Source organism: Kryptolebias marmoratus, linkage group LG15 (genome assembly GCF_001649575.2).
Source record: "Kryptolebias marmoratus isolate JLee-2015 linkage group LG15, ASM164957v2, whole genome shotgun sequence".
Lineage (NCBI taxonomy): Eukaryota > Metazoa > Chordata > Actinopteri > Cyprinodontiformes > Rivulidae > Kryptolebias > Kryptolebias marmoratus.
The window spans coordinates 19,116,696-19,188,784 of NC_051444.1; the positions used below are offsets into that span (position 1 = coordinate 19,116,696).

General features: G+C 39.5%; 1 protein-coding gene across 2 annotated transcripts; it reads left to right on the top strand.

Annotated features, from left to right (window-relative positions):
• The first annotated feature begins 479 nt into the window (after positions 1-479).
• On the top strand, positions 480-49,762 carry adamts18 (ADAM metallopeptidase with thrombospondin type 1 motif, 18). 2 transcript variants are annotated; one of them, XM_017425900.2, is made up of 24 exons: positions 480-875; positions 1,176-1,257; positions 1,828-2,141; positions 13,948-14,209; positions 15,321-15,535; positions 16,827-16,910; positions 17,021-17,180; positions 17,874-17,979; positions 18,637-18,774; positions 18,867-19,020; positions 20,243-20,338; positions 20,833-20,981; positions 26,526-26,698; positions 27,459-27,589; positions 27,809-27,932; positions 28,201-28,445; positions 32,758-32,878; positions 34,032-34,158; positions 38,661-38,865; positions 40,670-40,864; positions 43,879-43,949; positions 44,129-44,294; positions 46,022-46,220; positions 47,171-49,762. In XM_017425900.2, the coding sequence occupies exons 1-24, from the start codon at positions 774-776 to the stop codon at positions 47,284-47,286; spliced, it is 3,735 nt and encodes a 1,244-aa protein (XP_017281389.1). In that variant the 5' UTR covers positions 480-773; the 3' UTR covers positions 47,287-49,762. The 2 variants fall into 2 exon arrangements, with proteins under 2 accessions (XP_017281389.1, XP_017281390.1); XM_017425901.2 differs by lacking the exons at positions 480-875; positions 1,176-1,257; positions 1,828-2,141 and having other exon boundaries at positions 14,020-14,213.
• Positions 49,763-72,089: the final 22,327 nt, after the last annotated feature.

Consider the following 72,089-nt stretch of genomic DNA (forward strand, 5'->3'; position numbering starts at 1 on the left):
AATTATAGTAATTCTTTTTGTGTTTACAAAGATCAGTTGGCTGTGGCGGACATTTTGAACCGGGCTGACTCAGGAAGAGAATCAGCTGTAGATGTACAGCCGATGTTTATTTTCTGAGAGTTTCATTTAAATCCGTCCAGTGGTTCATCAGCTTTCCGAACACAACGCCAAACCAACACAGGCAATTATATGATCGCCCGCCTTTCATCGCGGCTGGCGATAATAATTACCTCAATACTCCTGTATTTCTCTTTGCTTTGTGGAGCAAAAACAAAAAAACCCCAAAAAACTCAGATATGAGCAGCTCCAATTGTTAAACGCGGAAAGCTAAAATTTCCGAGCCGCCTCTGCATGCACCACCGGCACTCTTTTTTTTTTTTTTTTCCCCCAGGAGGAGAATCTCTTTTTCTTCTCTTTAATCTGCGCGTGCTAAATGATGCTGCGAGCTGATTGGCTGCCTGCGGCTGACTTATGCTCCATCCCGCACGCTGCCTCTCGCAGAGCCGGGCTGCAGGCAGCGCTCTGACACTCGCTCCTCCTCAAACATACACGCGCGCGCACGCGCACGCACAGAGACACTCATGAGTGCGCCTCTCGCCTGCACACACAGCCGGCCGCTGCAGCCAGTTGACTTCACCTGAACGAGGAAAAGCTGCGGAACAAACCCCACCAAACAATGCGAATTAATTGCATTATGCGCCACCGCAGGTTATTATTACTTCTGCGTTCTTTCAGGAGGTAACCGAGGAGGTGTCAGCGCGCATGCCATCACTATGGATTGCGTTCTTCTTCTGATATGGACTTTATCCATCCCGCTGGTCGGCTGCACCTATGTCAAGCTTCTCTCCACCCTCTTGACCTGGAATATCTTCAAGGCACGAGAAATATCCGCACTTTCTTTTATTATCCAGCACGCTTATCTGGGAGCAAAGATAAACAAGCATTTGTCTCTTCAACATTATTTATGTCAGCAGCAAAGTGGTGTCTTCCCTGTCATTGGCATTCATTGTGGTGAAAAGTGGTGCCAAATTAAGCTCAAGTGCATCTCATGTTTCGACAGAGGAACTCCATTTATCACCACGTTTTGGCATCCAGTTTTCTTACTGTTGCAACCTGTTGCTACCTGTCCAGTTATGTTTCTCTCTTCTTCTCTTTTCTTCTTTTCTTTTTTGCAGACTCTGCACATCTATTGCACACACACCTCCCACTCTGTTTTGGCCAGCTCTTCTTCCAGCCACAGCCATGGATTAAATCTTGGTGAGTGCTTGTCTTTTGACATCTCTGGGTGTTTCTTCCAGCTGGCAACGCTCCACGTTTGTAAAGTGAATGGGAACAAAACGAGTTGCGCGGCAGCTTCACTTCACTGGAGTGGTGGCTCCCAAAGAGGAAGTCTTAAGTGAAAACAGGTTCAGTAGGGTCACATGCCAGCTCATTGTGTAGTGAAAATGTTCAGAACCCTTGGTGGGATCTTTATATTGTGCTAGCATTGCTGCAGTCAGCAGAAACACCACTTAGTGCAATCCTCATTCAAGGATTCCCTCTTTGGCTGCTTTATCTTGCAGAAACTGTGGACATGATTTACATACTGTAACTCACTCCCTGTAATCTCCCAGGCCTACACTGCTGAAGGATTTATTGCCAAAAAAGAGAGGGAACAATGAGCAATGCATGTCTCTCTGATGACACATATAACCACAACTTAATGCAAATGATCACTTCTCTCTGGCAAACAAACAAACAAACAATCAAGCAAACATTCTGGAAAGTGTTGGTAACACTTTTTCAGTTAAAGTTCTGTGATGTGACTTATCCATTCTTTTCCCTCAGACTATGTGTTTGTAACACCTGTGGAAGTGGACTCTGATGGTGCATACCTGACACACGACGTGAGCGGCAGAAGCCATCGGAGCAGGAGGTCCCTGTTCACTTCCTTGCACTACAGGCTCTCTGCCTTCGGGCAGGACATGCACCTGGACCTGCATCCGTCTTCTGTAGTCGGCCCAGGCTTCACCGTGCAGACTGTCGGCTCACACGGCATCTCCACAGTGCTGGATGATGAGAGGTTTCACCACTGCCTGTATCAGGGATTTGTTCGCAACCTGTCAGCTTCCTCCGCAGCGATATCAATGTGTTCTGGACTGGTAAGAGTTTGCATACCTGAACTAATTATTCCCCATAAACTGATTCTAGTTTTTTGCATATTTTGTAAAGTTTTACCAGACTTTAAGCTGACAAAACATTTAAAGACTTCAACATTCAACACAAGACATTCTCCACTCTTGCCTCAAGCACAGCACTTTCATTTTCTAAAGTCTTGTGACAATGTATGTAAAAATGGGATATTGGTAAAATCACTGGTGAACTGCAAAATGGCATCAATGTGCTGATCCTTTAGACTTTTTCCATTTCGTACCCCCACCCTGTATTCAGTGGGTGTTGTTTCATACTAACAGTTGTATACTCATTAAATTATGTGTCCCTGTCTAGAGTTTAGTTAACCCTCCTATGGTTAACTAAACTCTAGACCTATAGAGTTTCTCTACTTCTCTTCGTCTCTCTCTCTCTTTTCAGGGTTTCAGGGGGATTAAAGGTGGAACCACTGTTGAGAGGTTTGGGTTTGATGTCAGGGTTAGGTGTCACAAATTAAGATTACAGGATTAGGTGTACATCCACATAAGATATTAATAATACTGCTACTGCATTGTATTAAATAATCAATGATGGGGTTGTTACCAAGGTGGATACAAAGAGACCCATGACAGGCAGTTTCTATTTGTACCCACAAATGATGGGTGCATAGTGACCAAAACTACGTGCAAACTAAGTATAAATTGACCTGAAGCTGTCAGAATAACTTGCTTCATGGCTTTTTTTTCAGTGCAAGGCTTGCAAAGCTGCATTCTTGGCCATGCACATTATTTTCTTGCCCACATCTGACCACAGTGTACCTGCCTCAGCCCACTTTATACCCATCTTGGCCGTACAATTTTGAAGTGAAGCTAGGCAGATTTGGATCTGTTTTTAAAAAATAATTAATCTTTATCAATTAATCATAGGCATAGTTTTTAGACCTGGACTTGTTTTCTGTCAAAGAAGTGCAGGTGTCCAGCTTTTGTGCTCGTGAGGCGGGTTTGATGCACCCGCAACAACTCTGTGAGTATTTGGAGAGAACAGTTGTTGAAAATTTTTTTTAAAAACACGTTCATGTCATCCTCTGCGACTCGATCGAGGGCCCCTGCGAGTGTCTTGAGACATTCTGGGAACTCCCTTGTGAATGATGTTCACCAAGTAGTTGCCAGAAGTCACAGCCCAGTGAAATACTACATTAAATTAGCTTTTTCCTCACCTATCACTTATAGTCTGTTTAGCAGTAAACACCCACTTTTTCAATCTTAGTAGTTTGGCCTTTAGAAAGAATGCTTATTCAAGGCATTTTTTAAGTACCTCCTGGACCACACCTTTGTATTTGGTGAATGTAAAGTGTGTAGTATATAAATTCTGAGAAAACAGCTACCTTTCCAATAACAACAAAGCTTATAAACATTAAAATATAAATATGAATGTTGTTTCTATTTATTTGTAACTGTATAAAAAGATATGTAAAACTCACAGTAAATGGTTTCACGATGGGTTTTATGGTGTAGCTTATAATGCTAACAACAACTTCATGGCAGAACTTACAGGAACTCCTTTAGTTTTAGCACTGACATTAAAAACTTAAGTCAAGATTAAAACCTCTGACTTTTCATTCCATTGAGAAGTTAACCAAGTTTTATGTTACATGTGCTCAATAAGACTATTTTTCAATCTAAATTGTGTAAATAAGTGTTCTTCCCTCTGCTTCCAGCTTTGGTGTTCTCCCCCTAATTTCACATTCTGTCTGCAGATAAAAAGTAAACATAGAAACATTACTGATACTGGCTTAAAATGAAAAGAATTCAGAACATTTCCAAAGTTAAGCAATCCAGAAGTTTGGATGTTCCAATTCACTGCTCAGACATGACAAAGCTTCTTCAACACTGCTGATTTATACCATCTCTTCCCAGTTGAGACACATCTATTTTCCCTTTTAACCACGAACACTCTGCATTTACTAGATCCTCCACTTTCATTTGAGGTTTATGAGCAGCCTGGACCCAGTGCAGCTCACACATTCCTTGACACATCCCACACCAGCCTGGACTAGATGGACGTGTTACAGCACCATAAAAGTTATATGTCCATTTATCATCCAGCCACCACGGGTCCTCTAACCTCCTGCTCCAGCGCTCGCTCTGCTCTTTTTGTCCTCTGTTTGCCCTGCCTCTACATCTCCGCTTGTTCACAGCAATTAAAGGCAGGGTGAAGTTTGAGCCGCCTGGCTGGCACTGCTAATCTCCGTATTGTCCCTTTCATTAGGCTTGCTTCCACTCACAATAAAACACCACTGACCCGTTCACTTAAAGGGCTGCGAGGACACAATGTGATTGGGTTATGATTGCACTTGAATGGGCCAGTATAAATGTTTTGATCTATTTTTTACTCCTCCTAAGCATTTACAAGTTTTTTTCCCCCCTCTTCCTCACCCAAAGTGTGACCCTCAGACTAACAATTGTTGGATCACTTCATTCGGCCTTTGTTTTTGTTTAAAGCAGTGGAGCATTTTTTTTTCAAATAAATAAATTAAAAAATTAAAATCACCACACTATTGATGAGACAGTGTAGGTTGCTCCATATGCTGATATAATCACGTAAGAGATTAAGATGCAACTGAAGAATAATGCTGGGGAAAAGAGAGGCAGAAGAAAAAAAAATGTAACAAGGAAAAAAAAACCAGCAGGAAATAAAAGTAAAAATAAGGAATAAGAATGAATGAGAAGTGATCTGAGCTAGTCTGTGCTCCGAGCACTGTGCCACAGAGTGAAAGTGTTGTGCAAGAGTAATGTGAATTTATTGTGTGGGGTTGACGCTCCCAGGGAGGCTGGATGGTCTCTTTACAGAGAGTGATGAGTCCATCACTTTCTTCACAGAGAACGATGGGCTCAGTTTATGTCAAAAGGCTTTGGAGAAGAAATTGAGTGTGTGGGGGGGGAAAAGAAGGGAGGGGGTGAAAAAAAAGACCTTCTCTGATCTTTTATTGTTTTCTTTCAACAGAGAGGGGGAAAGAAGAGAAAAGGGACTAGTGAAAGGGACTGCATATATAACAGCCGAGGTGTCAGCACCAGCTACTGGGCCAAACCACGGAGAAGCCTTTCTTTTACACAGAAGGAAACTGTTAAAATGAAGAGTAGGACAGGGTGGTATTAGGAACAGAGCTGGATGGATTGATGAAAAAGTGGGATTTTCTACTGTAAATCCCACAGCATTATCTGTTGAGTTTTAATCACTCTCTGTGTCTTTAGGGTGCATCAGGCTTACTTTACTGACTCGATAGAATCATCTTTCTTAGTTTTGCATTAGAGATGAAAGATTGCCATTTCACATGTAACGATTTCTGATTTGTAAAAGGAGTGTGTGGGAGTGGTGTTGGCGGGGGTCTTTTTGCTTTGGGTCTCACATCTGAGGTCGCTGTGCTGCTTGACCCCAATCCTCCCTGCTTGGGGGTATGGGGGTTGGTGGTGCTGGTGTCAGCCTCACAGGTTCTTACTTTGTCGAACAAGTTCAGAGCTGCTCAGCACTCCAGTAAACGCAGAAAACTGAAGTGATTTACAGCTCTCCCCTGTCCAGCCCCCCCTCCCAGGATAAGATTCTTCTTGTTGGGGAGACCAGGGCAGATCCAAATCTCGCACTGCCAGACTTCTTCCAAACTGTGAAAAACAGCCACATTATGTAGATACTTAGAGTGCAATAAGATATTTAGTACAATTACAATATGCTAACATTAAAGCATAAAGTTTAAAGAAAATAAATCTCCATATGAGAAAATCTTGAACTAGTTTATTTACGGCTAATGTACATATCTGATAAATAACTTGGTTGTTTGAAAGTCAGAGTGTGTTTGAGGAATGGGGAATCCTAAAAATATATTCATTTGGAAGTTTCCTATATGGCAATAGCATGATTCGGCAGTCTCTATAATTAAAATACTCTAGCATCAGAAACACCTGGCGTCAAGATGACTGTCTCAAGTTATGGAAGAGACGACTGTGGTTTTTACTGTGACCTTTCCCTAAGCCCCAACAGGTCAAGTTAAAGACAGGAATTGGGCTCTCTGGAAAGTGAGCAGTTAGGTCCAGAGGGATTAAAGCAAAAATTAAAGGATTGTTTTCTCTCCTCTCCAGCACCTCCTGAGCCTTTTTGGTTGATACACAATACAAACCATCATCTGGTTGAAAGCTTTTTTGAAGGAATGCATATCGCCTGCCACCTTTCATGCCAGAGTTTTAAACTAAAATCATGTTGAGAAATGAAGGAGTTACTGGGTAGCCATTTTGGTCAAACCTTGAAAATAACATTATGTGCAATCTCACATGATCTGTTAGTTTTCGAGCTCGACCTAAGACACCTTCTTTCTGTTTTGGTGTGATTTGTATAAAAGCTGAGGCAGCATGGTGACCAGCATGGTCAACCACTGTTACAGCTCTATGCTGGCAAAGGAAGTAGTCACAGAATCAAGTTGGAGAGTAGGGACTAAGTGAGGACCAGCAAAGGTAATATCTCACTGTTGGAGACTAGCTGGCAAATGGCATTTGTGAGGGAGTCTTGAAACATTTGCAAGGTTTCTTTATTTCCTCCTATGAATTGCAGAAGTTCTTAGCCTTGTTACTTGAGCTTTAAACATGTTTTAAAAATTGTGAACCAATTGTTTTCTTTAAATAGTCATAGAGTTGTCAGAGGTACTTCAGGTATGCAAAAGTTCCACTCTGAGACTTGATTCAAAAAGTTTCAGTGTCAGATAATCCGATCTCTGTTGTTGCGTAAACGAATGGCTGAACTGCAATATACTGTACATGTTACAGTTTCACTGAAAAACAGCTTCATGCAAATGGCTCCTTAAGTGGACTGTTACAGCGGTCAGATTGTCTGAAACTGAAACTTTTTGAACCCAGGTGTTATAGTGGAACTTTTCAAACCCTTCCATTTGCATTTCAAAGGAAGCCGCAACGTGTGAAATCACACATGTGCACCACAGACACTGCAGTCATTAGCTGTTCTGCCCATGCAGGACATCAACGACAGTAATAATGGCAGATAACAGAGTACTGTGTAAGTTCCCCTATTCAACATGTTGAAGCAACCCAACCTTGTTGTAAATGTGTAACTTTTTTCCAACTAACATCTGAAAATCTTTAACATTTCCAGGAGATTGACCTTGCGTAAACAGGGCCTAAGTGTGAGACAAAAAACAAACAAACAAGAAAAACACTGGAGAAAGTGTCCTTACAGACATCTTCCAGCCCATCTCATCCTGTCATCCTTTTAGGCAGCTCAGATCAGACCTGCTGTCAGATGGCCGTCGTTGACATGGTGCCGCAAGTTGTGGTAACCAGCAGTGACTGCAGTAAGGGGAGAGTTCTGGGGGGCTCCCTGTGGTGTGAAGTGAGTGCCTGCTCTTTTCCCAGGCTTTCTTGTTGATGCATGATGCACTTTGAGGCTGAAGATCATAGTAAATAAATTGTTGGAAATTTGCAACATGATCTTGTTTCAAACTGCTTCTATTATCAACGGCTTTTAAATCTTTAAATTTCAGGATTTTCTTCAACAAAGACACAATGGTTTAACTAAAAAGCATCTCTACTGGCTCCGTTTAAATATTTCACATGTGTAGATGTTCTATTTTCATCTGACCTTTCAAGGATTTGAGACATTGTATATAAACATGAAAATATGTGAATACTAATCCATAGAGCTGGGAATGGAAACATAAATGATGCGTCTTGTGTTTGGCTTTAAATCTCCCAGGCTTTCACAGATTTAAAAGACACGAGTGACTGATTTCCATACGGCTCTCGGGCTATTTGTACCTGTCCATTTTCTAAAAAGACAAGCAAATTGGAACCTCTCCCCCGCCCAATATGCTCCTCCAGCTTGGCCATAATTCAGCGACTGGGAGTTTGGTGCTACAAGACGGAGAGTGGCCCAGAGCTTTTCCCTGGTGGTCTAGATGCTGACAGTGATGTAGTGCCCGCTGTTAGATGCCAGCAGGAGAGGGGGGTCAAGCTCCCAGCGTGGATGTGGAATGGTGTGTGTGTGAATGGAAGAGAAAAAACAGACAGTGTTTGTGTGTGTGAGCTCCTATGTCCTTCCTATGTCTGTGCAAGGTCTTTCTCACACAAGATTAATGGCCACTGTTGAAGTGTTCAAGTGTAAGCTGTAGCGTCCACAAACAGAGCTCATGCATCAAATCTGACCCACTATTGTCACTTTGACACTCCCATTAAGTAGTGCCATTGTAAAACAATTAAAAAGAAGTTTATAAGTTCATCTAGTTTGAAGTTTTGATTTTAAAGTTTGCCCTCACTTGGCAGTGTAGCAGTTTTAAGTATGAATGGATTTGAGTTTCGTTATCTTGAATATAACCTACATTTTAAATATATTTTGTATACCATGAAAAAACCCAAGAACATTAGTTTTGTGAAGATGCTGTTTAGAAGATTAAGTTATAGATATTTGTATAATTTATCTCTCAGTGACTGCAAGAACTGCAACAGTAGACTAATGAGTTAAATATTGGGTGTGTCAGCAAGGTGCCAGTAGTTTTGTGCACTTGTTCATTGAGAAAATCTGGAAGCCTTAAAATTTTAAAAGTATTTTGACGCTATCAAGATGCATGGCTTCTAACGACACATAGTTCACATATGGTACCTGATGATATGAATGTAGACAAAAGTAGTCAACTGAATTCTGAAATGTATAAAGATTTTCTGTCAGCACATATTCAGCCAAACACAGAACAAAACAAACAATAAACCCACATTTGGATGGTGCTTCATGGTGGATGATGGCCAAAAACAACATAAAGGCAACTCAGATTTTTTTATGTCAAACTTTTATCTGGTCTGATTCAATTTTATTAACCCTAAAAAATTGGTTAATTGTAAGAAAAATAAAAGCCTGCGTGAGGTTCCAATTATTTTCATACCTACACTGCATATATTAATCTACAAAAGAAAATGTTTTTTTTTCTCCAAAAGAGTGTGACCCCCTATTTTTTTTCCATCCCGAACAGCTGCAACTCAAGGTTAAACCACTTAGGCTGGGTAGTGTTTCTTACGTCCCCACACGTTTTTATTTCCTAGATTTGTCTCCTTTTTTAATTTATTTGAATCACAGACGATTAATCTTATTTGCATTTCAATAGTGTCATTGTGTTTATAACAGTGAAAATGCCAGACACTGTAATCTGGTCAAAGATCAATTAACAGCACTTTGACAGAGGTCATTTTTATTTGTATGGACTGGTGTGGGAGTCGTTCTCCTGTTCCCTGCTGGGTCTGCACTGGATTAAAAGTGGGACCCTGCCCAAGGCTTCCAGCTGACAAAAGACTCATCAAAAATCATTACTTTCCCTCTTTGTATGGCCCTCCTCTGTTGTGTTCCCTTGACATGCTAAGCAGGCGTCGGTATGTTGTTCAAATATAATTAGCGGAGACTAACAAGGGCTGCAAGACCCTTTATTTCACTGTGCTCCTAATGGGTTGTACATGTGAAGGGTTATCTGTAAATGTTATCTTTATTTGAGTTCATATAGATTATCCAGCTGTAGTCCATCAGTCCTGCTATTCCTATATATGCTACATTGTGTGCCATATAAGAAATAGTTGTTTGAATTCAAAAGGGAAGAAGTCAGTGTCCTGCCCTGTCATTGCAACCTAGCTCTTGTCTTATTCTGATCCAAGATCCAAAATTAACTTGTCTTCTTTACCCAATTTTTTACCTCATTTTAAAGACACATAATTGACATAAGCAAAGTGTAATTACTCAGAGTATGACTCCATTGAGTATGTTGGATGCCTGAGGGGCCTCCTTTGCTTCTGTATGATTTTTCCTCCTTCACCACACATGTGGTCTCTGCTGAGCTGGAGTGCAGATGTGCTTTAGAGCTTGGTAATCACCAGCTTGGGGCTTCTCACTGCTCTGCCCTAGTCTTTAACAGCATGTAAGCACTTACTCATTTGCCTCGTAATATTATGGTAGGAAACCTTAAAAGAGACTAGCTTATACAGAGGCAAGCTAAAGCTGCCATCTCCCCTGACACAAACAGTTGCTTTGCCAAGCAAACGCTTAAGCAGCTTGTATTGACTTTACCAGAAGAAACAGGAAAGTCATTTTTCAATGTTTTTCCCATATACAGCCATTGCTGATAGATTTCCTGGTAAAGCTTGTTATCTGACTATAAGATTGTGAGTGTGTGAGAGTCAAAGAAACGTGTGAGTCTGTATGAAAATATGGGAGGAAGTTAAGTGATGTTTAGCAAAAAGTGTACATCCCTTTAATCTCCCAAGCTTTACAAGTGTTAATGTTTGGAGATAACTAAAGGTCTTCTTATTGACATTTGAGCCTGCATTTTTTAGGTCTTTAATAAGGGCGTCAGTGAGACTTTCTGTACCACTCATTATTCTTTAACTATCAAATGTGTAGAGCATGCATATAGGTAAGAGTGTTTGTAGTTTTCTGTCTCTGTATTTTTAAATACAGATAGGTTTAACGCTTAGGATTAATGGATATTCTACATAAAACACTGTAATTAAGAATAATTATATACAATAGATTATTCAAAGCCTTTTGCTTTATTGATATTTTAAAAATATTTTAGCAATTTTTCCCTACAAGTTTATAATATAAGGTAGTTTCAGACAACATGGGATCAGGTCACAATTGTTATAACCATTTGAGGTAGTCTCACATTTCTGTTGCTGTTGTTGTTTTCGTACAGGGGGTATTGTAGCCATTCACGGACCTTACAACTATTTCGATAGAATCTTTTTAGCTTTTGCTTCACAGTAACGTGTTCAATCAATGGGGACTCTTGAGGTGATATAAGAAAATGCACTTGCTTCCTAAATAAATGAATGTTGAGTAACCATTCAAACTAAATGCTTTTCCAGCACCCACACAGTTAAAAACTGCATTTGTGTTGCTAAAGTCCAAACTTCCTAAATGTTGCTGATGTGTGCTATGACATGCTTTTCTTTGAACGTGTTCAGCACAAAGTAAACTGATTTGCAGCGTGAGTCCTGGCTCCTATAACTCCTCCTATTTAATGTGTGCAGCGCTCTTTCAAAACCACTTTAAAAATCAAATGAAAGACCCACAACACACAGCTCTGACTTGGGGTCCAATTTTGTTTTTGCTTTTTTGTTTATTGGTGATAGAAGTTAATGTCATGTACACAAGTGAAGTGGTTGCACTGATTGTTGGCTGAGTGTTTTGATATCGAAGCAATCCCTTGTGGTACAAAAGCAAACACATAAGTTCTTATAACTAGTTGGATTAACTTATAACCTTTAGAAAGTCCCTCTAAAGATTTGGTCTAAAACCTAATAATCAAATATTTTTTTCCCCAAGAGTCTTGGAGCTTGTGGCAGTAGGAACTGGTTAAAGTAGTACAGTTTCATGTACAGGTACAGCTTATATAGTACACTTGATGGGATTAATGGGAGAGGAAAGAAGGAAAAAAGAACAATTCTGCTACACAAATCTGTTTTTAGTTTTTGAATTTTTATTTTAATCAATCACATCAGTATTTGTTGCAATGAACCCTGTGGCAATGTCGGAAGAAAAACCTCAATATTTGGGCTATTTTATCTGTTATCAAGTCTCAGAATATTTTGCTGAGGTCCAAACAAAGAGAAATCCAAAGATGCAGGGCAAAAACGCAGCAGGAAACAGCTGGTAACAAACAGATTGCGAAGGCTAGGATATGGCAAAGAATGAATAAGACTTGTCATTTCCAGGTGATGACTAACCAAGCACGTGAAGAGCAATCAAACAAACAAGTTACAGGTGTGGAACGAAACAAGCACAGGAAGCAAAGAGCAACTAAAATACTGAAAAGAAAACCTTTTCACAATAAAACAGGAAGTAAAGCTAACAGTTATGCAGTGCAGAAGCCAAGGGACTAAATATAAACTAGAGGAAATGTTAAATGTCTTCAACTAAATGCTGTTGTTTGTAGTATCAAGCTGAAAAGTCACTATGCTTTAATAGTTTTGTGTGTAAATCTTGGTCTTGTCCTAAATCTTGTGCTAAAGTGCACATCCAGTCCAAAGCGTTCCCCCTGCTGATGTTGCCTCTAAGTTTTTGTTTAGTCTGTAAACTTTATAGACAATCTGTGCATTAGACTTGCTTGTTAATCACTGCAACATCTGTGCTGATGTCTTTCAACATATTCATGCAAACAAACAACGTAATATGATGCTTCGCGTTGGCATCCACTGAAACGTATAGCACATGCTGACAAAAGGATTTTTCCTCCAAACACACAAACACTCATACGCACACAGAGCGCCATTAATTCATCGCTGCAGATGGAATTAATTTGCTGTCATTATCATCACAGACACTTCCATCTGCTCACTGCTGGGAAAGAAAGTGTAGAGCTGGCAGATGTGGGGATGATGGAGAGGAGGCAAAAAATACATTAAGGAAGTGAAGGAACTTCAGATAGCTCATAACTTTTTTTTCTAGGATTTTAATGCTAAATCTTTGTGGTTTCTAGACGAGCCGATAATTACATCTCTGTGAAATGAGAAATTAAATGGACTGCTGAAAGATTATATTATTTCATTATACTCTGCCACTAAGATAAAATATATCATTCATGTTAATCTCTTAATAAAAGGGTATTTGAGGATGACAATTATTGCTCATTCTTGCGGGTCTAATAAGCAGATATTGTTTGACTGCAGAAACCGTCAAAGAAAATGACCGTTTCTTCTGAAAGGAGGGATATCTGCTGAGATGTGTTTTACCGGACAAGTCTGCAGTAAATGCTAGACAGATGAAAAGACAAGCAAACAAGAAGGGACAGCAGTGAGAGCTGATGGGCAACACGTCCTTTGACCTCTTTTTGATTGCAATCTATTGGAAAACCCTTTTGTTACTTTGTGCCAAAGACAGTTTCTTTCTTCTAATTCAGATCTTCACTTTGGAAACTTTTTTTTTAAATATGCTGTTTTTCAAGCCATAGACAGAAATGGCCTATCTATGGACCTATGAGATGACCCCTGACTTCCTTTTTAATCCTACATTGAATCATTAAGAAATAATGAAAGGAGCAGTGAATGGACACTCAAAAGATGTGCTGGCAGCTGGATGGATGGATGGATGAGATGGTGGCAGTCTGCCATATATCCAGGCACTGTTTTGACAACAAGAGCCTCACCATGGCTTCCCTTTTGTCCTGCGTCTGTTTATTTTGTCACCTGCTAGTCTGAGGGGATTGGGGTCAGTTCGGCCGGAGCAGGGTGCTCTCTCAAATACACACTCGCATACAAACTTAATACACTGCCAATGAAGGAGATGACACATGCACACACTCACTCACAAATGGGTCGCAGGCCACTGGGTCAGTGGGTACGTGGGCATGAATGTGTTTTGATTCAATTCAGTGAATGTGTGTCTTTTGATTGCACAGCTATTTTGTGTACATTTGGTGATTTGCAAAGTGAATTAGGTAGAACTCCATGGTCAGGAGGAATGTTTAAGATTCAGTAGCTGTGTTTTTCAGGTCACAGAGCTGATCAGAGCACTTGACTAAACCACTAAGTCAAAACAGTCTGACATGTTCATTTTATTGCAGCAGACCATGCAAGTTGATTAGTCTCACTCGAGTCCAAAAATTCTAAAGAAATGCTAGCTGTGTTCCAACACGTTTATCAAAATTGAAGTTAAATTCAATGTTAATGATTCTTCTAAAATCTGTCTCTGACATAAAGTTTAAAAACATATATTTTTTTATCATTTATCTGGAAGAAATTGTATGAGATTGTACTCATTGTTTGTGGTTTGTGTGTTTTTTTTCAGTCAGGATTGATCCGCGTCTTTAATGAAGAGTATTTAATAGCTCCACTACCTCAACATCTAGCCGAGCAGCACAACTACAGCACGCCTGATGGTCATCACCCACATGTAGTCTACAAGCGCTCTGCAGAGCACATTGTTCACAGAAGACCCCACAGCTCTGGTTCCTTCAGATCTGACCATCCTTATCAGCAGCAGCAAAAGCAACATGGATACCAGCATGGAGATCTGCAGAGGCAACATTTCTGCGGGCGCCGCAAGCAATGTATGTAAGGGAACTTTATATTCTTTATATCATATTGCTTTGGTTAGATACTTGTTGATGCTGATGCATTATTGATGTCGTATATCTAGCCATAAAAGAACAACAATTTTGTGCTGAGTTCCAATCCATTAGGAAAAAACTGCAAAACTCAAACATTGGCTTTTACAAGTAAACCAAACCACAGTAATTGTTTGCTTATGACTCTGGTAGCACTTCAAGCTTCAGAAGGAACATAGCATTAAAATTAATTGTCAGAGTTTATTTTGTCGACATTAAAACCACTTATAGACTTGAACTTTTTATGGGGCAGTTCCTATTACTCTCAGCGATAAATATGATCATTTCAATTTTTAGTTGTGTTCTGGCACCCCTAAAGTTTTTACATGCTTCCCTCCCCGGTTTGCATATTCATAGAGAATAATTCACACTGCAATAAACCAACACATCATTAACTTTTAACAGCAACTAACTACTTAAAGATGAAAAAATACCAAAGAGTGCAGATGGTCATGGACCATCTCCCATTCATCTAATTTCACCAAACATTTATGGATGCATTCAAGGAGTGATGAAGCATTTCAAAGCTTGTGAAATCTATTTGAATTAACAGGTTTGAACAAACCTTTGCAGCACAGTTGTTCTGGCATCTGCAGAGAACTAATGCCAAATAGTACTAAAGTTTATTTTATGTATTTTTTTAAATCATTTTGACCACTATTTTGTACAAATAGACTACTACTGCTGCAGTCCATATGTCTACCCATTCAAATCACATGTTGCAGTACAACAAAATACTTATGGAAAGTGTTCTAGGTTCCAGCTCCCTTTTGACCCTGCACAGGATAAAGCAAGTTCAGAAAAATGATAACTGAATCTATTCATGTGTTTAGGCATGCAATGTATTTGAAAGCATTTTGGCAAAACCAAACTGATGCTACTTAATCCCCCTCTGGGTCATGGGGGTAAGCGGAGACGGGGAGGATGCTGCCTCCTCCAACCACCAGCCAAAAAAAAAAACAAAAAAACAGAAGCGTGTTCTCTGTCAGACATCATCTCTTATATTCCCCTCCTGTCCCACATTCTCTCCTTCCTTCCTTTTTTGCTTTCCTAGATGCTCCAAAACCACCCGCAGAGGATCGGTTCATCATGCCTGATGAGTTCGCTATGCCTGAGGTGGAAGAACCAGGGCGGACGAAAAGATCTCCCATCAACTCTAACCGAGTGGGAGGTCTGAATGTGGAGACCTTGGTGGTGGCAGACAGGAAGATGTTGGAGAAGCACGGCAGGGAGAATGTCACCACCTACGTCCTCACCGTCATGAATATGGTGAGGATGGGAAAGACCAGGGAGGGAAAGGAAAGGAGGAGCTAGCGATGGAAAAACACACACACACACAGGGAGTTTGTTGAATTGCTCTTTTTCTCTCAACTTTTGACTTTTAATGCACTACTACAATCTCAAAAGGAAGCGCTACTGTACATTGCCAGGGTGCTAGAAAAACTGCAGCTAACCCCATTTAGACAAATCCTTTTGTTTACTACATTTATGGCCGAAAATGTATTTCTTATAACATCTTCTACAGGTGTTCCAAAAACAAAATTGTGCTGAAGTTGTACATAATGTGATACTGTAGTTTCTGAAACAAGTAGTATGTTTGTTCTTGTGAAAATGGGACATGGAGAGTTCTGTTTTAAAATCTTAAATTAGACGCGTCACCCCCCCCCNACACACACACACACCTACCGACAAGCTGTCTTAACCCTTCATTTTTTGTTTTTTTGCACTAAAAAAAACAAAAAACTACTCTCACGGATGACAGATGTATTACAATTGGGAAACAAAACTGTTATAAAAAGAAGAAACAAACAAACAAACAAAAAAAGACTAGTAACTGAGTGGTCATCACAAAAATGGTATTTAATGAAAGAGTAGCTCCTGCTGGCTACTCAGTATAAATTTGGTCACTTTTTAAAGCTCCGTAAACAATACATTTAAATTAAAATAACATTTGGTGACAGATGCCAAAGATCTGGTGCAATCTGTTAGTATGTGTTGGGGAAGACTCCCAGCTACTCCCACACAAAAACCTTATTTCAATATCTATAAAACTGACTGAGTTATAGTCATTTTTGTATTTGCTGAGGTTGATTAGCTGTGACAATAATCTAGAATCAGATTGACTCCAAATGTTAATCAGTTGTAGATGTTCGTTATGATGTACATTCAGTCATTACTTTCTGGGAGTTTCATTAAAATCCATCCAGTGATTCAGGATATATTTTGCTAACAGACAGACACAAATGTGCACACAGAACTACGTGATCATTTGCTACCATAACAAATAAAAAATGCTTAGTTTAAGGAATGTGATTGATTGGACCAGGAAAGAACTAATTCTCAAACTTTTTTTTTTTTAATAAGTCTTTTAATTCGGTCAAATAAAGACAAACACTTTATAGATGTGAATATCATACAGTTGTTAAGTATTTTTTTAAATCAAAATTGTTACAAGTTAGAATAATTACGTTACAGTAGCATTGTCAGAGTCAGATAAAAAACAAATAAATAAAAGTGAAGTTTAGTGTCCCCACCACCACTGATTTTAATCCCTTTGCAGGTTTCCAGTCTTTTTAAAGATGGCACCATTGGCACCGACATCAACATAGTGGTTGTTAGCTTGCTGCTGTTGGAACAGGACCCCGTGAGTGGACTCAAATGACCCTTTTTATAACTTAACCAAGTTTCTTCATGTTTCATTGCACACTGATTATATGTCATTTTTCAAATCTGCTTCCCACTCTTTTGTTCCAGCTTGGCTTGAATATAAATCACCATGCGGACCAGTCACTGAACAGTTTCTGCCAGTGGCAATCAGGTTTGGTGGGGAAAGGAGGCAAACGACATGACCACGCTGTTCTCCTCACCGGACTTGACATTTGTTCCTGGAAGAACGAGCCCTGTGATACCCTGGGTAGGACTCTACTCAGCTCAGCATATCAAGTTAAAACCATAGAGTTTAATGATGAGGTTGGGAGGGCTCTGGAACTGTGACAACTTCAGCTTATATATTGGGTGAAAGGGTGATTCTGAGTGATATGTACACATTTAGTTTTCTATTTTACACTTTTTTTAGGGGGGGGAAACTAACATTAGAAAAAGAACAAGATAAAAAAAATGGAACATGGACCACTGCTAAATATTCCTACTTGCTTTTCAATGACAGTTAATCCCACATCCAGGTTTAATTATCTTTTTCCTAAAGCTGTTGGGCCCACACCTGTGCAGGATGTTCTCCGCCTCTCATCCAGTAGCAGCTTGGATAAACTCCAGCATCCCCGCGACCCTGAACAGGATGCAGTGATTATAGAAATGGGTGGATGTCAGGACCACAAAGAGCTGCTGTTGTTACAAATTTAACTTTAGATGTCTGATAACAACCTTAAAATGACTTGTAGGCATTTTTTTCCTATATATTTATAAATCTAATGGATGTTTGACAGACCTTTACTGTCTGCCACTCAAAAGTATGTCATAAAAGAATGCGCTGAGAACAACATAGACAAGAAAGAGAGAAAATACTCTCATGATGCACAGTATAGTTTACATTTAAGTACCTGAAACCACAGATGACTCACCTCTCATCCTTCTTCCTTTATCCCGGCAGGTTTTGCTCCCATCAGTGGCATGTGCAGTAAGTACAGGAGCTGTACCATCAATGAGGACACAGGACTGGGCTTGGCTTTCACCATCGCGCACGAGTCTGGACACAAGTATGTTTTTTTTTAAAGCAATGTAATGAGCTTAGTACATTCTGTTTCCAAACACATCATGGCGTCTATTCCACATTTGAAAACTTGTTTTTTTTATAAATGCAGATGGTCTTTTTATTAGAAAGGTTAAGCTAAATTAACTATCATAACCGACTGCACTTCAGAAACCTTGGCTCAAATTAGAATTACTATAATTGCCATTCAGAACTTTACTACATATAAAAGAAACCCAGTGTTTACCTTCTGTAGTAACAGTATCAGCTTCTAAATACACATTAACTAATAAAGTTCATCAGACAAACAATATCTTAACTTTATACTGTATACTATTTAGTGTAATAAAAACACAGTAAGTGTGTTAAAAGTCTCATTTCCTTTTTTAAATTTCTTTTTTTCCTCCCTGCCTTAACCTTTTCTGAATTAGTTTTGCTGTAAGAAGGTAAACATTCCCATTGGATTGTTAAAAAATAAATAAATAAAAAATAAAAACTCTGATTCATTGAAGAAATACAGAAGTTTAACATCTTTTCCCATTAAAAAGCCACACTTTTTAATAATTTGTATCATTTTACCTCCAGGCCTTTGTCAGTAATAACTATAACAGCAATCAGTGTTGTCTAGTGAAAACTCAATCTCTCATTATTTCCTTTTTTTCAGCTTTGGGATGATCCATGATGGGGAAGGGAACCCCTGTCGAAAGACAGAGGGTAACATCATGTCTCCCACTTTGGCTGGTAACAATGGGGTCTTCTCGTGGTCCATGTGCAGTCGACAGTACCTCAGCCGCTTCCTTGGGTAGGCCCAACAAACACAGATGTTACATTAGCCTCACAGTGGTTGTTGCTCTCCTCTTCACGCTGACCCTGTTGGTGTGCTGTATTCACCAGAACAGCCCAGGCCTCCTGTCTCGGGGACGAGCCCAAGCAGATTGGTCAGTACAAGTATCCTGAGCAGCTTCCTGGACAGCTGTATGACGCTGACACGCAGTGCAAGTGGCAGTTTGGGTCAAAAGTCAAACTGTGCAGCCTGGACTTTGTCAAGGTTGTATATGCACCAAATGCATTTTCTTGTCATAATCCTTGCTTTTTTATGCATTTTTATTTGACTATTAATTATGGCTACCTATGACTCAAAGTGTGACTCACAGGGCTATAATATACAGATATGATCATCAATTAATCTTATATGGATATAAGATATTTTATCTGCCAACGTCAGACCTCTACATTGTCATATGATCACCATGTTCTGAAAAACACTACAGTCCCCAGTAATGAGATGTATCTGATAACACAGAAGCTGAAATGACCTGTTTTAGAGCCATAATCCACTGTCATTCAGTGCTAATCTGGCACTTTATTAATTAACAAGATCTTAGCACAGCAGTTTGAACCACCTCATATTTGATCCTCAAATAAAATGCATTCCATCCTTTTAGTGGTTACCCTCTACACACCCCTGCTCAGAATCATTGTAGTCATAATACAAGATTTTATGCAATAATGCATTCAGATATGTTAATTCACATGCAAATGGTGTTTAAAATACAACAAGCCTTTGTTATGCTGGCTTGCTGGGAAGCTTGCCAAATCGTAAATTGCCAGATTAGCTCACATGACAGCACCTTGGCTATTCTCGTCTTCTCCAAATCCCTCCTGTGTTCCTCTACATCTGCATGTCTTGGACCTGTGTAGAAGGTGGTGGGTGGTAAATCACCCTTCATCCTTATTAACAGTGGATATCAGGCAGCTGTTCACACATTGTCACCCTTTATTTTCGTGTCCCTGAGGGCTCATGTGCTGTGTGTTTTTTTAGCACGATTGCTTTGCTTTCTCCCACCTGCTTGATGCCAAAGCAGTTGACCTGCCTGAGAACAGAGAATCAAACACGCAGAGCAAGTCTGGTTCTTATACCTCCTGCCTTCCGTGGCTCCTCTCTCTCACTGCTTGTTGCAGTCGGGCGGGCTGCCAGCTTTCACCGCCTGTCTTTCGACCCCAGCTCTTCCTCTGGGCTCACTTGCTCACTCTGGCTATGTTTTGTTGGGTCAGATGACAAATACAATTAAAACTCATTTCAATAAAGAACTACCCTAATTAGGTTTGACAGAGAAGCTTTGAGGAGAAGCCTGTTGGGGGTGGTGGGGGTCTATGAACCAGCTTGACTATGGTGCTCTTTGGTCTGGGAAGAGGATAGATTGATGGGATCAACCACGCTTACTTTTTCACAAATGTCTTGTTGTGTTTGTGTGTTTCTTGTTGGACAGGACATCTGTAAGTCACTGTGGTGTCACCGTGCAGGGCATCGGTGTGAGACCAAGTTCATGCCTGCTGCAGAAGGAACCACCTGTGGTCCAGACATGGTGAGCAAAGGTCCTCTTATTCGTTTGATGGACAAAAGCCTTCAGTCCCTCAATCTTCTGCCAAGTCAATTTAGGCACTGATGAGACATTTTGTGTAAATTTCTATTTAGTGAAAAGTATAGAAATATTAGCCAGTAATCACACAGAGATTTACTTATACTATCCATACAAACACAAGTAGACCTGCAAAGGTTTTTGGGGCATTGTAAAATCACAAAACAAGGCGGCACCTACTTTTGCACGTAGAAAAATGATATTTTGACAAAGAGAAAGGTGGTGATGTGTGAAAACAGGTTTTGGCTAGTATCATCTGGGATGTAATGCACAATGGATTTGTGCGTGTTTTGGCTGCAGCTAAAGCGTCTGAGTGTCCAGGTGTGGTGCTGGGCTTTTCTCCAAACCATAAAAACTCAGACAAGACGCCCGAGCACTGATAAGAAAACTATTTTTTTTTTCCTCATCTCCTCCTTCAATTCCATTTTCTTTCATTTTAGTGGTGTCGGAAGGGACAGTGTGTTAAATTTGGGGAGCATGGTCCCAGGGCCATCCATGGCCAGTGGTCAGCCTGGTCCCAGTGGTCCACCTGCTCTCGAACATGTGGAGGAGGGGTCATGTACAGGGAGCGCTCCTGCAGCAGCCCAAGGTATACGCACACTCTGAGGCATAATCATAATCTAATTCATCACATCCATTTTAATTTTCTGAATCAGGCTGAGCTGCCAGCTAGATGACAAAATGATTCATGTTGTCATGTGGCTGACAGTAAAAAAAATCTGAGTTGCAGTTTGGACCAGAAAGTAGTTTTTGAAAGCCTCATGTAACAAAAAAACTGTTCCTTTCTGAACACCTGAAAGAGCTTTCTGCCAGGTAGCTGTCAGCATGGATATGTGCTCGCATTCTGTCCACACACACACTCACCCCCACGCACACCACACACACGCAGATAACCACTCTCATCTGTCAGGATGACAGTCCAGGCAAACAGACTACTTCTCGCCATGTCTCAAACCAGGAAAACCTCCGAATAGCATCCTCTTTTGTCTGGAAGCTGCCAAGACAGTCACTAAATGTCCACTACAGCTGTTCACTGACACAAGCAGAATTCCACCCAAATGTAAAGACCCACATCCCACAGTCCATATCTTCATGTAAGCAAAGAGCTCTGCGCACGTTGTTACAAGCACATGGGAAAATCTCAGTTTTAATGTTGTGTTGCGCAACGAGACATGCAGCACCTCATTGTTCCAGAGAACACTTGGAGATTTATGAGATGTTTTAAGACCTTTATTTCTCTTCATGTAATCTATGGCTGTGTGAAGTTGTTCTGTTAATTCAGTGGGATCATCTAGTGGTGGAGTTTATTAACTGTCTGAAGGTAATTAGCCAGCTCTGATGGTTTTAGGTGCTTTAATTTAATACAAGATCATTGGGCTGCCTGCAGAGGGATATTTAAAGAAAATGAATGACTTCCTAAGCGTTCATGCCATATCATTCCTTCTTCTACTCCTTCCATGTAATCTATAGACCAAAGCCAGCCTTACAGGGGTCATTATGCTTCAGGATTCTGGTATGTTTAAACAGGCTTTAAAGTCTTCTCTTTGAAGGCAATATGTTTAACAGCCATCAGTAAACTGAAATAAATATTTAATGACTAAGTCGAAGATCTATTCACCTAAACAGTTAAAGGAAACATCACTGCCCAACAGAGCTGCTAGCTTACACCACACACATTAGATATGACCTATAAATATTCTAACTGCTGTGAGTTTCCAGATGGATTATGACTAATGACTTACAAACAGCTCTGAAATGGATTATTAAACAGAGCACAGAGTTAATGACAAAGACACATATTAATATTAGCAGCATGCCACATTTGATTTAGTATGTTTGCAGATAGAAACTTGTTACTGTGTCAAAATCGGCCAAAATGTGGATGGTCTTTAGGGTCTTGGCAAGGTCTTGGTATGGGTCAGTGGTGCATACTGAGAACCCTCTTGGCTCCCCATTACATCTGCTAAAGCATGATAGGTTCACAATGGTATTGAGCATGCAAAAAAACGTTTTTAGAGACATTCTGGGGGGTTATCATTGCAGTGGCGGCGTATTAGGATTCTGGGTGGAGGTGGGGGAAGTGTGATGACACAACATGAAGCCCATGTGTACCAGTGTAACTTGGTCATCAAAATTTGGGGCAGGCCTGGCCACAATAACCTCATGCATAATTTACAACAACAGCTATTATGACAAAATTGTAGAAATAACCTTGTGCTGATGTAATAATGCAGTTTAGTTACTTAACAGGAAATAATTTGAAACTGATATCGAGCTTTGATTATTTTTAGTGTTTCACTTGAACTCATAATAGGAGTTCAGTTATGACACATTCAGTAAACAAACATGTCAGCTGTCTTAACTTTCCTAAATTTCTAATTCCTCTGCTCCCACTGTTGACACATCATTACAAAGTAACACTTGTTTGTTGACTTTTGATTTGAGTCTACTCTTTAATTACATTTTCAATTCTCTTTGATGTAGCTCTTATATTTCAAAACTGCTGAAAATTGGGATCACAATGAAAGGAGCATTCCTTGAAGGAATAAATATTGCTGCTGCCTTACATGCCAAAGTTTGAAACAGAGATTCATCTGCTAGTGCCTAGAATATATGTTAGGGGTGACTGTCAGCTTCTACCACCCCAGATATGAGCTCAGTACTTGTGTAATTGACTGAGTTATAGACATTTTGTTTGCTGAGGTAGCTGTGGCACCCATCTTGAACTGAATGGGTTCCAAAAGTCAGTGATTACTTTCTGAGAGTTTCATTAAAATCTGTCTAGTGTTTAAGGAGATATTTTGCTAACAGGCAGACAAACAAACACACAGACATACAAATATATATAAATCACTTCTCTTTTATGGTGGCGTTCAGTAATGATCTTACCACAGACTAGAAGTGGCACACATTTATTTGTTTGTTGGTAGAGCAAAACTGACGTCTTCGTGTGTTTATGTTATTTCATCTCAAGGCTGTTTTCATATTTCAGTATTTTCAGACAGTTTCTGTTTAGCAGTATTGTCAATGACTGTCATTAATTGCATTTCCACAGAAACATTAAGACAAACTATTTCAGTCTGTTTCATATTTTTGAGAAAAAATCTTTTCATCCACAAGTTCTCATAAATTGTCATCAAATGTACTGTTTTCCTGCTGCGTCTTTTCTTCTTTTCCATTAAGGACTTTTTAAAATTCTGCCCTGAAATTTATGGCTCTCTACTTCTATATTATCTTTTGTACTTCACTGTTTCATTATTGCTTACTTAGCACAGAGGCAGACACTCTGCTCAGTCCGTCTCAGTCGACTCGTCTCCTAATCCACATGAAGGATCAAAGAGGCGGGTTGGCCCTCATATGATACACATTATACACCATGACTGGCAGACCGAAAAGGGCCACAGAGCTTTTTAAACCAGGTTAGCTGTCAAGTTCATTTATCATTCCTGTAAACTAAACTAAACAGAACTTTGTAGGAGCAGCTGCTGAAAGATTGAAGCTGCTAAATGGTTAGTTTTAAAGTCAGCGGGACAAAGAGTGGAGCACAAGATTGCAAAAGATACATATTCAATTCAAAAGTGCTGATTCAAGACAGAACGTTTGAAGGATGTGTTGGGTCATATGCCTCATAGCTCTGAAATAAATAATAAAACTTGACTACAGCATTGCTTGATCTACTATATTTTATTCCCATTACCAAACTCAATTCCAAACATCTTTACCCACAAAGTTCACAAAGTCCTTGATCAGACCTCATCAGGACTGGAGTCACGTTTTAGTCCTTGACTCGTGACATTCACTATGTGTTTTTTCCCCAGTAATCTCTGGACATATTTTGGCAAAGTACTCGTGGTTTTAATCTGGGCTGAATATCAAAGATTAAGTTGAATCTTTTTTTATATTTTTACATTTAACCCCAAAACTGAACTCTGTGGTGGACAGCAGGGCCTGTCCTCCCAAAAACTTTAAATCCCAGATTTTCATGCCTGTGTAGTTCATGTAAACCAATCTACAACAAACTTTTCAGTTGCGGTGTTTGGAAATTTTCACTGTATTCTTTCACTTTTACTCAAGTAAAAGCAAAAGCAAATTTCTTCCCTCAGGAGCCATAATATCTTTAGAAACAAGACCTTTCTGGAATTACCTTTACCTTATAGAAGGTGGTTCAAAGATCGACTGACTCGTCACTCCCTCCCCACCTCCCTCCACCTATCGCTTTCCTTTTTTTGAAAAATCACCTGCCAGATAAAATATGATCATCATATCTGTCACTAACAGTTCCTTGAAGGTTACTCATGATCTAACCCTCCTAAGAGCACATTTTGCCAAACCCTAGCTTGAATCAGGTGCCTATGTAGACACTTATCTAGCACAGTTTTCTATTGGATGTCTAATGGCATTGCTGGTCTCATACCAGCAGCACAACAGAGGAATGTGGAGCTTTTTGCAAGAGTATAATGCATGGTGGGAAATCCTGAGGGGGACAGGGAGGGAGCAGGTGAGTCACAAAGAGGACAAGAGCAGACATGATGACCCCTGACCTACAGGAGTTTCCGTTTCTGTCACTGGCAGATTTACCAGGCTGCTGGGACATTTAAGCACCCTAAGGGTCATAAGGTTTGCACACTGAAAACCTGTCAGATCTGCTTTTGGTCCTGTTGTTATACATTTTTAAAGACAGTGGATAATTGAAGGTGGATGAAAAAGCATTATGAAGAAAAGAGGGAGGGATAAAGTATGGTGAGCAAAAGACCTTCCTTAAAGAAACTGGACATTCCTTGTGCTCTGATGAAGACAACTTGACTGATAGAGTATACGGTGTAGTCCCCCACTGACCTGCTGTAAGCACCTTACCATATGGGCTGTGTTTGTGTGCGGCAAAGTCATAATAGGATCAGGACCATGAAAACCAGGGCCAAACTTCCCCTCTCACCAAAGGGAAGCAAGATCGGCACAGAGCAGATTGACTCACCGACACACACACACACACAAACACACACCTTGAATGGAGCTCTATCACTCTTGGCAGCCAAGTCATTGTGTGATTGAGTCCAGGTCTAAATGGAAGCAATGAACAGCAGAGTTGAAGTAAAATCCAGTTTAGCAGTAAACCTCAATACTTGCTTCACAATGTTGTTGGTATTTATTTCACACAAGCACTTTCAATGCTGTTAAAACAATTAAAAATAAATATACCACTAGTTGTTCTTTTCCCCTTGTGCCTTTTTCTGTTAGCAAGTTGTTTGTCTATATTTTAACATTGAACTGTTTTTATTAGACTCACTGTGGCTCCCCAGGCTGAGTGTGTGTTTATGTGCATGTGCAAACTCCTATAGTAAACACCTAAACTCAATTTTCTCTGTTGGTGGTTCTTTGGAATGTCTGGCATGAATTTAGAAAGCCTGGGAAGTCTTGTATGGCATCCCAATGTTTATTAAGACTCCTTTCTTTTGTCTAACAAACAGTGACTCCTTTTATCATTTTGGTGACACATTCAAGTTTAATTTTGTTCCCATATAAGTTTCAAACCTGATAGATGAAGTAAGCCAGTTAGCTTGGACAGCCATTAAAATAGTGGCTTATGAATAACAAAAATGAACCCTTTACCTCTTACATGTGCTGAAGTGCATTGTAAATGGTTATGAAAACTGCAAATTGGACATCAAGCAGTCAATTAAAAAAAACAAAAAAAGAAAACAAATTTGCTTAAACTTCCTAAAGCCATCAAAAGATAGAGAGATTAAAAGAAGTAGAGAAGCCCTTGTAACTTCAGGTCAATTTGACCTGAAGGCCATGGGATGGTTATAGGATTCTCAACGGTATTTCTTCCTTTGGACCAGTACTGTCGAGAACAGCCCATTAAGCAAGGTGTCATATTCCCTTGGTTTTGTAGTCACCAGAAGGGCTTCTGAATTGCGCTTCACCCAGAACCAGTTCACCACAGGAGACTCTAACTAGGGGCTAAGTGCCCCCGAAAACATAGCTTTTGGGGCACTTGAACATACAACCACCCACACCACAATCATCTATTGCATTAGAGAGTTTTAGATTTTTTACATGTTAATGCTGTTGACACAATGCCAACATTTCTATGGCGAAAAGTCTGATTTGATCTGTTTTGTTTTCCACTCAGGCCACAGAACAATGGTAAATTTTGCCCAGGCTCAAGTCGCCACAACCAACTCTGCAATACCAGGCCGTGTCCTCTCAGCGCCATAGACTTCCGGGCCCAACAGTGTGCTGAGTACAACAGCAAGCCCTTTAGGGGTTGGTACTACAAGTGGAAGCCTTACACCACGGTTGACGGTAAGGTTGCTTCAAAACTTACAAAAGTGTACTATGTTCTTGGCACGTCATGCTTAATTGTTTGCAGTTCACAAAGCTGCCAAACATACAATGACTTAAAAAGAACCCTTTTTTTTTCTTGTCTGAAAGTTTATAGGACTTATATGTTCTGTATCCAAATCTTTTTTATAGAGTGTTTCTATAATGCCAAACTCTGTTTACTGTTGCAAACATTAAAGCCAAAAATCTGGAGGAAACTATAGCTGTGGATAATGTGCATGGGAAACATGTAGCCACCTGTACCCTCAGACGGAGCAGGAATGGATTTAAAAAAGGAAGCCTGCGGGCCAGCTTTGTTACACAGAGAAAGGAAGAGAGAGGGTGCAACGAGGAAGAGCGGCGTGTTTGGCTGTTGTCCCGGGCCTGTTTAAGCTGTTGATGAATGGGGGCTGATGTAGAAAAGAGCAGATTCTGAACTGCTTTACGGAACTCTGGACCAATTCACCTTCACAATCATTTTTTTTTAGTCAAAATGGTTGAAAGTACTTTTCTATGATAACTGAGCTGAATTCAGAAAAAACAAACAAACAAACATGAGGCTCCACCGGAGTACCCTCAAGGTGGTTTTATAGCCAGTTCCTGTCATGTCCAGTTGAGTTCCAACAGGAAGCATTTCGATGTAGATTATGTGAAACAGTTTGCAGCACAGTTGCTTCTGTAACCTTTAATTGACCAGATCATAGAAGAACAGAGTAAACAACTAGATTTCTTCTCTGTGCAGATGAAGACATCTGTAAGCTGTACTGCATTGCAGAAGACTTTGATTTCTTTTTTGCCATGTCGAGCAAAGTTAAAGATGGCACCTCCTGCTCTGACCACAAAGGGGATGTCTGCATTGATGGAGTGTGTGAGGTATATTGCCTAAATTGATTTATTTTGGCTTGCTTTCACAATGAAACTAGATTTTTTTATTTAGAAACATATCAAAACAGATAATGTGTCAAAATCAAACAGAGACTCCTCAGTTCTTACTGTACACTCATTTATTCCACATAAATAGCTGGATATTATTGCTATTATAGCTCTGTTCATCTTTTTGGCATAACTGATTTTGTGTGGGTGTATGTTTAGGCTGTGGGCTGTGACCAAATTCTGGGCTCCAAGGCGTCTCTGGATGCGTGTGGGGTCTGTAAGGGAGACAACTCCACTTGCAAGTTTTTTAAGGGCCAGTATACCCTTCAACATCGGGCTAATGGTGAGTTTTTCTTAGCTTGTCTCTACAAGTGATGAGGCAAACACTAAGTAGATCTGCATGACAAAGGGAAGTTAGGGGACAAACAAGGACACAGGATAAAAACAGCACAGACACAAGTATCTAATTTCACCAGATAATGAACTGACTCAGTATAGGAGAGATGAGTGAATAAAACTGTACCATTGTAGCAGGATGAAACATAAGACCTGCAGAATAACTATGAAAGCAAATATGTCATAATAACTTTCTCTCCCTCTTTTTTTCACAGAGTATTACTCTATGGTGACAGTTCCAGCTGGGGCTAGGAGCATTCATATCCAGGAAATGGAGGTGTCCAACAGCTACCTGGCTGTCCGATCCCTAAAGAGGAAATACTACCTGACTGGGGACTGGACTGTGGAATGGCCAGGGAAGTTTTCCTTTGGTGGCACTATGTTCGACTACCAACGCTCTTTCAACAAGCCGGAGAGCCTGTATGCTGGCGGACCTACTAATGAGACTTTGGTGTTTGAAGTAAGCCGCCGCTGCTGGGTGACGTTCATTTATGGCGATTGACAGTGACAGGACCTCAGAGCTGCGGAAAGTTTTTATTTAAGCCCAGACGTGATTAGAGTGAGATGTAAAAACAGGTTTTGGTCATATAGAGAGCAAGGGCTGTTGATTTGTTTGGAGTGTTTTGGATGATATGGCAAAAGACGGGTGCTGTAAAAAACAGCGCAAAACCAAGAGAATGTAATGAGGAGGAAAAAAAAGGATACAAGACAGACATCACACAGTGAACTGCAGCACAGTCAGTCAAAGTTACTGTTCAGATTGGTCGCCTATGACACTGTTTAATTGAAGGAGAGTTTCAGATACTACCAGCTACAATGTAAACACATTCACAATGTGCTACACACACTCTAACCAATTCATGTAGCTCCTGTGGCCAGTAACTGCAAAAGCACTTTGTTGCAGCTGTGTGATGTGAGGCTAATAGAGAGTGGTTCAAATCTTCAAGTCTTCTGCTCTTTCGAGGCAGGAATGAAAAGTATAAAATCAGATGGTTGCCTGGAGTGAGATGTTCTGCACAGTAGAGCAAAATGATTTATGAGCTTGTATTTTGTTCTTTCTTTTTTGTCTTTTCTGTTAAATTCAGTGTTGTAATCAGTTGTGTGTTAGAAACCAGAGCATGGAGGAGAGTGCAAGTCTTTACCTGTCATAAAGCAGCATAATGTGATGCAGGACAGGCGTATCCTCCTGACAGCAAAGCCAACACTGGACAAGTGTCAGAGTCACGCCAAGTTCTAAGTGATTGGAGGGGGATGTTCGTCTCGCATAACTTTGTCAGCAAAAGCATCTATTTTCTCTTGACCTCTGAGCCCTGGCTGTGAAAACAGAAGTGGAAACCAGCTGAAGAGCAGGCAGTGAAGTGATCTTCATGTAAAAGCTAGTCTCCACTCTGTCCCCTGGGCTACTGACATACTGCGGTTAAAGCAGGAATGATTGGCCCATGAGTCCAGGAGAAAATGCCAGAGTTAAATTTCTAACATGCTTTGGTGGTCACTCGTCTGGACGTCTGGAAATATACAAGTGCTAATGTTGCTATTTTGGTGAAGAGGCTTTGGTCTGTGGGCATCTGAGTTCAGTCGATGTTATAGTTTCTATTTTATATTTTTTTGCTTTGTCTATGATCATTCTGTGATCTTTTGTTTGTGAACAAAATGTGAACAAAATTCATTATTATTATTTCTAGTTCACTTCCTTTAGTGTGCTTGTTTGCTTTTAGCTCAACATGGCTAATGTGAAAAGGGATCACCAAATACATAGCTAATTAACATATCACAGAATCAAAAAATATTAGTAAATGGACATTTGTATTGTGGTTTCAGTGTTAGTTTTCGGGTACATTGAACTTCTTGTGATATTTAGGGTTAATTCTTTACACTTTTAGGAATGCAAGTCCCTTTGCTTTGAAGCTCTGGATTGTTTCTCTCTGACTGATCAGGGTACAGAATAAAAGGTTGTCTGTCTTTTTCATGTACGGAATCTATTGTGAAGTAATTGTGACAGAATAAAAAGATCAGGGGAACAACTGTAAGCATTATTAGAAACGCAGTACTGAAATGTTTCCAATTGAGAGTGGGATGCTCAACAAGACAGAGCGAGCCAAAGAACAGCTGGAATACAACTGCAGTCATTTCATGATGACGTTGTAATTGGCAAGTTCGTCGCTAGGATCGAGGAGGGTGGCGGCATCTGTTAAAAGATTTATTTAAGGTTACTTGGAAGAGAAATTAGAAGCAAAACAATAACCTAAAATTGCCTGTCGCGCATCATGTAATATATCCATCACAGTTTACAATCTGATTTCCTGTTTCAGCCTTGACATAAACACTGTGGCTGTGTTCACCCAGCTTTATGCTCCATGGGGAAATTTTAACACATCTTGGTTGTGCTTTGTGCCAATATTAAGTGATTTATATAACCTGTCATTAATATTTAATCTCTGACACTTTATTGAATACAGTGCAATTGTAGCCAAACAAAACTATGCCGAAACATAAGTAATATGTAATATCGTGAAATATAACTTTTTGTTCTAACACTGATCATGTTCTTTTTTTGCTTATCTGTGAGTCAGACTCACACATTTGCCCAGCAGAGCACAGAGTAATATTGTGCATCTGATTTTCAGACGTTGCAGGCATAATCTCTATAAGTCTCTTCTGTAATTACAAAAAGGAGACAGAGGTTGATACAGAAATAAGGACGGGGTGAGGAGAGGGAGAGGGAGATTAAAAGATTAGGATTTTTGCTGTTGAACTTTGTCAGTGTTTGACGTTCAGATCAGAACGCAGTGACTTAAACTGCATCGAAAAGCGTTGTGCGTGTGTGTTATTTCAAGCACAGATCATCTGCTTTACACGTTTGACTAAACTGATGCTATGACTTAAAGACTGAGGGAGAAGGAGGGGAAGATGCATGCATGGATCACTCCCAAACCCTTTTCCTCAACTTGAAACAACGAAAGGAAAACACATGTTGAAGAGTGTGAGTGTAAACTGTGACAAGGTGCACAGCTGCTCAGCTGGTCGAGAGGAGAAGTAAAGGAGGGTGGGGTGGGGGGTAGAAGTAGTTTACAAAATCAGGAGGGATCAGACATCACATATGGCTTCTTCCGGAGGTCTCGTGGATACTAAGTAGGATTATTCCCCCCACTGGAATTGAGATTTTTGTGGTTTGGCAAGACGAGGTCATGCCAGTCCAGGGGAGAACATCGTAAGCCTGATATCTGTATCCGCCACATTGTAATTCATCATCGTCTCATCTGACTTGCCGAGTGGTGTGGTTGTTGGGCTGTGAAAACCAAGACACTCTGTGGTCTGCTGTTGCAATGTAGTTAGGACAGACTGACATCAGTCACACAACCTCAGCCATATTAAAAACGAGGAATCTTTCCAGAATGGGTGATGCATTTTTCTCGATTTTAAACAGAGGTCTTAGCGTTACTATTTTTTATCTCTGCCATTTGTACTTTTATCTTAACTCAAGCAAGTTTAAATTTAGTTCGTTTTTTCATGCATTACTGCTCTCCTATTCATATGTATTTAAATTTCAGCTTTAATCATTAAGATTTTTTATCAAAATTTTAGCTTTCTCATTTTTATAATGCTTCTTTTTCTAGCAAATGCGTGCAGGTATAAGGCAAACTTTATTATGCCAGAGGGGCAGTTCATTTTGCAGCCAGAAAATAATAAGTAGAAATATGCAAATGACAATAATACAACATACCCAATATTTAGAAAACCCAACGCAAAGATGTGGGCTTCAACATTTCAGTTGAGCAGATCAACTCAAACTGTTGATTATGCGAATACTAATAGGAATAAATGAAAACATGCATCTTTTTGTTTTGTACTTTGTTATTCTATACCTGCTATGTTTATTTTTGTCAACTAAAACAGAAAAAGTTGTGAATATTACTTTTACACTACTAAAACCCTCACAAACCAAATATTATTTACTATGTAGCTGGCATTAGGAAGTTTTTTTTAAATGTAACCCAAATAAAGCAATTTTAAAATTCCTCAATGTCCTAAAAAATCTACTTTTTAAGCATTAGAAATGAGGATTATAGTTTTCACCAAAGATTTTTTTAAGTGATACAAATCAAAATACAAAAGAGATGAGCTGCACATGAAACACAGCTGAAACTGACCAAAAATCCAGCAATGCTATGAGCTGTCTATGTGCATGGACCTGAAATAAAACTTTTTTTTTTCTTTTAACCATGGCAATTCTTTGTCCTGGGGCTGCTGTAATGATAATTCTTCTCCAGTAATGGGTAGGTTTGCTTTCATTCATCCATCAGTCTTTGCTTGACTTGGATGTCCAAATAAATCTCTCACACAGAAACAGTAACCCGTGGTAGGTGCGCTGCATTATGTGGATGAAATGAACCAGGCAGCATGTTAGTCTGGGAGTTTGGACTCATTAGAGAAGGAATTAAGCGCTCTGTAGAGTTCCTTGAGCCATATTGCCCATCGCCCTGAAATAAGCTTCTACATCCTCATCTGTCTAGTTTCTTGTTGTGCTGTAACGGACTGGGGTATTTACTGTATTTACTTTCTGCTCAGATTAGTTTTCACTGATTCCAGTTTTCTTGAGTTATATGAGCAGTTAGGAGATTGAAAGTAAGAATCAACGGTTGCCGATTTGACTCATTTTTAAATTGGTTGTGGGATTAGTTGTCAGTGTGTTTCCCCAGGATGAAATAAGATTTTGAATTATATACTGTTCTTGCAGCTGACACCATTCTGACTGACTGTTTTTTGGCTGACAGATCCTTCTCCAGGGAAGGAACCCGGGTGTGGTGTGGGAGTACACTCTGCCTCGCTCTGAGAGGAAACCTGAGTACAGCTGGGGTGTGGTGCGCTCGGACTGCTCGGCTCCGTGTGCTGGAGGTGAGAGAGACTGTTTCTCTCTGAGCTTGTGTTGCATGTGATCTTAAAGTTTTGGAGAGATTCTGTGTGTGTGATGGTGTTTTGATAAATTTGTATAAGACAAACATACAAAAGTTAAAATAGACTGCAAAGGACATGCTGTTTGTAGTCTTGGTCTCTCAGCTATACTGAATCAAATTCTGGTATACATCAACAATTTTTTATGTTTTTTTAAAAAGGCCAATAGTAATTTGGGACTTACTATTATAATTATCTAAGATGACAAAATGCCAATGTTTTCACCCCAATAGAACTTTTATTAGGACAAGCAGACAGAAATGCAGATTAGAAAGTAAGTCTCAGACAAAGAGTGATTGAACAAAAACTATAAAAAAAATAAGAAAATAATTCTGAACCGTAAGTGGTGTAAGCATCTGGTCACCACATGTCAATATTTATATGTCTACAGTGTTTTATGTAGAGAAGTGAAAAAGTTCATTCTCTTTCAGTCTTTCAGTTTTTTGAGCTCAGACAATGAAAATCTATAGGTTGGACACCAAAACCATAAGACCTAAAGCTGTAAGCGACACGATGGGTGAAAGAACACAAAAGTTATTTTTGATGTATAAACGGTACAAGTACAATGTTTGTAGGCATATATATATATATAGATATAGATATAGTGTTTTTTTTAATTTGGGAAAGTTTAGACAATTTTAAATGTAGTGTATGTGATATTTTCATACTTTAGGTTGAACAGTCTGTGGTAAAAATCATAAAACGTAAACTGTGATTGTGTAAAAACCATAATAGATATCAAAATACAAGTTAAGCCATGTAAACTTCCTGTCAACAGTTTAAACTTTAAATAATGTTTTTCCTGTGAAGAAGTATGTATGAAGGAATTTTTTTGCTTTATTTTTTTTTTTTTTTTCAAATTCTAGCTACAACCTATGATGTACGCTACAGAAAGTCTTAGCAACTATTCACTTTTGTGACACACTTTTTGACACAAATTTTTTGCCTTTTTTTTTTCTTCACAAATCAGTAGCTCCTGAAGATGCTGACTATTTGCAACTTGTTGGTTGGGTTATGAAAGAAAACATCACATATAACTGTGATACAGGAATAAATCTTCCATACACACATAAACCTGTTTTTTTCTCCCCATTAGGTCGCATTTCGACAAAGACTATCTGTCTGCAGGACCAAAAAACCCAGGTCAACTCCAGCATGTGTAATCCCCTCACTAAGCCCACACTGGGCTCCCATCTCTGCAACATACAGCCTTGCCCTGCGTAGTAAGTATACTGTAATGTGTGTGTGTGTTTGGGGTTCAAGGCTTTCCTTTATGTCTGCTTGCTTGTGGGATATGTGGCATGGACTCTGATGTTGCCAAATTTTCAGGAACCCATGGAACAGTTTGATTATAGGTGCACGTGCAGACACACATGCACTGTGGTTGAGGAGTGTGGAGGCTGCCTGCTTGCTGTGGTCAGCCGCCACTCTGCTCACCCTGTGTTCATTTCTCTCCTCAGCCCACTCTGCAATTTCTTTTTTTTTCCTAATTTTCCCTTTTTAAACCCCCCCNACAGAGGACACACACAGAGGACACACACACACAGAGGACACACACACAGAGGACACACACACAGAGGACACACACACAATAACCCACGCATAACTTGTGTCTTTCACTTGTTTTTATGTGTGTGCTGTCACCTCTTTGCTTTGTCACTGACAAACTAAAGATTTAGTCTTTAGGCTCTGAAGTCATTCTGAAATCAGGGTTGTGAGCCTCATAAAGTGTTACCTGCTATTAGCATATAACTACATGTAATGGTTTTTCTTAATGAAGACAAGTATTCAGGTGGATTTGTGCTCCCTTTATTTGTCCAAAATGGTTTATAAAACCAGGCTACTATTAAGATTTAAAGCTGCGTCACTTTAGTACCAGTGTTTGAGTGACCCTGCTCAAAATATTACTTACTGTTACGCACAAATCACTCAGACCGCAAATCACAGGCTTGGAACAAACTTTTCAAATGGAGTTGTTTACTTAGGCTTGCTTTAGCTGTAGAGTGCAGGTATGGGTATTTTGTAAAATTTTGATGGGAGTACTCTCTGAAACCAAGAAATCTGCACGACTGATTAAATCCATAAACCCCCCAGATTTTGTGAGTTTCCCTCCTCACTCAAACCCTTTTCATACACTGATTGCACCTTAATAGTGGAATCATGCAAAACTCATTTACCAAATAGTGTCAAAATGCTTGGAAACTAAATAAAGCGAAATGAAAGAAACTATTGATTAAATAGTTAGGCTTATATATATATATATATATATATATATATACATATGATTGTTTTGCTAAAAGCATATAGGCCTTCTCATCCATCTTTAACAAAGATACTGAATTTCTCAAGGGAAGAGTTGTGCCTTTGTTTGATCTGTCTAGACACTGTGTTTCATGACATGCATTTTTAAAACACAGTGTGCATTAGGTGAACCAGTGCAGCATGCAAAGGAGGAAAACCAGGTGAAAGTGCAGCAACAAGTTAAAACAGCACGGAATAAATGGTCTCTCTCTGACAGAATGTAGGCCTTTGGCTGAGGGAAGTGGAGCAAACTTGATTTACAACACTGCCCCACAGAACATGCGGGGATTGGGTTCAGAAAGAGTACACCCATAGACACAAACACAAATGCATCGTGCAATTAGGAGATTAGTTGAACACATTTTCTTAATGTATGATTCTGAAACACTATATTTGGGCTCCGAACTTCAATGATGGGATCTGACGTTAATGATGGGATTTTGTTCACACTAACAATACTGCAACAAGTCTGGACCGAACCTTCTTCCTTGTCGGGGGCTTGAACAAGCCAGACAGCTATCGGTTACACCTCCAACTTACAGCCTCTGTTACTCCCATAAGTTTCCCACCACCCGAGAGGAAATTTCCTGCCCCTAATCTTCGGCGTACAATTTCTCTTATCTTGGCAAAAGCTATTAAACAGCTTTGTTGGGTGCCTGACCTTCCCTCTTTGTTTGGGTAAAGACATTGGCATAGTCCAGATGTCAGCATCTTTGTCCTTTCAGCGACATAAAACACTTTGACATCCATGGATCGCATTATGTTTGGCAGTGGACATAATTTCTGGGCTGGTTGTGTTCACAGGCCAGTTTCTGCGTGCTGCAAGAAGGAAAGTTGAGCTGAGTGGGGAGCATGAAAGCTTTAGCGACTGCATTAGGATGTCCAGGATGTATGGGCAAGCATTCAAGAGCCCAGCAGAAAAGAGAAGTTGACAGTGAGGTGGGGTGTATTTGAACTCCTCATGTGTGTGTGTAAGTGTGTGACTGGAGGAGACTGTAAAAGTGCCTGTGTATATCTATGGAGTGTATCGCGGGTGCTGACAGCCCTGTCTATGTTTCATTGTGCAGAGATGGTGGGATTCCCACTAGGCACAGCCCGTCTAGCCATGGAGAACAACCCCCCCTCCCAAATACACACAAGCTCTAACCCCTCCACTCTCAACCCCACTCTTTAACTTCAAGGATGCCTTTAACTTCCTCCCCCTACATTGTCAGGATGCTGGACTGTGGTGGAGCAGCATTTCTAACATAAAACAGGGAGGCTGGAAAACGTTTAAAAAAGTCAGCTCAATCCTTCATGCAGGTTGGCGTTAGGCATGGTAATATGTGCCCTGTCTGCAGCTTGGTATCTGTCACACCTCCCCTTCTCTTCTTCTGTAGTTTGCTGTTTGAAATGCTTTTACTCTGCACACTTTGTGTCATAGTTAAACAAATCAGAGCGATGTCTGCACAAAGTCCAAAGACACAAAACAGTGACCCCAGCCTATATGTGTATATAACTTTTAAAAAATATTTATCAAGCAATGCTCTTTAGAGTGGTTAACATTCAGTCAGAAAGTGAAGCACAGTTTCCTCCGTCCACTTGCCCAAATGGCTTTGGGGAAACAATAAACTCCATATTTCCTTCATTGTGTTTCTCAATTTAGAAAAACAGAATGTGCTAAATGAATGTAATGTAATGTAGTCTAATACCAAGGCTTCTTTTTAGTGATCTCTTTACAGTGGTAGTTCTTAAAGTTGTTGTATGAAGTCAGCAACTAAAATGACCTCATTGAAGTTCTGTAGATTTAGATCCTGCTCTTTTAAAGTGCATAAGCAGTGAAGTTAACAGCTGAAATAATGGTGTACAGAGAAGCAGCAGTATTAAAGCAGTCATTGTAATTAAAGACCCAAAAGTTTTTGAAGGAATGCATGTGACTTGCCACTTTTTATGCCAGTTTTAGACTAAGACCATTTTATGTTAGGAAATGGCAAATTTATAGCCAACTTGGTCAAAACCTTGAAAACAAGACAACCAGAAGCTTTCAGTTTAACTTTAGACTGACAGGGAGATCATTCATTTTGATGAAGTCATCCATTAGAGGTAGTATTACTGCAGCCATGCACGTAGGCTCCTTGCAGAATCATAGCAGAACCTTCTCTTCTTGTTACACTCTTCTTACCTCAACATGTGTCAGCTTTGGAGAAATCTAAGATATACAAATTATAGTTAGCTCTGCGGTGGTTTTGCAGCAACGCAGAGTGGCACATCAGCCACTTTTCCCCCAATGATATATTGTTATTTATAAGTCAGGGAAACAGAGGGAAAAAAGAAACAAACAGTTCACAAGCCAAAAGTCCCAAACCAATGATTTTGGCTCCCAGTGGTCCACAACGTTCCGGTTTTCAAATTGCAGCTCAGTCCTGCTGTTTCATTTCTCTGTGGCATTTGAAAGGGAATGAAAGCATTTTTTTTTTCTTCCTCTGAAGCAGGTCGGTGGCCCGGAGGAATAGTCTCTGTGGTAGCTTTTCGTCTCAAACTGGACGGAGCCATCTGCCCATCTCCTCCTGCTCCCTCTTCGAAGCGTGCGGTTGTCAGACCACTCATTTGTTGAAATGTCCCTCTTCAGCTCTGATGCCAAGACAGGAGCTATTTTAGAGGCAGGAGTTGGCTTTCAGCCGGTCAAAGGCAAAGCGGGCATTCAAAGACGTGGCAAAGAACACGGGACAAGTGCGAAGAGATTAGAACTAACGGGATGAGGGCCGGGGGGGAGGACAGGTGAGGAGTGAAAAGAGCAAACAAGGAATGACAAAAGGGGAAGAAAAAATGCGGGATTGTCCACATCTGTCCTTAGCCTCATTGTGTTGCATATTGTGGTTGGCTGAGGAAGTCTGGGGAAGCTGTTTTGCAGAGTTGTGTACAATATGGTTTTTATGTTTAGTTTTATACTTACTTACTTACTTTACTTTATTCAACAGACTCGTAGTCCACAAAAGCACAACACACAACACATACAAAAACAGATAAAAAAAAAAAAAAAAAGAATTAATAAATAGAATTATAGAAATGTAGGAGATAAAGATGGATGGGATAGGTGGACCATGAAAATATAGATTCAAGCCTGTGTGAAAGTGGTGAAAGCAGGATGTTGGCTTTTCTGAAAGTCCTAACCAGGCTGGATCACTGTTTGAAACAGCTTGGGAATAAGTGCTTTGATAATATCTTTTGTTTGATAGTAATCAGTGATAATTTACAAAGAAAATGGGTTTTTGGGGAGGCTAAATGAAGCCCCACAGATTAGAGTCTAAACTTGTGGTGGACCTGATTGGGAGTTCAGTCATGTGGTTGACTTCCTGATAACAGAGGTTCGGTTTCATGTACGGTTTACTTGTTCTCTGACGACCGCCACAAACCCTCCATGTTTGCTGTCCCTCCCCCACAACAGCTGGGCCACAGGAGACTGGGGACCCTGCAGCCGCTCATGTGGAGGAGGCCAACAGACCAGGACTCTGCGCTGCCTGAGGAAGGTGACCTACCAGAGGGAGGAGGGGGTGGCGCTCTCCCTCTGCCCCGTCATCTCTCCTGCCCAGGTCCAGCCATGCCACACACAGGCCTGCCCACCAGAGTGGAGCACTGGATCCTGGTCACAGGTGGGTTTGTTGAAGCATTAGAACACGGCAAACTTTTTAATGCATTTTTGCACAGATCTTAAAGTCAAATCCCATTAACTCTGGTGATTGAATTTTAGACTGCAGATTTTCTTACCACAACTCACGATCCTTACTGATTAAACACCGTATTCTTTTAACTCAGTTTTTGTCAACAAATTGCCAACCAGTTTCAATCATTTGCCTTTAAATATACAGTATATGCTTACTAATGATTAGCACTCAAGCAACATCACCAAATACCTCTAACAACTGAAATCTCGAAGAAATAAATGCAAACATTTTATTCTTCTTGTTGGGTGTGATTAAATATGACTTTTGCGAGGACAATATAGAGCAACATGCAGGAACAGCCTAACAAAACTAAAATGTGGCCACAATTTTTTAAAGTGCGTTGAAAAAAATGTTTTAATCAGAACAAGAATGTGTTTGCTTTGTCTCTTTCTTGTTAGTTGTTAGTTTGTTGACTATATTTTATGTGACTCTTGGGCTAAAACACAGAGCTAGATTTGCAAATCTGGAGGAGATTAAAGTTAAGAAGAGGCACTCTCGCCGTCACAAAGTAAAACCAATGCTCTGCTGCCCTCTGCTGGATAAGTGGAAAGCACTGAAAGAAAATCTCAGACCTTTCATAATATACATAGGATAAACTTTTAGAACTTTATATTGTACCCACTTTAAAAAATGTTTTTTTTTTATAACAGTTTAATCTTGTTTTTGCACAATTTGCAGAAAATAATTTCCATCAGTGATCCAATACTTCTTATTTTGTGGGCAACATGAATTAGGAACAAATGTTTTAGTTTGCATGTATTATTGTAAAATGAGTACTCATTAGTGCTTTCTATTTATATTATTTAAGCTTATTATCTGCTTAGACTATTTACATTTCCAGATATTAACTAATTACACATTTAAGTGCTGGAAAGGCTGTTCTTGCACTGATGAGCCTCGCTTGGCTCATTCTTCTGTCTACAACATTAACAGCCTGACAGCACATCTGATAGCTTGACAACTGTCGGAGAACGATTAGCCTCCTTGAGCGGCACAATTCAGATATTTGGCTGTCACTCAGCCATCCATCTTTGGGACGCTCGTGTTGCGAGCTCGCACTGTTTTCTAACACAAGTTCAGTTGGCGGTCACGCAGAGGCGAGGCCAGGCTCCCCCGAAAAGATCAATTGGAGCTTTCAGTGACAAGAGGACAACTGGGATGCATGCAGTTGTGCATGTTGATGTGCAGGCGCGTGTGTGTGTGTGTCTGTCTTTTGTCTGATTAATGAATGGGGCGCTGTCGGATAAACGGCCCCGCCGGCTGCGGTCGTCAGTCCCAGCGGAGCAGTTTGACTCTGTTGTCCGTCTCTGTGCAGTTCATGTGGAGTTTACAGCAGCTCGGCCTCCAGTTGGTTGACATGCTGATGGGGTCACATTCATCTCAGAGCTATTGGTTTATTGTATTTCCTGATTGGCCATAATGTGTTGCCATCAGAGCCAATGACCTTCTGTTTAGTCATCCAGCATGTGGCGAATAACAAGTGCATTCTCTGCGTCTGCTCCAAGGATTTCACCTCCGTTAACATGACCTGGAGCTTAAACGGGATGGAAATTCAAGGATAAAAGAATGAGAAAGCACTCAAAGTTACAGGGAATGAGCACACATTTATGATTTCATCTGTGTAGAGTCATTAAATCTTTGCTTAATGCATCACTAATGTCCTCGGGAGCTTCTGTGTCTTTGACGTTTGCTTCGTAATGATTTCATCTGCTTCCTTCCCGTTGCCTCTCAGTGCTCCAAATCCTGCGGCCGTGGCCTGAGGAAGCGGAGCGTGTTCTGCCGCAGCACAGATCCGGGGGCCAAAGCAGTGGTGGTGCCCGACAGCATGTGCAGGCAGCACCACAGACCGAAAGCCCAAGAGACATGTGTCCTGCGGCGCTGCCCCAGGAACGAGAAGCTGCAGTGGATCCCCACACCCTGGGGAGAGGTAAGCTGAGAAAAAAGGACTCAAGAGAAATAGAAAAGAAGGAGTCATGGCAAAGCACTTTGTCTTGTTTTTTGTTTTTTTGGTATTAGTTCTTTGTTTTGCTCTAAATGGAGAAGTAATGGTATCACACAGAAATATTTGCAGCTTCGATGGCAGCTCCTTAGAATGAAGAGAATACAGCATCATTCTTCCATTTTCATAAACATTTATCTGTTCATCACGTGAGAAAGTCATCACAGAAAAGAGGAATCAGTTTCCCCTCTTGCAGCTCCAGTAAATTAATGCGCAAACCGTCGCTTCACTTGGAGCTATCATTAGTGCTCAGCTTTACGTCCTCACTACGAGCCCGCTGAAAGTAAGGCTGGTGACGACACAAACTGAGCTGGAAGTAAAGACAAATCGTCACGCAGATAAAAAGCAGCGCACAATCAGTGTTTTACTTGACTGCTGTTTGATCACTTCCTGTTTATTTATTCTAATCAAGCCAAAGGGATGTTTCCCATTTCCTTTTTAGAACACTGTTAATTGGTTTCCAGTTCAATGAGGTTATTTTTGTCATCGTGGCAGGAAAAACGCTGCTGTAATAATTGAGCTGACTAGATGAGTAATCGTCTAATTGTAATAAATAATGAACATAATGAGTAATCAATGATGGCGTTAGTTTTTAATTGCAGATTAAAAGCACCCATCACTGCACAACACTAATGCTTATTACATTTATGATAAACTGTGCTGGTTTTTGAAGTCTTAGTGGTATTTGGCTGCCTAATTGATCCTTATTGTACTGAAAACATCATATTAGTGAGAATTTGTCAGGATAATTATTTATCAGTCCAAATCAATGACTATGAAGTATTCTGAAACATTGCAGCATCTTCAAAATATTTTTTTCCACATGGTTAAACTCAGGCATAAATGTACCAAAGAACATTTCGTAAAGTCAGGAATTCTTTTTTAGCCTTAAATTAAACACATAAATACTCTTAGTATTCTTCAGTCTTCAGGTAGCCTAAAGTTGTGTTTGGGTTCTCACCACCATGTGTCACGTAATATTTAATGCACTACCACCTCAGCTCATCTCTTCACTAAAGCAGCATTTTACTTTAGCCAACAGGAGTCTGACCAATCACACGAGAGTTGTCAGACGCCACACATGAAAAATGTTCTGCCCAGATGATCTGTTGAAAACAAGATGCATGGACTCCCAAACCAGGGCTGCAAGACAAAAAAAATGACGTCATTGTTTTCTCAAATTCCTGGGAGAGAGGGAACAATTTTCTTAGTTTTGGCTGAGGATGTTTCAGCCTTGAGGCTGTGACTGTCAGGGTAAAATAAACCAGCGAAGAGCTTAATTAGAACCAAAAAGGTAAGTTACCTGTGACCTTTGTGCCTGGCCCTGTTTTATACAGTGTGTGTTCAAAAGATTCTCTATTTAGAGAGTTTTTAAAAAATCAAAGAAAGAACGAACAAAACATATTCATAATTTTACACATTTATTTAAAAAAACAAAACAAAACAAGTGTGTAGGAGATGGATGAACAACTCTAAAGAAGCAAAAACAACACAGATGTGAACTCCCAGGATGAAAATTTACTGTGATGCTTCAGTGATTAGACCTTCATCAGACAAGCAGTTTTCAACAATTAGAATCCATCTTAACAAAGAAGTGCTTTTGAGAGTTTGGCCAATCACATCTAAACATCATAAAGATGTAAAATGCGACAAATTATTCACAGTAATCACACAAAAACAGTTACAAGCATATTCATAAGGGAGAGAAAACTAAACAACAATAAAACCAAAAGCCCTTGTGAATGTTTTTGAAATGCAGCTATATAGCTAGTGGGTTTTCTACCCTTTTGAAGAACAAACTAGTTTAAAGTTTCTCAAAAACTTTAATGAATTCTTGAAAGTAGATTCCTCGAATGAATTCATACCACCTGCCGTCTTGCTTGCCAAAGTTTTAAACAGATGTTGCACGATCTGTTTGTGCTCATATTATGAGTTAGGGATAAGTCTCAGCCACCACACCAAGTTTTAGTTAATGTCTGAGTTACATCCATCTTAAATCAGGCTAAATCCAAAGGTTAAATCAGCTGAAAATCTACATCTAATGATTTCTTTCAGGGAATTTTAATAAAATCTATCCAGCATTAAAATCTAGTCACAAGATAGTTTGCTAACAGACAGACAAGACAAACTAGCACAGACAATAAGACTGGACTTAAACAGGGAACATGGAAAATGGACTTGATGTAAAGTAAAGATACAGTATATTTTGCATGAATAAAATAAGTGTGAAATAAACTGAATGTATGAATGAAACAAAGTTGTTTAAAATTATGACCCTGATCTATTTACTAAGCTTTGCATCACACAGTTCACTGTCAACTAGAAGCACTCAGAGAGCAAACCTCTGCTAAGGCCATAAAAAAAAATAAAAAAAATTGGAAGACCTGGACCCAAATCACCACCAAAATTGAACCACTTGTATTTTATTTTATTTTTTGCGACAACCTCAATGTTTCTTGAAAATTTAATCAAAATCTGTTCAGTAGTTTTCAAGTAATCGTCATTTGATTGCTTGATTTTATTATTAAATAAAAAGACAATAATCTGGTTCATGTGGTCATACTTGAGTTGATTTAGAAAACGGATGTAATTGTTGGAATGCCCTTAACCTCTGACCTACGTCAATGTAAGCACACAGCTAAGAAACTCTGACATTTTGCCCAAAATAGGTAACATGGACTTAGTAGCTGTTTTAGCTGAATACTACCAATGTCTCTGGGATGAAATTGTTCAGATAAATCTCTTGAAAAGTGCAGGCACATACCACTTATCATATATAAAGACTGAAAAATTCTTGGTAAAGCATAGCATTTTTTGCTCGATTACTGCGATGATAAGTGAGCTTGTGGTGTCTGCAGCCACAGGAAGCCTCCGCAGCTCCTACACACACTCACAGAGTTCATTTTCTAAAAATTGTCCCTCCTGCCTGCGCTCTGTTTTAGTGCTCCAGGTCTTGTGGCTCAGGCATCCAGAGACGAGAGCTTCGCTGTGGGGAGAGGGACACACGGGGAGGGTATGTGCTTTCAGCTCCACGCCAAGGCATCCATCACACTTTAAAACGCCGGCTTAGACACTTCAGACCCCACTGTGTCATCTGTGTGCTGTCCTCTGAATCATATTTTCTATGTTTTCAAATGGGAATCCCTGTAGGAGCAGTAATTTTGAGCAGACACCGTATCTACTCTCACACAGGTATGTGGAGTACCCCATACGGAGGTGCAGGAATATGGCCAAACTTTTGCTGGATCTTCAGCAAGTCTGCAACAGAGGTCCGTGCCCAGAGCTCCCACAGGTGGTTCCTGGCAGAACAACCTCCAACACTGTGGTTTCAGGCTGGTACGCCTCTCCCTGGCAGCAGGTACATCTGTCCATGCTTTCACCCCAAACTGTGAACTTCAGTCATTGTTGGAACTCATAGTGTATTCCAGCTGAAAATCTACCTGAATAGAAATTTTTTCCTGTTCTATTATAACAGCTGTTCTATGTATGACCCATTCTTTTAAAGCAGTCAATTAATTTCAATTTTGTTCGAAAAATGCAGAAAAGAGTTGTTGGAATGAGGAGATTATTCTTTTGCACAAGTAAAATCAACCCTTTTTTTCTGGTCTATGGCCTATAAATGTAAATCTCATTCAGACTAACACAGATTAAAATCTTATAGGGGAACTCGTATCAACTCCCTGTACGCAAACCAGAGTGAACAAACTAGGGTTGGGCAATTGCACAAATATTTCAGTCATCAGCCATTGGTGTCCATTGGCGATAGTTTTTTTTTTTTTCTTTTTGGAAGAACAATATTTTTCTCTTTTTTTTTTAGTCCATTTATTTTGCCTTTCAAGAGTTTTCACCTGTAAATGAATTTACAATTCAAATCCTGGGCCCATTGTAATGCAGTCTGATTGTGTGCAGTCAACCTCATCCATTTTCAGCGAGCAACACCTCCGACTTTTTGTCAGGTGTCGGTTCAAGCTGCAGACAGACTGACAGCAGCCCGTGCGGCTGTCAGACACTGCTGGCGTTTTATTGCTCAGCAAAGATCGACATGAATTATTTGTTTAAATTAGCATCGGTTTTGGTGAAAAATAATCATAATCAAGACATTATCCTGCAGGTTACAACTTGCAAAAACATTGTGTGCTGTGTCAGTAATTTCATCAGGTTAAAACCTGACCACATGTCTGTTCTCGGTGTGATAAATCTGTCATATTTCTTGTCAAAATTTAAATAAGTTTTTGTTTTAAAACCAATGTTATCAGTGACTTGATTTCAAAATTTTAGCTAATCGCCCAAACTTAAAAACATACATTGTCTTTTTAGAATCTAACTGATGTGCATGGCTGTCATAAACAACCAGTTATTTCCTATTCTGCAGGTTTCATGATTGGTCGGCACTTACTGGGCTTAGGTTTAACTCAGGCTAAACAAATATCATTCAACGTATGTTCTCCTACTTTGTGAGAACTGCTGAAGACAAGTTCACATATATTTATTTTTCACTTTGCTGGTCTCATTATCTCAACATATGTTTGTAAACTTGGCCAAACCTACTGAACATCAGACACAAGACCATGTTCATCCACTGTATTATTGTCTCTGGAACCTGGGGGGGTAGAACTTAGTTCTTAGCCAGCAGCGTAGTAACAACTACAGGGAATGGGTCTCAGATTAAATCCAGAAGTTTCACACTCTTTCAGAGCCTCTTTGAGGTAAGGTTGTGTGGCCTATCTGTTGCATCATCTATTATGCAGAAAGTCTTAGGAGTAACCTCTTATAGCACAGCATCTCATTCTGCTTGATCCTGCATGTTTCGACCGGAGACGATATCTCCTGACAACTTGCTGGAGGGTGAAAACATGCTGCTTGGGATACTTGGATTTATAAGCTCTTTGTCTCTGCAGTTTTTTTTTCCCCCTTCACCCCAACCCCTCTTGACAGTGTTCCTTTCATGACAAATCTTTTTCACTCTATGTGCTTCAGAGTTTCATTTTGTCCTGTTTGTATCTCTGTAGCTCCCTTGTTAATTGCCTCCCCGTGCTTCACGTTCATTTGTTCTCGTCTCTCTGCCACTTTCCTCCTGACGCTTAGTGCTCCGTGTCCTGTGGAGGAGGGGTTCAGACTCGAACCTTCCAGTGTCTCCTGCAAGGTCGCCCTGCAGCCGGCTGCCTGCCTCACCAGAGGCCCGTCACTTCAAGGGCGTGCAACACACACTTCTGTTCCGCTGCTCCCCCAGCTCCGGCACAGCGGCTCAGCAACCGCATCACAGCTGCTGGATCAACACCGAAAGGTGAAGTCCTCGTGGGGAAAAGACAAATTTATCTAACTTCAGTTTGCACGTCTTGTTTTCGTTCGAGGTTTATGCTGACGCTCATGAAGTCCTCTAAGAAAAGCAGCTAAAATTAGTTTTACATTTTCTGTATTGATTTGCGCAGTTGTCAGATTTTATTATAAATGACTGATTTCTCCTCCAGAACCCCCCATAAAACTTAGTTTTTTTAGTGAAATAGCTCCGAAACCGTTACAGTAAATCTTAATTATAACCAATAACTACTAAGTTGGTATTGTACAGGGACCAGTGTTTAGCAAAAGCAACTACTATACACACAATGGTATTTTTATCCTAAGCTAATTTGCAATGCTTATATTGTGCTAACTTTGCAAATGTTTCAGCGTTTTCAACTAGATCAATGCTTGGAGTTTTTGCGTGCTAGTGCAGAAACATATACTGCCTAAGTATTAAAACTAAACTAAGGTAGTAAACAAATTTGTCAAAAAAAACTGGACTCTGATAAAAACAACAATTTAGCCTGCTTATAAGCATAAAACACCAAAGTCTTAGGTTAATCTCTTCATCAGCAAAATAATAACACAACAAAAACCAGACAGGCTGCCAAATGTTTTCACTCACTCTATTACCACCCTTTTAGTTATTAATAAATAACCAAATACTCTGCAATGGACTAGCGATGTCAGGATGTACCCCACCTTTCACTCATTGACTGCTATTTCTATCGCCTCCCTGTGACTCTGAACATGATTAAGCAGGTATAAAAAATAGATAGATGTATAACCTAAGTGACTGTAGCCTTTAGACACTTTTTACTCATTTTAATTTGTGTAATTTGTTAGCCATTCTGATAGCAAAGCTGAGCAGTTAGTGAATGCTCGGATTCAACAATAATCTTCATAAAACTCGCAGCTTGTCTAAGCTATCCCACGCTTTTGTTTTCTCTGTAGATGAACCCTGCGTTGACCACTTCAGCTGGTGCCACTTGGTTCCCCAACATGGTGTTTGTAACCATAAGTTCTATGGGCAGCAGTGCTGTAAGTCCTGCTCCAGCAGGAAACCATAGAGCCGTGACACCTCTGAGTCTGCGGCGTGTGGCTTCTGAAGGAAACACAGCCACAGGTTGCTCAACACACACACACAGAACTGCGTCCGAGAATGTGTGTTTTCCTCCTGGAGTACTTGACCGTTGCGTTTTGTGAAGAAGTAAAAGAAAGAATGCGTGGACTCTGTTGAAGAGAACGGTGTGGCTGCTGACGTCCCTCTGCGAAGGCGGTGTCACCAAGTCCCTGATTGCATTTAAACTTGAGAAACAGTAAAAACCCCCATCTGAAGACGTTGTTGATGTAATATATATGTATTGTCATTTTGATGAGTTTTTTCCTTTTGAAACCTCTGAACCTAGAAAGCCATCATAAGAACAAAAAAAAAGACTTAGTGCTTAGCTTCTTTATATGTTGTACATTTAAAGGCATCTGGTTTGACATGCCTTTTTTAAGTTATTATGGGTCGAGATATCTGATTTGACATTTTGTTCGGGCATGCAGTGAACCAGTCACATGGTTTTTCTGTGTGCTGCAGGTTTGTGCCAGACACCTTTGGATCCATGTGATGAGATTTTAGATGAGGTGTTAGTAATCAGCAATCAGCACTTCTCTTTCACACAATATCTGCTTTCCCTGTTTGTTACTGCTGACTTGCAATAGAACACTTTTTCCCTGTGCATCCCATTCATGAGAATGCAGCGTAAACATGCCTATCTGTGTGGGCAAAAACATTTTATTCAGCTGTGCTGTAATGGTTGTCTTTATCTGTCCTGTATCACTATGGTAAATAACTTGACCATCTTTCTGTCTTTCTTTTCTTCCCTGCATTCTCTCTATCGATTGCAGGCAAAATGAGGTGAATAATGAGCGAGGCTATCTGCAGGCCTTGGGGAGAGGAGAGGAGGGTGAAGAGGGAGAGAAGAGGATGATTGCTGGGAGAGCGTGGGTGCAGTATAGATAGCAAGTGCTTGTTAAGAGAAAACAATGTAGGTTGTGTTCTCCACAGAAGTCTGGTCAAAATGTAGAGCAGGTGGAGCTCGAGATAAGAGATGGCACACTCACAGTCAGTTTGATGTTCACGAAACGTAAAAAAAAAAAACGGTTTGAAGGCTTCACTCCACGCTTGGACGCAGACGTGCGTTCTGCAAGCTGGTTACAAAAACAAAAGCACAGATAATTTTGTGCAGAGCATACATCACGTTTTAAACCCCTCTCACTACCACTGGCTTGGAGTCTGCCAAGCTTTTGGGTGGCTGTATTTCAATTTGACACACTCGCAACATTAAAAATTGCTGCTGAAAGAAGATGCATAGAATTCAGTTTGGGATACTTAATAAGGCTGAGGTTCTGTTTTTTAAACAGTATAAAATACATTTTAAGACAGTTTTTCTACAGATACAAAATATTAATGCAATATGTAATCAAAATTAAGTAAAACACACCAGGTAATGTTAAAATGTTATATAATATGATTCACATTAAATAGATAGGTACTGCTGACAAATTAAAGTGGTAAAATGACGCCTAAATAAAAGGCCATGTTCTGCTTTTGGGGATACTTACTGCCACAGTTTGAGTCCATTTGGTCTCCTTGTGTGAATGATCATTACAAATGAGTTCAAACTTGTTCACTATTATCCAACAATTACACAAGTTTCACTTATTGTACGACAATGTTCTGATCTTTTAATGACTGAATGGGCGAATGGGCTGATTAGTGTGCAGCTCAAATTAAAGCCTAATGAGTCACCAGATTTCAGCTGGAACCAATGAGTACAACCACTAGACAGCGCTTTACATTCTCATCATCAAAAGTCCAAATCACCTTGAACCAATGAGGTTTGGGCCTTACAGGATCACTATCAGAACCCAAGGAATTTGGAAGAATTAGAAGTATGATACATGTGATAAGTCATAGGAATGAAGATCCAAGGTTTCCCAGCTTCTAACAGACGACCCAACTGATTGGGGGACATAAGGTAAACCTCTTCAATAAACATTTTTTACTGGTGGTCCTTTGCTTCATTCAAAAATAAAATAAAGAAAGAAATTTTTGCTCAGGTTTCATTCTGGTTTTAAAAGTAATTTTACAAAAATTTCTAAATGCAGCTGCAACTTTTCTGTGTAGCGTTTGCATGATCTCCCCAAGCATATGTGGGGTTAGGGTTAGCCCTAAAAACCCAAATTTGGTGATAAACAGGACATTCATTTGAGTCTGTGTAGTGAGTTTTAGTTTTATGGTAAAAAATATGCCAAATTGACTGGAGGTTATACGTATACAGAAAGAAACATAAATATTACACAACCTTTAAAGACAAACGTTTAATTGAAAAATCTGCTCGGCCCAACTCAGCTCAACTCAATCTTTATTCACGTGGTATGTTTAAAAACAACATATGTTGACCAAAGTGTCAAACAGTTAAAATAGTAAATACATAACTACAGCAGTATGCAAAATAATATTAATAATGTGCAAAAAAAAAAAAAAAGAAAAAATTATAAAACTGACTGTAAGAATAAATAAAAGTGCAATGCAGAAATCCCACTCAACCTGAATTAAAAGAAGAAAAAGCGCATCTTTAAAGAAGATGTAAAAATATCTAGGGTATGTGCAGATCTAATGTTCAGAGTTTAGGGGATTGGTCAGCTTTGGACTCCATCCTTGCTTTGGGGATCTTAGCTGCATTACTGCCCTCCTGGTAACTTAAGAAATTTGATAACTTTTAGCCCCTTCTCACTGAAACTTTTATAACAAGAAGCATGCTGAGACTTATGCTTACCAAACAGTGTTTTTCCTATCAGTGATTATGCCACCCTTTCTTGCTCGGCAGGAGCTGCGATTGCTCTTTAATCAAACCGTCTGCATGAATCATGGAGCCTGGAATCCTCACGTTGTCTCGGCTGCACGCTGTTTATTGGCATGCTGTGACCCAGACACCACAAGCTGGGGCCCGTGCACAAATATGACAGTTCCACCAACATCCGTACATTTGGAGTGTTTACTGAGCATCGAGCTGATTTTAAAGGTGCACCACTTAGAAGCTTTTCTGATGTGCGTCTGCATGCATGTTTTACACCCTTTCCCAAAAGCATGCCAGTATTTGGTGTATTGATTTTACAAGCTGTCTTAAATCCAGATATGGAGTGTTAACACATATGTACTGTATGTCAAGTCCAATTTTGCTACCTTTCAGTGGGGTAGCAATTTTTTTACGGCCGATCTGATATGAGAATTTCTATTTTTCTCGCATCCTGTTCCAGATGCAGCTCAATTCCCCTCATCGTTATTGGCTTATAATGAAATATTTTGTTTATCTTGGCATGTGGAGTCACACCAACCAGCTATAATACTGCAGCAGAGATATAAAAGACTAGGATTCAAATAAAGACACAGGAATGGAATATGCTTATTTGGTATCCTCACTTGCATTTAAATTGTAACCCATGTGCAGGGAAATGTGTCTGCAGAAGAGCAAATATAGATATAAATTATTTCAACTGATGCTGATTAATGGATATTTAATGGAAAGATATTACTGGTTAAGAATGAGAGGTGTACCAAGTTTAATAAATATTGGTGATTTTATACAATGTCAATTGTCAAAATATTTGGATTATACTGCACTGAAACAGGTTAAAGATTTTGGCATTGATTGAATACAGTGGTGACTGGTTACAGGCAAAAAAGAGAGCAATAGTCACAACACAAATTATGTCATTCTTTAAGAGCTTTGACAAAAACAAGGACTTTTTAATAATGTTGCATTAGTGATACTGATAAAATGTGTATTACCTACAATTACTGAGCATCAGGCCTTTTATTTTTTAAATCACCAGAAATGTTTGTGAAATGCTGCCATTAAAATATATTCAGCTAAAAGTGAATAAAGGTTAGCTGTTTTTCTGTTGTTTTCTATTTACCTCAGAAACTGAAACTCAGATCTGGGAATAATGTTCAGACAAACTGTCGGATTTGCCAATTGTGATCAGTGACCAGGCCAATGTATTTCTCTGCATTGTAAGCATTCAAACCCTGTAGCAATACTGTTTATTAGTTTTTGGACAGTACTTTGTGTGTGACCAATTTACTGAGATCCAATGCAACAGAGGTAAAAACAAAAACAAAAACAAAACTATTACTGCAGCTATAAGAATTTTTTATACAAAGTCAGCCATATTGGAATTTGAGGTTGGGGGTTTGTCAGGAACCTTCTACTTTCCAAGTCAGATTTATATATTTGGGGGCCTTCTGCTTGATTTTTCCAAATTGTAAACTGGAAATTCCAATTTAGGAAATCACAGTTTGACTGTCAATAAGTAGCTACCAAGCCTGGAAGCTAATTTTTTAGCTTCCTCATGCTTGGATTAGTCTCTCCAAACTCCACTCGATGAGTTTTATTTTACACCTTATTTAGGATTAAAAAGAAACCAGCAAGACAATGATAGAAGGAGTTTCAGGCTTTTGTGAGAGACCATTTGGACTCGTAACTAAAAAGGGTCCATCAATCGGTTCCTATTTGTTCCCAATTCTACAACGTTATTCTAACATTGGTATTCTGCAAATGTCTGTTATCAGTTGAGGGCTAACTCATCATACATGTTTTCAGATCTGCTTTAACTACTTGTTTTTACACATCTAAAGTCAAAGAAGTACATACGCTAACCACCTTTGGGAAACTGGGTCACAGCACACCAAGGTAAAGTAGATAGCTTGGTCTGTCAACTCCAAAATAGGCCTGTCTTTCTTAATGCATTCCCTAGCCAGGCTGATCGATGCAGGTATTTCTTTCCTGATTTCAACATGCTCTTCAGGTCTATCCCTCCTCTTTTTTCCAGTTGGCAAGGCCCCATTCGTTGTCGGTCCAGCTGTAAGTCAGGGCCGGTTGTTATTTCCAGCTTTGACATTCCTCCACTAGCGGTCTGTCAAGCAGCCTGGCTAAGAATGTCGTTTGTGTGCTCTTGGCGTGCAGTGAACCTTGATAGGACCCTTCACAACTGACAGTCAGCCTAATCACATCTTAACAGAGTACCATCTCAGTGTCTCTGCATGTATGTGCATGTGTGTGTGTGTGTGTGTGCTTGAATTGAGAGAAAGTGAGAGTGATCTCTCCATTTCTTGCAGGGCTTACTCTGAGGGCAGTCTTCACAAGTGAGAGCTGTCATATTTTAACGTCACCTCTGCCATAAGTACTTGTGTATCAGACAGAGTTCACTGGGCACGTGCCCACACACATAAAGATAGCTGACACACACACACACACACACGCCTATTCTTTTTGTTTCATCTCACACCGCTTTATGGTGTGCACTGAGGATCCCGGGGTATTGGCGGGACTTTTAGGGGTGTGCGGCAGAGCGAGAGTCGCAGTGTGGGGCTCGTTAGTTGCTGCCAGGCGTCTCCTCCAACATTAAGAGATGCGCCCCTCACAGATCTCCGTGATTAAGGGATCAGAAGACGAGTTTCAGCTCTGCGTCAAGAAAAGGCCGCTCTTTGTGTCTCTGTCACACTGGATGATTTAGGAGTCAGGCAAAGACTCTTGGATCACCTGTTCACACCTTACTAAACCTCCTTAGCTCTGGTGAACCTTTCCCTGAAAGCCTTGCCCATTACATGCTCCCAGCCTGCCTGCTCTCATTAGCCTCGCCTGCAGTCCGTCTTCACCTTCTTTTGTTGCTGTTTGCAGCATCCTCCTCACATCATTTCTCGCACTGTCCTCTGAGTCCCAGACTTTTTTAACTCACCTGTTTTCACACCTTTCATTTCTTATTTTCCTTCCTTTCTTTTGTAAAATAATAATAAAAAACCCAAAGAAACATATAGTGTTTGGTTTTTGGAGAACCCAAATCATTTTTGTGGGTATCCTCCGGTGGTCAAACACCACTGTTCTGGTGTTAATGTAAGTCTTTAAATTCAAATTTAAAGGAACTAGTAACTTCTCTTAGCAGTCTTTTGGCGCTTATAGAGGCAAACCTCACTCTTTGATAACCCAGTCCGATGAAGGATAGCTGATTATTAGAACATTCTGTAAATATTCTTAATTATTGTAATGCAGCAGAAGCTGCAGGAACACCACTCCTGCAAAACGTAGTCCACCTGCTCCCTTTTTCCTCTATCTTCTATGACTATATCATAAACTTCAGCTTTTTTCTGTTTGTTTATTTTTTCTTTTCTAATGAAACCATAGTCCATCTCATGCTCCTTCTCTGGAACATCAAGGTGCTTTTTTGAGCATCTCTCTTCAGATCTATCGGGTAAAAAGCTTTTACTTAGCACATTTTCTCTTCCAAGCTATGAATATTATTGATCTGTGTGTTTACAGCATCTCTCTCTCATCTATCTTCCTTTGAGTGGTGGATTCTCATCATTTTCCCCTGAAATGTAAGAATTGATCAGGATCCTATGGGCCCCGCAGGCACCAGCTGCTGCCGTGCCCACCTGCCTGTTAACCTTTGTGCCCTTGAGGAAACAGCATCAGAGAGGCCGAAAACGAAACCGAGCTCCTATTTGTGTCCTTCTCCTGGTTATATACGCTCCCATTGTGTTTGTGTGTGAATTAATCAACTTAAGCCTCATCCATTTCCTTCCCAGCAGCTGACGCCTGAACCCCACCTTCCACCCTCCCAAACCCTCCCCAGAGATGCATTGCTTTGCATTCCATCATCTCAGAAATACAGAGCCGTGTTTACTATATACGGGCGCAGTTATCCACCCATGCACACAAGCTGCCTCGGAAACAATATTGTCCCCTTTGAAAGAGCTCCTTGTGAGGCGAATGTGAGAGAGAACAGTGAACAGTTTTATATCTGATCACTAGAGGGCAGTGCTCACTCATTAATTCCACTTTGTTTTGTACTTTGTCTTCATCCACCTCCTATTTTAAATGCAAATGACAAAAAAACTACCATAAACAAAGAACAAAAGCTAAATAAATCACTTTCTCTCTCGCACCTAGGTGTTTGTTGCATGCAGATCAGCTCCCCTTGATTTCGTCTCACGTCAAAGCATCACAACTTAAGCATCAGCTCCTTTTTGTTGCCAAGTTAAACAAACCACTATGTGCACAACTTGATTTGGACAGGTGTCATGTCAACATTTGTTGCTCCTGTGTTCATATTTTATTGATGATCTGTGCACTCAAGCCGGCCACGGGGAACGCAGTTGCACAATAGATATGTAAATTCCTAACCTATCAATTTTTCAGACCTTTTAGTCTGGAGTGCCAGCTGAGTCTCTGAGGCCATCCTTCATTTTTGCCCCTTGCGGATAAAATGATGAATAGGTAAATACCAGCTAGGTTTGACTGTTGGACCACTGACGAATTCCTAAAGTAAATAAAATACACTTTAGTACTTTCAGGGCAAAGCGGCATTACAGATACTCAGGCGGAATAGTCATCAGACAGAAAACAACAAGGTCAAAGCTTTTACCAATTAACTATTACTTTTTTGTGCAAGTTGATTAACAAAAATGTAAGGAAGGTGAAACATTCTCCTTCACTGAGGAAAAAAAAAAACAGTCAAGGAGATTTTTGGTAATTGGCCAAGGTTACAAACCTCAATAAATCAAAGCCATGCTAGTGCTTCAAACAAGGACGCAGCTATAGTTGCATTAGAACAGATATTTTCAGACACATTTTAGTTTCTGACATCCTTTATACATAATGACTGTACTCTCCACCACCGGCTACTCCCCCTTACTTGACCTCTCACTGTATGTTCTGTTGCATTGAGTGGCATGCATAGCAGATGAAGAGCCTCCACATCAGGCTCACCTTCAGCGAGACTTTCATCTTATTAGGGCCTTTATGAAACTGAACAGATTGTGTTTTGAAAATGAAAGGCCGCGTGCTTGAACAAAATGTCTCACTCAGAGGGAGATTTGCTTCTGTTGCCGCTATTTCAGCAGAAACTGAGAGAATTTCTGTATGCTGTGAATCAATCTGAGAGAACAAATCTTTCAATTTGCTGCTGCGTGGAGTTGATCTTTGACAGCTCTGATCACTTTAATAGATCAAAATACCTCAGTCGAAAGGAAAAGAAAAGAACTGTGTTCAAATGGTTTCCATCAATCTAAGACAAGTTTGGATAAAATGAAAATGCTACCGGGGCTAGTTGTATTACAGGTTTTAAACAGTCAGCTGGCACTCTAATTGTGGACTGGGGGAACTTTTAAACAAAAAAGTAAACTAAAGCTTTAAAGCTCCTAGCCAGACTATGATCAAATTCACTTTAGATATAGTTTGTTACCTGAACAACAACATTCCATGGCCAGTATTTCTATTTGATTTATTTTGTTGTAAATTATATTTTATCTTGGTAAAATTCTGTCCCTGCAAAAACATAAGCAGACCAAGTGTGCATACTTTCTGATGGCGTCAAAGAAAAATCAATTGATCACAGTTCCTCTCAGTACGCCCATATGTATATTTTCTCTGTGGTATTTACTCTTTATTCATGTCTTTACTTGAAATCCTCCTTTAGTGGTGTTTACTTGTATTTTTTATGGCTGGAGCAAAACATCTGAGCCGTATGTGAAAACACTGCATGGATTTCCGGATAACTCGATTACAACAAATACACGGAAGCGGCTCATGAGTAGGACTTGGGCAGAGTGGCATGGTTAGATTTCTTCATTGGATCTGCAGCAATCATTCTGAGACAAGTTATTTTAAAAACATTCATAGCCATGGTCGATGTGTTCTGTTAAGAAGCTGGAAGTAAAAGGTGATTTCCAAGTCCCAGCTCTGCATCCTGCTGCATCACCCATCTCCACCGCCAGACGGAAGCCTCTTTCAGATCATAGTTCCGCAACAAACATGAGAACCCAAACTCCCCTTTACGGCTCATTTGCCATTCTCATCACGCAAGTTGATCCAGCGAGATCACCGGACTGTGTGTGCTTTCATAACATGCAGATCGTGGAACCAACGGAGCGTGGCAGGGAACTCAGCAGAACTGACATGAACTCTACTCCTCAATGATGGCAGACGAGCTCTGCTGTGCTCCTTTTGATGAATTTCTAAATACGCCACTGAATTTCAGCTTCTGCTTTTAGTTAAAGAAGCTCACAGATCTCACCGTCATTCCTGTTAGCTATTATTGTTCCTAGCTTTTCTTGGAAATACCCTTCTGGTTGCTCATGTTTTTAAATCCAGTGGCCAGCTGATCGCACAGACTTCAGGTCATCACTACGTCACAGTTGGCCCTTGATCCTGGCTTACTCTTTCACATCATAGCTCTTTTGGCTACCTCCTGAGGCAAATCAAAAGGCGGGGCAGCTTTGACCCACCATTCTGTGTTGACACTTTCTAATGTTCGCAGAGATGGGGAAAACAAGTGAGGATCACAAATTGAAAGTATGATCTAAAAGGGGCTAGGCTTATAGTGAGCACCCGCATTACATTTACAACGGTGCCAGAAATCTAGTCAACATGAATCACAAGAAGTAAGAAAAAAAAAAATCACATTGCTCTGATAGCAGAAATACATTCACAACACTTTAGGTTCTGAAGATGATCATTGTCCTGTCACCAGTTGCTTGAGCTTCACTTGCCCAGGCAGCAATCACCACGGCTTGGGAATTGTCTGAGTCAAACTCTGGCTGAAATAGGTAAGGCTGAACCCCATACAACTCGAACTCTCACTTTGTCTGATCTTCATTGTGTTCTTCTTCAACTGGTTTGTATTCCTCAGGGGGAAAGAAGGTCTGACAGACTAAAAGAAAATGCTTCAGAATCTACTCAAATTCTGACATAATTCATTCATCTGCTGTAATGTTTACTAATGCCAGCTATTCACTGGTAGCCCAACTGCATAGACCTCATCAACCCAAATACACATTATGTGTAATTAGCACTCATTTTGCCCTCATCTTAAAAACATTGCATTTGGTGCAAAATCCTGCAGTAGGAATCCAGATTTCATTACCCTGCTGTTTTTCTTGTTGTTGTACAGTTGCTAATTAAAAGAAATGCACCACTGGCTAGTGACTTTATTATTTTCAGATCCTTAGGAAACTGATATTAAAATATTTTACTGTGCATGCCATCAGTACAAAGTTGCACTATTAGGGTTTATATATAAAACAACACAAGTAGTTAATGTTGCTCCTTGTCCATGAGGCGCCTTTACTTTGAAAGGAGGCTAAAATAAATGAAATAACTTCCTCAAGTCATGTTTTATAGTGACAATTGCAGGTAAATCTCAGCTTGGTGGGGCATTTGTGGCTTTCAGAGCCTCTCAAATAAATATATATTTTATATATTATAAATAAATATAGATACATACATATATGGGTGTGTGTGGGTAGACAGAGAAGAATGAAGAAGACAGACAGAGTATAAGAGTGTGACAGATTTCAGTGCTTCATAGCCACTTCCTCTGTGCTTTCTTACCAGCACCTCAGCACCTCTGGTGAAGTACGCACATAAAAGGGAAGGAGGCATAGCACGCAGCCAAAACTGTGAACAGCCATATTACAAAACAACTGTCAACCGAAGCCAGAGTCTTCGTATGTGACGTCTCACCTCACTTTACCTCAAGCAGTTTGTTTACAGTCAACTTAAACGGTGAGAATGTGACAAGCAGAAAAAAAACCCCACATAAAATGCACTCTGGCACCCGTTCATGCAGCTGTGAGCAGGGTACGGGGAGGGGGGGAATTCATTTTTGCTAGAATTTTCTTCATTTCATGTAGCACTGCAGAACATATTGACAACAGATAGAAATCAAATGAAGCTAACCAGTTTAACTACATTCCTTTGTGTGTCTTTCTTCCTAACAAGCCCCCAAACTTTTCTCCACCTGCCTCCCATTAAACAAAAATGCTCCATAAAAGTGAATTTCCAGTGGAAAAGTTTGCTTCGTAGCAGGTCGTGTTTCCTTCCCACAGCTTTGGGAGGCAAAGTAAAGAGGCAGAAAGAGGTGGGCAGATGTTGTCTGGCTGTGCTGGTGAGGTTCAGTTTTCTTGTTACTTTTGCTACACTTCAGCTAATCATCTAACTCAGTGGTCGGTCCGCACAGCAGGGGACTCCAATGCATCGCCCCTCCCTCTGCCTTTCCCACACTGGCCTTAATTAGTGAGGAATTAAAGTCCTTTTTCATGGATGGGATTCATGGGGGACGCATCTTCTTAATTACAACAGCTCTCCATGTGCTGCTGGGAACTGATTGCAAGGCAAGACATCCTCCAACCCAGCAGCAACCCTCCCAGACCTGTTTGGGGGTGTCTGGAATACAGTGTTGTTCAAATCAGCAGGCAGATGCAGATTAGCTATTCAGATGATACAATAGTGCAGAGCTACAAGTGTCACTGTAATTTCTTCACTTTCTTATCATGCTGCCTACAACAAGTCCAGAGAGAGAGAGAAGTCTTTTTTTAAACCCAAAAGAGTCAACAGCACAGCTCTAACAAAGTTTTGTTTTGTTTCAGTTTATAAAAGCCTAGAATAATAATAGGGAAAAAATTTGATAGCTTTTTCTGTTTTCAATTTTCATCAGCTTCAATTGTCTGTGGTTCCGTTCAGGTTTACACATAGTATACTATATGTAATATTATTATTATTTTTAAACTGACCTTCCCAATAGAGAAGATGCTCATGTCAGCTCACTGTGCCAAAAGTCTGAATAATGAATTCAGACATTTCCCAAGGCTCACGTTTAAATTTACTGTACTTATATAGCGCCTTTCTAGCCAACCAGGCCTCTCGAAGCACTTTACAACACAATCTGTGCCCTCATTTACCCATCTACACACATTTATACAGCATGCTACAAAGCTAACCTGAATAAATTATTTTACAGAGTCTAATCAATGCTTTAGATCACATTCATACAACAATAGGGCACACATCGGAGGCAATGAGTTCTGTGTCTTGCCCAGGGACACTTTGACATGTGGAATCAAACCCCCAACTATCTCATTGGAAAAGCCACAGTCGCACCTTCAACTGTGTTGATGCAATAAAGACTGTGCTACATGATATTGAACCAAAATTCCATCTTTCTCACTATTTGCAGCATTGAAAATGAAGCAGTGTGGTATGAAGTCTTACAGAACTCAGAATGGTTTGTTGCTGATATCGGGATTGATTTCCTACTTGTGTTGCTGCATGTCAAAAACAGATCACAGTGTAAAAGGAAGAAGCTGGATATAGCTCACTGATCCTTTTACAAGATTTGATGAGACGCGCCAAACCAAAAATCACATCATGAATTCAGAAACTCCCTCTTAGGGACCTCATGCCAATAAATTATAGTAAGAGTTTGAGATCTGAACATCTGTATGTACATGGTCAATGACACTGGTCATTCGCACCAGTCTGTGATGATTCATCAGATCCTTCTGTGGACAACTGCATGTGACCCAAATTTCTGTGACTCTTTGAACTGAGAGGACTGTGTGACCATAAAGTTCTTATTCAAAAGGTGGTGCTAAACACAACAGACGAAAAACTGTGAATCAAATACTCATAAGAAGAAAAACAAGAAGGACTGTGTGAGGAGATTCACTGTTATTCACATTTCAAAACTGACTATGACTCAAGCACCACAAGGAAAAAACTGCATCAATCACAGTTGTTTTTTTCTTTTTGTTTTATGAACGGGCAGTTCAGAAACCAGCACCTTATTGCCACCTGTTGGCTGGGTGAAACTGTAGACCCTTTAGTTGCAGATATGGAGAGTTACGTTGCAGCCATTACATCAGGCAGGTGCAGATTGTTTTGAAAAGCTCTCAACATTTCAGAGTGGACTTCAGAAAAGGAATACTTTTAAGAGTTGGATGCCCCACCAACCTGAGGAACTATAACGTGTAGGCCTTTAGTCATGAGTGTTACCCTTTTACCTAACAGTTACTCCAAAGTCATTTCCACACACACACTACAATTATCAAATACTCTCCAAATGTTCTGAGAAAGTGCATGTGGGAACAAACATGTCTGCAACATTCCAGCTAGAATACTTCTGGACACTTTTCAGCCGGCCCTCGTGTAACAATTCAGTGGGAGACTGAGGCAGTGTACAAATGTTGCAGCTTATTATCCAAAATTAGCATGCTGGTAAGAGTTGCTGCTTTGTTCTCATTTCTGCTTTTCTGCAACTTGCTTCTCACCTACTCTTATATTGTGCATATATTTAGACACTGTGACATTAATATGGTGGTGGCAATATGCTATGGGGTGCTTTTCATTGGCCATGACAGAGTTACTGCTCAGAACCCCAAGCAGGATCAACATATTGTTCATGACTTGAAACTATTCTGGCAATTGATCTTTCAGTCGGAAACTGCTCCAAAGCATCCAACTACATGACTTCAGGAAATGCTTGTGTCTGTGCTTGAGAGGTCCAAATCCTTTTGAAAATCAGGGGGAGACCTGAAAATGGAAGCTGATGCTCCTTTCTTGTTCAGTTCAATAAATTGTGTTGAGTTTGTTAACATGCAAGCTTTAAGTTAGCTGTAACTGTGGCAAACAAAACAACATCTACAAAGTCTGAAATAAAGGTATGTGACAAATTGTAGCAGAAAGTTTGTATTTTATTAATTTAGTCATACAGTTCTGTACATGTTCCACACACACACTTTAAATTTGATCAACCTTACAGCAAATGTTGAGTAGAAATATCTAAAAAATAATACAGAATCTTAGGTCATCATCAGACCTCTATACTTACCAAAAACTGAAGACATGTGGGAGAAGAAAGGCCAATTCAGGCTGAACACATTATGGTTTTATTAATTTTATGTGTTGTTGGTTGTCGTGATTTCTATAAATTTACTTAAACAAGTTCAGAAAACTAAATAGTTGCCAGCAAACCTACTTTAATACATGGATACGAAGAGGATCAGATCTGTAAACAAGGCATCTTCTAAAGCTATACTCGAAGCTTTTTATTCTTTATTTGGCTGGACAGAAAATTACACATCCCTTTTCCACAACCCACATCTCAGTGCGGCTTTTTTGTGAAAAGGTTGGCATAATTGCTGCACGTCTCCGCACCTGTATTATACACAAAAGCCAAAAACTCTCCTTGAATTTCTGCGAAAAAAGCCCATAAGAGCCACTTGTGGCGTAGAAACAGGGAACAGGCAGAAGTGGCTGCAATATTCTGGAATTAGCAGTGATAGCTGAATACTCAGGGAGGCAAGTGGGTACACATCTTCTTATGTTATTTTTACATTACATGTTTGAGTGAAGAGCGGGAGGAGAATGAGAGGGAGGCATCCAGAAAACACTTTCTGAAACTGTTAGCAAAATCACAAGCAAGGTATGACACTGAGTTACAGCGTACATCTGCTGCTTAAAGCACCAGAAGTTGGATTTTAAAAGTCCGTTCACAGTTCACTTTGAACCAAAAAGGCTTTGGTAAATCAATTAAATTATTTCAAAAGAGAAGCTTAATCTTAGCTTCCAAAACTGCAGAGATGATCTATTTTCTCTTAGTGGAAAAGCCTCATGCAGTCTGTGTTCACTGCAAGACAAATGTCACCAAGCTACCTTCCACATCGGATTTTGCATTTTGTATCAATGGTTAGGGAGGCGTCATAAATCAGCTGAGACAAGTTTTTTCCAATCTTGTCAGAAGTTAGATTTACAGCAGTGTCAATGATGGGATGAGAAATGAGCTCAATTGTCATTTTTGAGGAAAGGGGGAAGAAAAAAAAAATCCAAAGATAGATGGAGACGTGCTGAAGAAGGCAGGGGAGGGGCAAATGGAGCGTTTATACTGAAAAAAGGGGAGTGTCACCAAAATATCACATTCATTGAAGCTTTTTTAAGCTTTTCTTTAACCCACTGAACCATCTATAAAGGCTTATTGTCAGGTTTAGTTTGAAACAGCGTGAACTTGGGTGAATGTGTGTAGGGCTTCTGACCACGTGCCTGCATACCTTATGCAGACATTTATCCCCAACTCCAATTAGTATATGTTCTTGACAACAGTTAGTTGTAAAAAAAAAACCTGTACAGTTAGAAAACACAGAATAAAATAAAATTGTTTATTTATGTAATTTTTTAAACTATTAATAATATATTTGCCTTGAAAACTTCACTTGTCTTGGGATAATTTTTTTTATCCAACAAGGTGCTGCCCACTTCGCAACAACCCACACAACCACAAGGCTCAGTGACTGAAGTACCTTCCTTGTTCATCACTGTTTGTGTTGCTGACAGAGTTTGTGGACCACTCCTGTTTAGAGGTACATAACTGCAGTTACTTATCATAAGACAAACAACACAACTCCTAATGAGACCAGAACAAGGAAAAACAAATATACATAAAAAGAGTTTGACTAAAACCTGTTCAGTGGTTCATGAGATTTTTTGCTAACATACACACAGGCAATTACACCACTGCTCACTTTTCATGGCAGTGGGCGATAATTAATAAACTTACAGTCGACTAACATGCCCAGAGATGTCTCAGAGATAAATTATATGAATAACATTAATCTTTACAATTAGTTTAGTGGGGAAAAAACTGTATTTAATAGATAAATTTGTAGAGCAGCTTTCTGAAATTTACTTGAGCTGTAGTTTAGAGTTCTTGGAAAAAATAAGACTTTTTGTTATGAGAGCAACAAATCAAACATATTACGAGCTTCACTTTTCTGTAACAAGGACCAAACACATCAAGTAGTTTCTTCACCTACAGCTACAGCCTTTTAGCTTACTGCCTTTGCAGTTCATCAGTTTGTTGCAATGCATGCTAATCAGCTGTCCGGCATGCAACAAGTCATAAATAATTCCTCCGGTGCTCTATGTCTGATTTCACTTTTCTAAAGCTGCAGGCGGTGATCTGCAGATTCAAAGCAGAAATAATGACCAATGGTGTTGTTATTTGATTTGAAATGATATGACATAAAGAGTCAAATGGAGTTCAAATGGAAGGTGTTCCCCTTCAACAAATTCAGTTTTAAGCTTCTCCCCTGACTGTTATATAAATGTACAATTTTGAAGATTTGGTCTTGGTATAGAGGCAATATATATATATATATATATATATATAAAGTCAAATGGAGTTCAAATGGAAGGTGTTCCCCTTCAACAAATTCAGTTTTAAGCTTCTCCCCTGACTGTTATATAAATGTACAATTTTGAAGATTTGGTCTTGGTATAGAGGCAATATATATATATATATATATATATATATATATATATATATATAAATAAAGTGGGAGTCCATCCATGCAGAATGTGCAGTCCACATAAGCCCTCCCACTTATCTTTGTGTTCATTTCTGCAGGGTCAAAGCTTCAAGTCGATCATGTATGTCCTGGGATCTGTCTTTAACTTGAGGGCCTGAATGTTCAAAGCCTGCTTTCACATATTTCTGCACTTCAACATTGCTGTTTTATTGTGAGAAAGTCCAAGTTAACACGAGGCACTAGAACAAAGCGGGGATGCTCTGCACATAACAAGGCAACAAATCTCATGGATGTAGCTTCAGGCCTTATAGATACTATTTTTGCTTTTTAAGAGTAGGGCAGTTTTACTGATTTACAATCTTCAAAACCATAACCAGAAATATTGCTGACATAGCTGACTGAGCAAAACAAAGTGTGTGTTTGTTGGGTTTACAGGACATGGAATTGAAAGCTGATCAAAATGTTTGAGGTTTGAGGTACTGAAGTTTTAGGTTGGAACTGATGCATGTAGAAGTGTCCACTTGTTTATTCATGTTACACAAAGTGGAAAATGTCTTTGAAAGAGTGTTGTTGGAAAACACAGCAGTAAATCAGATAAATTAAGCCTTATCATTTTTTTTCTGAAATGAAAAGAAACCTATTCACACTTTGACTCACCTTCTCACAACCCTACAATACAACACCTCATCATATACAAATGTAGTCAGAATGGATTCCTCAGAGAATTTCTTTTAAGTTTAAGCTTAAGTTTTATGTATATATTTTTTTTTTATTTGTGTAATGTTACTTTTAAAGAAATTTTCTGCTTAGTGTGCCTTGAACATTTCTGCATGATGACCCAACGGTTTTCTTACAAACAACCTCAGCATAGATGGCTGTATTAGAATAAACAATAAATGTGAGGCTAAAGTTTGTGTGGAAGCAAAATAACAGAGTATGTGTGAATATATAAATGTGAGTTCCAACAAAAACCACAAAAACTTGTTTTAATTCAACCATTAAAGGGGTGCACAATTAATTATTAACACTGACAAATATTTCCCAAGACATTTCATGACAAATATGTGATGTGTACATGTACAGTATATATTAAAATAATTTCTGATCATGTAACCTAATTTTACATTTTAATATTGATACATTTATGTGTATGTTCCTTTTGAAGTCTTTAGTCAGATGTCCAGATCCTGAAGTTACAGTAGCAGCTAGAAGACTATAAGTGGAATAACATTATAAATAGCATCAATAAGATAATAATCATTTGGCACATCTTAAATCCAGATAACTAAATGTGAACTCAAAGAAATAATCCTAAAACTTCTGATGTCCACTTTTTTTTCAGTTTTTACACCAGCTTTATATACTTTCAACATTTGCTGCCACTGCGATTGAGGGGGAAATAGTTTTTCTATGTGTAGCTCAAAGCTTTGAAAAAAGCCCATATCATTCAATTTCACTCCCACAGAACTGAGATTCTGACAGAAAACTCAGAGAATAATGTCCTAAAATAACAGCAACTAAAATCCAACTTGGGTGCACAGAAGCTGGAGTTTGGGTAAAGTGTCTCTTTAAAACCGAAATCTATTGATTATTTTAATATGTAAAACAAATGAAATGAAAATAAATAAATAAATAAAAACATGACAAGAAACAACCAAGACTGCTGCTCGCCTCTTTAGAAATAGATACACCAAGAAATGGGCAAATGAAACGTTGCTGTTCCACCATAATTAAATGCTGACATCAATCCTCTTGAGCAACAGCCTCAAAACAATCAAAAAGTGGCCTTTGTCACTGTGGTGTCTAAGAATAATGCCATTCTCACTTTTTCCTGCTTGACACCCTCTGTTTTACTCTGAAGGCAGAAATGTTGAAGGTTTGACAGTTCAGACAAAAATGAGGGGAAGGGAAGCGTTGGATTTGTTAGCAGCACAAAATTAAAATGTCATTATGTGTCTCTATTCTTAGCTGAGACTGCTGCAGGGATCTCCCTACAAATCTGGCTTTGTTCAGGCAAGTACCATGTGGTTTCACAAAAGTTCACCATTTTCTCTGCATCCCCAAAGACTAATGTGCTATTGTCTTACAGGAATTTGATAATGTGTTCACAGAATGAAGCACACATGAGTGCACAGGCAACACCCTCTAATAATAGTTACAGCTGTGAAACGGATTATCTAGACAAGATAACAGCAAGTTATCAAAATGTCAGGGTAAACTTTAATAACCTAAATGTGATATTTTTATTGAACTTCTGAAATGCTCTGGTGACTGGAGAAAGAAAGATTTTATCAATACCTCAAACAAACTTGCAGATAAAAATCAGACTTTTATGAATTTCATTTATAAGCTCAGTTGGTAATGTTTGTGCAATAATGTGTAACGAAACATGGGGGGAAAAAAACGTTTGTTTGCAATTTGTTCATATTGATTTTGTGGGTGCTATTTAAAAAAATGATTAAAAATAGATAAAGTAAATAATATGACTAGAATAACGTCAACTAGACATTTCCTTTCATGTTGAGGGAATTTTCAGACAAATGGACGTTCAATAATCTAATCAATATTTCATCACTAAATTGGTCCAGGCTAATACTATTCTTATTGTTGCATGATGAAGGAACTATCATGATATGGGTTGTTTCTCAGCAAGAAAGACAACAATAATACACTTGGAACTCATAGGCTTTGGTTGCCTAAAATTATTAAACCAAAAATGAATTGACAGGTAAAATTTGGTCTCTGTTTCTTTGTCAAATAGTGCATCAACCATCAACCTTAGTTTGCTAGTAGACTAGCTATTTTTTGATTGAATTCAAACATATCCATTTTAAACCCATTCATAAATCCGTCAGCTGTTTATAAAATGTCCAGGAAGCAATTTATGACCTAACTGCTCAAGAGACTATGGAAATGATGTACTGTTTGGTGTGTGTTTGCAGTCTATGATACCCATCAGAAAGGATTCCGACACGAACATTAGCACCCATGGTTTACTAATGCAATGCTGAGATGAAAGGCTGGCTGGTTTGGTGCAATGTTACAGAAGAGCTACTGTAGTACAGGATGGTATGAGCCTTAATGGAATCTGCCATAGAAATATGTCAGAAGGCCAAGTGTTTAACAGTGTGACAGGTATGGATGGAGAAGCACATACTGACATCTGTCCACAGTCATATGTGATTAATACACTGATGTCTGATCCCAATCTTGGAACATGTAAGACAATGATGTGGTTTAATATATATATCATGTGGACAACCAGGTGTGTAAATGTGTGTTGCTTAGCTTGACAAAAAAATGGCAGCACATTCCAATATGAGAGGAAGACAAACCATGGCTACATTGTGGTGCTCCAGGCAATGTTCTGCTAAGACATTTACTACCTACCCTAAAACAGACAAATCCTTTCATAGTAATGTTGTTCTGTGATGTCGTTTGCCTCTCTCAGCAGGATAAGGGTCCCTCCACATGGAAAACATCTGTTTACAAAATAGTATTATCCATTGATGAAGTGTATCTGTTACAGCCTACATGTAAAAAAAAATGTGCAAAAACGATATGAGTAGAGCCTGATTAGTGAATCAAACCCTAAATTGTAAGACAAACTTGTGAAATGGATGATAAAGTTAATTCCAATTTGCCAAAAGAGGGTGCTAGTGTGCCACCAGAAGTACGCAGTTTATAAAAATTGTCTAAAGGCTTGTCATTCAGTCCAATTCTTACATCAAATTTTGTGTGGAGTACTTTCGCTAGTTGTTACTATAATTGAGTTTACACTTAAAAAGATGAAACAACTCTCAGGCAGTTGTTACAGTTTGGCAGCTAAACTCCTCTGTGTGTTTTGCCTTGATGTGAACTTTTACCTTGCAACTCACATTGGTGCTACTATCACAACCATCATCTCAGGCAGGCAGTGGTTTCATTCTCTCTTTATATTAGACGGGAAGCTCACAAAGCCTGTTCTTTTTATGCTATTTTTTTCTTCTGCATTACCATAAATACTAACTGTCAGTTTAGACATTGTATTTTCAGCTAGTGTTGAGTCCTCTTTCCTTTCTCTTTCTGTCCCATTGGCAGTGTTGTGGGTGTTAAAAGCAGCCTGTTGAGCAGCCGTCAGTCTGCTGGCATTTGATCAATGCCCAGGTCCCTTTGTGCTGCTAAGCGACAGATAAAAGACACTGTTATCAGCTCCACGGCATCAGCTGCTGATAGCTACGTTGCGGTGGCAGAGGGTGCTGGTGGAGCTGGAGAGGAGGTGGAGGGTATACTCCAACAAAGTGTCAAAGAGGAGACTCGTGGAAAGAGGGATGGAGGGGAGGAGAAGGGGACGAATAGGGCAACTCTTTGTGGGTCAACACCTTGATACAAGGTTTTACAGCTGTCACAAACCCTCTGGAGAGAAACACAGGCTGGGAAGGGAAGATGAGATTGACAGAGAATGAAAGTTAGGTAAAGATTACAAAGACTGAAGCTACAGGAGAAAGAACTGAATACCCCTGTTTCAATGAGCTACTCTGTGGGCTGAACTGCTAAGAGCAAACAATCAAAACAAAAGAAGGACGTACATCCAAATAGGAACACACACACACACAGGTGAACTAATGCAAATTTTTCGGATATAAAAATGTACACACATGCTCACAGTGTATTTAGACATTTGAATGTCTAAAGATGTCTGCCTCTTTGTTAGTTCCAAATAAGTACAACCAGTCCCAGTTATCAGATCAAACCCCCTTTTTTCTGCCAACATTCACTGTCTCCAATGACATCAAACCCTGCCCCTTCATCTTTGAAGAGTCAATAAGGAACATTGATTGGTATGTTCAGAAGATCTCTTTTCTCAGCGATTTTGTTGACAATTTTGTAAACACTCTCTGCCTTTTGATGAAGGCAAATATATTCAATTTATGGCAGCACTTTGACTAAAGCAAACGGAAAACTTGATACTTGTAAACAGCCTAATGGATTGAAGTGTCCAAATCTGCAAAGCGACAAATGATACAAATGAGCGACACTGAGGAATAAAACAGATTCTGAAGCAGTGCGTGACAAGCCGAGTAATGACACAATGCTTGGAGGGCTTTCTTTTTTGATGTGGATTACTTGGAGCAACAAAAGAAACAATAGCTTGACAAAAGGCTGACAAGACAGCAGAAATCAACCACTATTAAACACCCTGAAGCAAAGACAGAAATAGTTACTCCTAATTTACTTAGTATTGTAACAAGAAAAGTTTGAAAAATTCTTCTGTGAGATGTTTACTTATTTAAACAACGAAAGGCCAAAAAAAAAGAACAGATATTAAATCAGACTCAGATGCTTTGATTTTATTATCAGGCAAGGGATGGAACTGTCAGGAGCTCATTAAAAAGGAACTTCTGTGGTCAGTTTTAACTTCAGTGGGAAATAAATTGGGTTTCTTTTTTGTGAAGCTAAGATAAGAACTGAATTAGTTGTAAATTGAGTGATTTAAAAAAATACTTAAAGCAACGAGAAACCTAAAGCTAACTTTGGCTTCTTCGGCAATTACTATCCAATAAACTCAACACTCTTATTTACAGATTTTACTGTTATTATTTGCAGTTCCTAATAATGTTTAGTCACAGGTAGGTTTGCTTGAGCTTTATGAAGTTAATGCTAACTTAAACCAATCATTACTGTTTCTGATTAATATCGAAGGGGTTCTACAAAGAGCAGGTGGCTGTGAAGCAGGCAACAACTAGGCCAGCTGTAGATCATAAATGGAGTTCATAGAAATGCTGATAATTTTTCACCTTCTTAGTTTGAAATAGCAGCTTTCTGTAATGAGAACTGGTGATTGATCCAAATGTCATAAGTGCATGGTGACTGATTCAGCAAATAAGTTCAACAAAGACTCCTGATTTTTTAAATGTAAAAAAGCAATTAGTTTGTCCACATAAACAGGGAAATTACAACATGATTTTTACTCATTTTTCATCAACCTGTTGGTCGTTGTATCACCTCAGGGTTACTATATATGGTGCAAAAGAAAGAAAAAGTTCTTGAAAATAAAAAAGCTCTTTCAGACAGCAGGAGATCAGTTCACAGTATAGTATAGTCAGAGAAATTGAAAACAAACTGAAACATCATTAAGTTTTAATATTAACCGTGTTATGATTAAAAAGAAGCCAAGTTTTTCGTGAAATAAAATGGGCTTATTGATCATGATAGATTCACTAGAGAAAATACCTACGTACCAGAAATGAAGAAAATGTCCATGTCTGGGTCCAAATATGTCCAGTGTGTCCTGTTTGGAGCCAGAATGTCTACTAACGTTAAGAAAACATCTGTGAATGCAGTTCCTTTTAATCTCAAATAAATCCCCTGACAGAAGTCTAGCTTTGAGTCCTTTGTTTATTTACTAAGTAAAAGAAAAAACAACAACAACAACAACAACACACACGCCTTCAGTAGTCCTTATAACCATTCGAGATTATATTATATTTTTTAGTTCACTTTTTTGCACTGCCAGAAATATGGCTGTTTGCAGTCCTTATAATTAACCCAATTAGGTCTTTTGTAGCTTTGGTTTTAAAGTATATGCTTTTATGGCTCAGTTAAGACTAATGAGTTATGCAAAGAGATATGATTAGATCATATATAAACAGACACTGACTGGTGAAACAAATTGAACACTCGACTAGCACCTGCACTATTAAAACTGCATTTACAGAGCTGAAGAAGAAGATACTTCACTCCTACTGTATTCTGCTATGACGTGCTCTTCTTTGAGAAAGTAGACTGATCTGTTGTATGAGTTTTGGCTCCCATAAGTCTGTCTTCTACATGTTTGTAGCACTCCCTCAAAGTCCACTTTAAATATTAAATCAAAGATCCACAACACACAGTCCCAACTATAAAGTCCCCAGTTAATTTTGTTGGTGGATGGTGCATTAATGACAAGGCTGCTATAACTGTCGGTTGAGTGTTTTGCAATCACAACATCTTCCAGAAGATCTGAAAGCAAACAAATAGGTCTTTACAATTGCTCCATAGTGGGATTCACAATCCTTATAATCCTCAGGGGCCCGTTATTACTATTTGGGCTGAAGGTACCTATAAGTCACTGGTTCCCATAACCTTTAGAGATGTTTTCAAACTTTTTGGTCCAAAAGCAGCTAATATACTTGCCACAAAGTGAGTTGGTAAAACTTTGCAACAACTCAGTCAGTTAACTAAAACTTTCATGTTGTTCAGTGTTGTTGAACATAAAGTTAAAAGCGAGGCAACTTTTTATACAGCCACTTGAGAGGATTTCTGAAACTACATTTGTTTTAATTTTGTGTGTAGGTGTGTTACTTTTTACTTTGGGTGAAATGAGCAACGATACTTTGTTTTTATTGTTGAAAAGCCTTCAGGCAGTGAGGCTTCCAGCAGAAACAGACATTTTGTGGAAAACTTACAAATCTAAATAGGCAAGAAGTTAAAAGTTGTTGAAACATAGTTTGCTTCCCCAGTCAGCCTTCTCTGTCCACATGGAATCTGAATATCAGGAGTTCTTGTTTCTTTTCTGTCTCTTCATCTTTTTTTCTGCTGTTGCAGTTTCAAGCCTTCCTCCGTCTGTCTTCAAAAATACCAAGTTGCTCTTTAACATTCAATCATAGTCCATTAATAACGCCATCCTCCTGTAAGGTTAATTTACTGCAGGTTTTGTGGATTTATCATCTTCATTTACATGATGGACAGAAGAGAGAGAGACATAAAAACACCCCGCTTAGGCAGGAGTCTTATTAAACAGGCTTGTAAAATTATCTCTGAATCATCCCAGTATGCCTTTTAAGTTGCTTCCATTAGGCTCAAACTGGACCCATTCAGTGAATCTTTACAAACAAGGAGGGGAAAGTGAGAGCACAGTTTATGTTCACACTTAGTCCTAATTCATTAAGTTTGTGAATGCACTGTGAATGACGGGCAATGCTCTATAATGGTCCATGTAATTGGGACAAATAAAGCAGTCCCGAATTGTCTACCGCACAGACACACATGCACAACTGTGGGTTCCCTACTGACAGACATTCAAGGGCATTTTAAAATTTGCAGAAGAAAACAGACAACAAGGACGACAGCTACGGACAATAGGAGACAGAAGGAAAGTGGGAGATGACGACAAGAGGGAGGGAAAAAACAAAGAAACAAAAGCTTTGCAAAGGCAGATGCTTTTAACTGTGTGTTTTTGTGTCTCGGCTTCTCCATATGACAAATGAAAAGTAACAAGAATCTGCAAGAGTCTGGAAATGTTTCCTGGCTGAGGGGATGCCTACTGACACCAGTCCCCCCCACCTCCCACCACCATTCGTACCCCCCACCAACACCCCCCAAGCTTTTACCAGGTCTCATACAGAGGAAGTTACAGCAGAATGGAGATGTCTTTCTCCTAAACTAACACATTATTCTCAATGACAAGTAGGAAATGGTGCCTAAAAGCTGGAAATTATAATGCAGTTTCAACTGTCAGTATCTTGGTGTTAAATTCTAACTTTCTTAGCTATATTTCCACCAAGTACTTGCTCAGATTGGAGTATTTTGTTGTTGAGGCTTTGCGCAAAGTGTATTGAGATTATTGTTTTTATGGGAAATTGGTGCACAACTTTGAGTGCAGAGTTTGTCCTCGGTCAAGACAGGACACATAGATGTCTCGTCAGGATATTTTGGAGT

Coding starts and splice junctions, on each gene's coding strand:
- adamts18 (XM_017425900.2), top strand. CDS start 774: ATGGATTGCGTTCTTCTTCTGATATGGACTTTATCCATCCCGCTGGTC. Junction 1,258..1,827: donor CAGCCATGGATTAAATCTTG/GTGAGTGCTTGT, acceptor CTTTTCCCTCAG/ACTATGTGTTTGTAACACCT. Junction 38,866..40,669: donor GCACTGGATCCTGGTCACAG/GTGGGTTTGTTG, acceptor GTTGCCTCTCAG/TGCTCCAAATCCTGCGGCCG.